The sequence below is a fragment of the Rhamphochromis longiceps genome, linkage group LG23 (genome assembly GCF_057381845.1).
Source record: "Rhamphochromis longiceps isolate RC_006_pf linkage group LG23, R_longiceps_female_GT1.1, whole genome shotgun sequence".
NCBI classification, from domain to species: Eukaryota; Metazoa; Chordata; class Actinopteri; order Cichliformes; family Cichlidae; genus Rhamphochromis; species Rhamphochromis longiceps.
The window spans coordinates 19,755,418-19,816,778 of NC_140578.1; the positions used below are offsets into that span (position 1 = coordinate 19,755,418).

The 61,361-nt window shown below is 41.7% G+C and overlaps 3 protein-coding genes and 1 long non-coding RNA gene across 7 annotated transcripts; all 4 read left to right on the forward strand.

Annotated features, from left to right (window-relative positions):
* The first annotated feature begins 2,539 nt into the window (after positions 1-2,539).
* On the forward strand, positions 2,540-21,615 carry LOC146641785 (uncharacterized). Its single transcript, XM_085399690.1, has 13 exons — positions 2,540-2,589; positions 4,681-4,764; positions 4,849-4,959; positions 5,060-5,173; positions 7,361-7,474; positions 9,058-9,136; positions 11,208-11,436; positions 14,704-16,465; positions 16,559-16,732; positions 17,768-17,941; positions 19,503-19,658; positions 19,984-20,030; positions 20,206-21,615. Exons 1-13 carry the CDS (start codon positions 2,540-2,542, stop codon positions 20,772-20,774), a joined length of 3,663 nt encoding a protein of 1,220 aa, XP_085255816.1. The 3' UTR covers positions 20,775-21,615.
* Positions 21,616-24,844: 3,229 nt separating this feature from the next.
* LOC146641786 (uncharacterized) lies at positions 24,845-34,458 on the forward strand. Of its 2 annotated transcripts, none has more exons than XR_014909797.1 (3): positions 24,845-24,878; positions 32,940-33,033; positions 34,312-34,458. It is a non-coding gene; the product is annotated as an uncharacterized LOC146641786 (long non-coding RNA). The 2 variants fall into 2 exon arrangements; XR_014909798.1 differs by lacking the exon at positions 24,845-24,878 and adding an exon at positions 29,880-29,986.
* Positions 34,459-34,505: 47 nt separating this feature from the next.
* LOC146641787 (uncharacterized) lies at positions 34,506-58,513 on the forward strand. The gene is made up of 13 exons (XM_085398201.1): positions 34,506-34,731; positions 34,862-36,485; positions 46,650-46,704; positions 49,100-50,103; positions 50,219-50,479; positions 52,911-53,330; positions 54,764-55,219; positions 56,371-56,814; positions 56,899-57,162; positions 57,279-57,533; positions 57,617-57,718; positions 57,840-57,923; positions 58,070-58,513. Exons 1-13 carry the CDS (start codon positions 34,710-34,712, stop codon positions 58,134-58,136), a joined length of 5,058 nt encoding a protein of 1,685 aa, XP_085254327.1. The 5' UTR covers positions 34,506-34,709; the 3' UTR covers positions 58,137-58,513.
* LOC146641788 (uncharacterized) lies at positions 46,121-49,221 on the forward strand. Of its 3 annotated transcripts, none has more exons than XM_085399738.1 (4): positions 46,121-46,740; positions 47,776-47,828; positions 47,940-48,009; positions 48,137-49,221. In XM_085399738.1, exons 3-4 carry the CDS (start codon positions 48,006-48,008, stop codon positions 48,775-48,777), a joined length of 645 nt encoding a protein of 214 aa, XP_085255864.1. In that variant the 5' UTR covers positions 46,121-46,740; positions 47,776-47,828; positions 47,940-48,005; the 3' UTR covers positions 48,778-49,221. The 3 variants fall into 3 exon arrangements, with proteins under 3 accessions (XP_085255864.1, XP_085255865.1, XP_085255863.1); XM_085399739.1 differs by having other exon boundaries at positions 46,121-46,573; XM_085399737.1 differs by having other exon boundaries at positions 46,121-47,828.
* Positions 58,514-61,361: the final 2,848 nt, after the last annotated feature.

Consider the following 61,361-nt stretch of genomic DNA (forward strand, 5'->3'; position numbering starts at 1 on the left):
TGATAGAAACCGCTTTACAAGTTTAATGGTTTGGCCTCAAGATACGATTTTAAAAGGTTCCCTTGTTAAAGCTACACTTCTATCAGCGCGCGTGCTTTCACAGATCTCTCCATCATACTTAACCAGTCCGCACGCTGGGCTCTGATAATCACATAAAATAAACACTCTACAAATCCGCTCTTACAAACAAACGAGCAACTTTGCAAACAAAAGCAAAGAATAAACCACAAACAAACACTTACCAAAGTATAAGTATCCACGTAAACATGACAAAAGCCAGTTTAACTAACCAGGAAATAAACAGAGGCTGGCCTGATACAGGAGATCGCCCCGCCCACCAGTCTACCTCAGCCGAACGACTGAAGTTCAAGTACAACCAAGTCCACTATAGCTATTAGCGTTTCATGTGGTTTGAACTACTTCAAACAGAGTTAGTTTAGTGCACTGGTTAAACTATAGTCGTTATTTTCTAAGTAATATTTTCAGCGCTTGTTAACCATCAGTGTGCCACACCTACTGTAGTTACTAATGGTGACCACTAGAGGACAGTCACCACCATGAAAACTTCACCTGAAGCGCAGAAGCTTAAACGGCCATCAGCAGATTATATACCAGAGGCTCCGGAGCCAAACCGACTTCATTCTGTGGATTCTCTGAATGATGAAAACTTCATGATATAATTGCAGATTTCTTCATATATGACCTGCATGGAGAAGCTGAAAAAATGTCTGATACTGATGTACAAACCTGAACAAGAGGCTGTTGGTACCTGAATCTCACCACCAGCTTCTGAAAATAAAATTAGGCTCAGAATCAAAGCTCCAGTAGTCAGCTCTGTCCTGACACACAGTCCTGTGATTTACTGTTTTAAAGGACACCTTATACCACATGTGTCAGTGGTTTGACACACCCAGAGTCTGTGGCTTCACATTGAGTCAGGCAGGAGTTAGTCTGTGATCTCAGGCCAGAACAAAAGGACACCAGATCGCACCTCTGCCACAGAGCACTCCTTTGAGGTGGAGGACTTCTTTCCTCAATCAGAGATCTGTTTTCAGCCTTGGAGCTCAAACAATGCAAGTGGAAGACAGGACAGGGCGGTCTCTGATGGTGCTTCAACAGTTGTCAGCAAATAAAACTGCACACAGTCAGGGATCTATGATCAATTGATCAACTGATATATTTATAAGGCCAGAGGTCAGAGGTCGAAGTTTAATTACAATTTATGGACCCATTTTTATAAAAAATAATGCACATTACGCTTCACAAATAAATATATCAGGAAATTCCAGTCATGTGTGTTTAATATGATGGCTTCAGGTATAACTGTTACTCTTCAAGTTGCCTGGGTGAAGGAGAGCTAACACTGCCCTCTTTGGGTAAAGTTCATGATCACAACTTTCATGCTTTAAATTTAGTTTCTGTGAACATGACATAACATAGAGATTAATAAAAGATTAAACACTACATTATTGGATTAATGCCACCTCTCAAATATGCTGACAAACTCTTAATTACAATAAGAAAAAAGTCTGTTGATTGACATCTGTGCTTGCGACCACCACAAGCACACCAGCACCTTAGATTTTTGCACACGTTTGGTCTTGTTCTCTCTATGTGAGTGTATCATAAGAGAAGTCCAAAAAAAGTTTTTAAACTCTTTAGCCATGTTAAAACCATCTAGAAAATGCTGGGCGGGTGTTGATTTAGCGGTACAAACATGTTCACATTAAAAACTTGTTACTGTTTGAACTTCCTGAAAAGAGAAGCAGTTGCCTTTTAGTGAATCTAATCTTTCTCAGAAACACATTCTGGATTTTTATAACTGAGATTAAAGACTGCGTTAGAGTCTGAATATAGAGTCTGTATTCTCTGTTCAGAATACAGACCAGATCTTAACAGCCTTCTGTTTGATGTTTTTCTGTCATTGAGTGATTTATACAAGTGTGGTATTCATTTATAGAAAGTACATATTTACTATAACACGTCACATTTGCTTTCAAGTTCAATATATTGATCTGAAAGTCAGAGTGATAATAATGCCATATAGAGCCGTTTAAAACTGTCTCTTGCCGCCAGTGTTCCTATGGACAACATATAGGAATATAAGGGATAATATATAAATGGGGATTCTAAATACCACATTACTTTGGACCTCTGACATTTTATTAACGGTGTAATGTCTGGTCAACCTTTGATAAATCTTTTGAAATTTCTTAAAGGGCATTTAAAAAGAACAAAGAAAACAAAATTGACATATACAAAATAAATTACAATACCCTTAAAAGCAAATACTGCCCAGAGAGACAGCTGCCTGGTGGAGGTTTGTGCTCTCGCACTGCTTCTTATTTTTCATAGATTAACCCTTTAACCCACTAACTTATGAAAAGTTATCTTTGTGTATTTGAATTTTTGGTCTGTGGATTTAAATTGAAGTTCCACCTTAAATAATAACGCACACGAAAACACATTGTATCTTTTATTGTCTGTGTCATGTGTTGGGCTGGGTGTTTACGCCCATCTTTTTTTTACTTTCACTTTCATGAACTGTGTGGCGCAGGTGATCGTCTCCTGTGGGAAGCTCCGTGAAAGGTAAGTGAAGCACTCTGTAATGTTTTCCTTGCTAACATCAGCTGTGTACAGGTTAGTTCCACCACAAACAGCACAAATTTGCCGCTCCGTTTAGTTGGAACTATGGAGCGGCTCCAGCTGGAACTGGGAAGCAGGGGCTGGGAAAGCTGGCCATTTAATGTTTGTGTACGTGCGTGACCAGCTCAGCAAAGATAAGCTGACGGTCAGCAGCTGATCTCTGAATCGTTGTTAGTGTGGATCCACTATTGATTACTGAAGGGCAGCTTTTTCTCCCGTGGAGCAAAAGTCATTGTTGTTGTTTTTTTTCCTGCTGTGGAGGAAAAGCTTTTTATATCATGGTTGCTAGGCAACCTGGGCAGCGCGACGGAGGCTAGACCGTCCGATTTCACAAGCCTCGCACTTCCGGCCTTAGCGATCTTTGAGTACGCCGCCCTTGTGGACCGTTAAGGCTGCTTACTTTAAGGCTGCAGACCCTGAATTGGGATACAGCCCATGACATGGATTCCTGCTTGTATGCTTGTACCATAATGTCAAGAATAGAGGAACTGCAAAATTCAAACGTACCATAATGCAAGAGGACAACGTAGTGGTGAACCTGGCACTTTAAATAGTGAAGCAATGCCATTTCAGACAAGAGAAAGAATGTCAATAAACCTTAAATCTCATGCCTGTGTTGCTGACAACATCATTTTTATTAGTTTATTGATTTAAAATGAAAAAGATTTGCATGTAATCATACCCAAAGCTTTGACTCTGTGTCTCTTTGTTAAAGAAAAGTGGACTGTGATATACCGAAGGGATCTGATCAACTCAAACAGCTGGAGGCAATAAACACAACTTCACCTCCTGTTTGTCCGAACCAGGATTAGGCTGCATTCACTGGTGCATATCACTAATAATCTCTAACAGATCCGTGTGCCTCCAGCAAATAATGTTAGGGTTTACATGCATTACTTGCATTTAAAAAAAACATAAAATTCAAACAAGAATATCAACCACATATATGCAATTTTATTAGGATAGCATGATGCTGTGCTGGTTCATGACATTGTCTCCCAATAAGAAGGTCCAGGGTTTGATCCTGCCAGACTTTCTGTGTGAAGTTTCATGTTCCTCCCACAGTCCAAAAACATGCATGTTAGGTTACTTGGTGACTCTAAGGTGCCTCTTAAACTATAGCTGCTGGGATAGGCTTTTGCCAGATCATAACACTTAATTGGATAAGCAGTAGAAAATAGATGTATGAACAATTTTCTAAACTAATTCTAGAATTCAAAACTTATCTTATCAAACTTCCTCCGTAAGGGAACTTTCTTCATGTTAAAAGTGAAGCCACCAAGTGCTGCTTATTTGATCATTGGGGCTCTCTGTCTAATGTTGTCAGCACCTTAACCTGACATTGAGATACTGATTTTGTGAGCTAGCTCTATAAAAATAGCTGCTGAGATGAAGCAGAAAAGAAGCAGCTGATATTTGGACAACAAACATGACGGAAAGGAGGATTTCTTTTGATGTGCACATGAATGATTTGTGTTTCATCTGCAGGTGAAGGTAGGAAGTGATGTAGATGTGACTTAAAAGACCCCAAAATTATACAGTGAAACACCAAACAATATGGTGATCCTCTATTAGCAAAGATGGAGATTATAAAGAAACACACACTGACAGGTCAGGCAAAGGTCTGCTAAACAAGCAGAACACCACCTTCTCTCTAGTTTATGAGTTATCTGCTTCAAGGTAAACTTTTATGAGTTACACCAGGGAGTCAAACCTCTCCAATTAGCCGCTTTCTTTGTCAGAGGAACAAGAGCATCAAGAGTCATATACAGTGAGGTTTTGACAATATTAACAAGATAATTGACGTCAATTAGTTGCTCTGCATTGTGTTTAGAGATGGCACTGAAGAAAATAATGGTGGAATTATTTCTTTAACATTAGTTACAGCATTTTTAGATAGACATCTGCAAAGAAAAACAATCCACAGTGCTGTGTTGTCCATTATTTTAGAATTAAGTGTAATTAACAAATAGTCAGACAAAGAGATTTTTCAGTAAATATTTCTAAATGTCCTCTTTCTACTCCGTATGTCAGGAATATGGAGGACAGAGAGGAGGGAGTCCCTCCCTCTAAAACCACTCTGTGTGGGAAACATGAGAGCCAGACCAAAGCTCAGAGGTGAGATGACCATCTCTAACTGTCCATGACTCTTCTCCACATCACAGCTCAGCACTAACATCACTGCTCCATCATTATTCACAGAAAAAAACACAGAATCAAACGCAAACCTGAAACTGGATCCAGCTGTGAGTCTGCCAAAAGTGAGATGTCAACAAATGACGATGTTAAAAGACAGTGCACCTCTGAATCTAAGTAAGCTTATATTACTTTTAGAACAGTTGTTATTAACGCAGGGATAATGTAGTTAAAGTGCTGCAAATATGTCTTCATTTTTTTTTTTTGTTGCTGTCAGGATCACTCAGAGTCCAGGATTTCCTGAACCTAAACCCAGCTGTGTGTCCTTGAAGAGCAACCAGTCAAAGGGCATTGGAGAAACCTTTAAAGCGGAACTTTCTGAGATAGAGAGGTATTCTGTACCTAAAGCTGTAACTGTGTTTGAAGCTCTTTTCCCCACTAAGTGTAAAGAATCGACATGATGGGAGCCATTTATGTAGGGAAGAGTATCTGTAGGACTCCGCTCTTCCAGCAGATAATCTCCATGTGTTGTAGACTTATTAAAACAATTCTTATATTTATAGTAAAAATGTGGAACTAGATAGAAAAATGTCTTTAATTCCTAAACAGTTAACACAATACTTTAGTTAAACCTTTTAGTTTAAAGCAGAAAGTCTGCATTTCAATCACATCTTTATTGTTAGATGTAAAATCTATTTTAAATGTGTATAGAAGCTACATTATGAAAAAATTGTCAATGTACAAAAGCTTACAGACCTAACTACAAGATGTCTACCATCTCAGCTTGGACACTTGACATCAAGTTGGCAGCAGCTATTAACTATCACTATAAACCATAACTTGGTTTGCAACATAACAATGACAAATGTAGAATACTGTGACCAACATGAAAATGTCTTATAATATCCTCCATCAACACAGCATGGTTGAATTATATAGGATTAAAGAACAACAACAAAGACAGCATGTCTCTAAATTAGGGCTGAACGATATATCGCATTTGCGATAATATCGCGACATGATTAAGTGCAATTTTCTAACCGCAAAGGCTGCGATTATACATGTCCAAATTCATGGGCTGCATCCTCCTGAGGCCGCATTTGTAGACCGATTACGTCACAGCGACGCGCCGAAGGCTGTCCAAATTCGTAGACTCCTCCGAATGTAGCCGACAAATGCGTCCTCCTTTTCCCCGAATTTGAAGGATGGGTCGGGTGTGTCCTTCGTGGCCTACCATATCCCAGAATTCATAGCGCGGCCCAGCCAAACTCCAGTTTCCAGCAATGGCGGCCGCTACTAAGTTTTAAAATTACTCATACTAATCTTTCTGGGTCACAAAATAAACTTTTAACATATTTTCAGGCGAGAAAGTAGTTGTGTAAACATCAAATATCTGCTCGGTTTATCAAGATATCCCATATTTGCAAAAGTGCTTCGACGTTTTCAGAGGCGTCTGCTACCCACCAGCTCGACAGCTAGCCGGGAGCTCGAGGGTTACTGATGCGGCCGAGAACGGCACAACTCCCGGCACATCATTTTCAGATCACCGCGGAGTTTCGCTGCTCGGGTTAAACGTAATATATAAGTCACTTAGACAACCTAAAAATGTTATTGTTGGGCTTTTTTCAGTGTTTTGTTTGTTCGTGAGTAAATCGGTTTGGCTGAGATTAAAGTTATTAGATTAGATAAAATAAAACTTTATTAATCCCCCGGGTGGGTTCCTCCTTGGTTTTCACACAGCTGACTAAACGTCAAACAGAAAACTTATTAAACAGAAGTATGAGACAGTCGAGAATTTACACCAGTGTCTGGTTATATTTTAGATAGCAAGAAGCAGACGGCCGAGTTTATTAAACTCCACCGAGACAGCGGTGACGCTAATCAGAACTAGACCGTCCAATTTCACGCCTTTAAACTTTAAAGGCGTGTTTGTGTGTGTGTTTATACAATTGCTATTATGTTTGCACTTTATGTGTAATGTTACTGACTGCAGAGATCAGTAAGATGTGTGTATTTTTTATTTATTAGTTTTATTTATTTAATATTATTTTTTAATTGAATGACTGTCTAGTAGTTCACAGATGTCGAAAAACTGAGTGTGGTAAAGCCACTGGTTTTTTTATGTATATTTCTGCAATCTGCACATTGTACTGACTTTCATTTTAATGTTTACACCAGGGTTCCTTGTCAGCACTTTATGCTCAGATGTTTGTAAGCTAAAAATAAACTATTGTGTGTGTTCAAATATACTGTTGTGATTGAAGAAGTTAAATAAAAATGTCAGTCATCAATTCATGCATCACCTCATGTCATCATAACAGAGGTCTGTCTTCCAGGAAAGAACAGTTTAAAATTAATGTAATATAGTATTGGCCATACTATATGATGTATTGCTTGTCCCTGTTTAATAATACAGAAGACAAAGACCTTAAAAAATAATCGCATATCGCATCGCAATCGCAATATTTGGGCAAAAAATCGCAATTAGATTATTTTCCATAATCGTTCAGCCCTACTCTAAATCCAAGTAGGTTGATATCAGTTACTTCTAAAGTTGTTCTATTTCTTTTTCTGTCAGGATCCCTCAGAGAAAAGACTTTCCTGAACCTGAACTCAGCTGCGTGTCCTTAAAAAGCAACCAGTCCAAGGGCATTGGAGAAACGTTTAAAGCACGGCCTTCTGCTGTAAAGAGGTGATCTGATTTGTTGCAACAGTGTCTGTTGTTTTCACCCTTGACAAACACAGCAGTCAGAGTTTAAAGAATAAATGCTGTAGGAGGTGTTTCTGAAGTAAAGTGGCTATAAGACTTCAATTGGTCCAGCAGTCGATGACTGGAAGATGCTAAAAAGCTTGGTGAGCATGACACCACATGAGAAGCAGGGAAGTTCATCTTTATAGAGGTTTATGGATGATTTTGGATTGTTGCATTGAAAAATGAAAGACAGTGTGGGGGAGGCAGTCCTGGATGTTGCTACATGATGTTACCAGCATTAATTTGATTTTTAAAACTGTACCTGTAAGTCAGGAGCTCATGTCAATCTGTCTATATCGAGAAATAACAGGTATTTTTATTTATTTTGGGTTTTTTTGCCAGTATGGATTGATCATTTTATAATAGATACACGGTGATTTAAACATAAAAATGAGATGCAACATGCCAGAAGCCAAGGGAGATGTTTTGTGTTGTTCCATTAAAAGTCTAGAAACAGCAACATATTGGAAATCATTTAAATCGTTTACATAAAAATAGCACACATACTGTTGCAATCCCAGCCTAACACTGGTATAGAGCACTCATATTTCCAGAAGTCCTTTTTATGTTCAGCATTCAAAGATGTATCTCAGCAAGAAATGCAGCCAACCTCCATTTTTCTTACTTCTAGTTATTCCTTATAGCCCAAAGTTCTTTCCCTTCACTCGTCTTTATATAGACCATATTAGCTTCAGTTTGATAAAATAGCTCTTTGCTGTAAAATTGTTTCCAATTCTTTGTTTGCTTCTGTACAAAAATCCATCCATTCAAATCATCCATTTTTCTGTGTTTGCTTCCTTTTCATTTTCAAAAGCTTCCCTTAAAATTAACTTCCCTCTCATAACAGTTTTAACTCTGCGTCACAAAATGGTGGAACTATTGTACTCTCTATGTTTTCTGCTATGAATCATTTGTTCTCCTTTTTAATTTCTCTGAATCTCTGATTGTTGAACATACCTACATTTCTTTTCCACAGAGTATTTACAGTCCTCCCATTTTGATAAAAATGAAGGCAAATTATACTGTGATCAGACAGGTTATTATCGCTTCTCACTTGTCTCTATCTTGCAGTCTTCCCATTTATGTCTGTTGTGTACTTAAACAGTCTACCATAAAGAAGACTGAGTGTAGAGATGAGTAACATGTATAACCCTTCTCTGAAGGATGGAGTTTTCTCCACATCACAGAGTGAATTTTATCTACAGGACTGTAACGTGTCATAAGAAAATGAAAAAGAAAGTTTTTCACATGACTATTTGCACTCCTGTGCAAATCAGTAGTTTATAGAAACATCTTTAGCAGCAATGAGTCAAAGTCAATCTCTTCTGTATGACTTTATCAGTTACTTACATCAGAGTGGATGAGTTATGGCCCAGTCTTCTTTAATGTTGCTTCACTTCTTTGAGGCTTGTTAGTGTTAGTTTCATGTATCTGAATTGAATCTCTGTTCAAATACAAACATCACTTTATAGACCTATGTGGACAGAAATAATCTGAACAATTTTTTTATGATTCCTCCACAGAGTGGACAAGGGGACCTCTGAGTCTCAAAGTGGTCAGTCTGTGCAGCAGCATCAAATGCATATGGACACCATATTTATGGTCTGTACATGTGAACCAACTACTTTTATATACAGTGGGGCAAAAAAGTATTTAGTCAGCCACCGATTGTGCAAGTTCCCCCACTTAAAATGATGACAGAGGTCAGTAATTTGCACCAGAGGTACACTTCAACTGTGAGAGACAGAATGTGAAAAAAAAATCCATGAATCCACATGGTAGGATTTGTAAAGAATTTATTCGTAAAATAGGGTGGAAAATAAGTATTTGGTCAATAACAAAAATACAACTTGTAACTTTGTAACATAACCTTTGTTGGCAATAACAGAGGTCAAACGTTTACTATAGGTCTTTACCAGGTTTGCACACACAGTAGCTGGTATTTTGGCCCATTCCTCCATGCAGATCTTCTCGAGAGCAGTGATGTTTTGGGGCTGTCGCCGAGCAACATGGACTTTCAACTCCCGCCACAGATTTTCTATGGGGTTGAGGTCTGGAGACTGGCTAGGCCACTCCAGGACTTTCAAATGCTTCTTACGGAGCCACTCCTTTGTTGCCCGGGCGGTGTGTTTTGGATCATTGTCATGTTGGAAGACCCAGCCTCGTTTCATCTTCAAAGTTCTCACTGATGGAAGGAGGTTTTGGCTCAAAATCTCACGATACATGGCCCCATTCATTCTGTCCTTAACACGGATCAGTCGTTCTGTCCCCTTGGCAGAAAAACAGCCCCATAGCATGATGTTTCCACCCCCATGCTTCACAGTAGGTATGGTGTTCTTGGGATGCAACTCAGTATTCTTCTTCCTCCAAACACGACGAGTTGAGTTTATACCAAAAAGTTCTACTTTGGTTTCATCTGACCACATGACATTCTCCCAATCCTCTGCTGTATCATCCATGTGCTCTCTGGCAAACTTCAGACGGGCCTGGACATGCACTGGCTTCAGCAGCGGAACACGTCTGGCACTGCGGGATTTGATTCCCTGCCGTTGTAGTGTGTTACTGATGGTGACCTTTGTTACTTTGGTCCCAGCTCTCTGCAGGTCATTCACCAGGTGCCCCCGTGTGGTTCTGGGATCTTTGCTCACCGTTCTCATGATCATTTTGACCCCACGGGATGAGATCTTGCGTGGAGCCCCAGATCGAGGGAGATTATCAGTGGTCTTGTATGTCTTCCATTTTCTGATGATTGCTCCCACAGTTGATTTTTTCACACCAAGCTGCTTGCCTATTGTAGATTCACTCTTCCCAGTCTGGTGCAGGTCTACAATACTTTTCCTGGTGTCCTTCGAAAGCTCTTTGGTCTTGGCCATGGCGGAGTTTGGAGTCTGACTGTTTGAGGCTGTGGACAGGTGTCTTTTATACAGATGATGAGTTCAAACAGGTGCCATTCATACAGGTAACGAGTGGGGGACAGAAAAGCTTCTTACAGAAGACGTTACAGGTCTGTGAGAGCCAGAGATTTTCCTTGTTTGAGGTGACCAAATACTTATTTTCCACCCTAATTTACGAATAAATTCTTTACAAATCCTACCATGTGGATTCATGGATTTTTTTTCACATTCTGTCTCTCACAGTTGAAGTGTACCTCTGGTGCAAATTACTGACCTCTGTCATCATTTTAAGTGGGGGAACTTGCACAATCGGTGGCTGACTAAATACTTTTTTGCCCCACTGTACATACCAAACAATACTGTGCCATTTTTATTTATAAAGCATGCATTTAACATGTCCCAGGCCATGGTATCTTTCCATTAGGGGTTTTGCAGAAATCATGTAAAATGCGCATGTAATAAAAAAATAAACCCACACACGCTATAATCCACATAAATGATTCGCCAATCTTTGCCAATCTGATCACCTGTCCAGTGCAATTCCTACGCTGGAATATACGTCATCACATTGTCAGCATGAACTATCACATAGAATAGACTAAAAAGGTATAAAACAACTACAATGGACCAAAGTGCTGTACAGATGAACAAACACACCCATTCTTCTCACTGTCATCTCCATGCTACAGTTTGTAAACTAGCAGATTGTCAGTCAGTTCCAACACAGACACTGCATTACTTCAGTTTGATTTGGTCATTCAAACAATATTCTATTCTAGGAGCTGGAGGGTAACGTCATCACTTTTGTGAAGAATGAGTTGAAGAAGATCCAGAAGGTTCTCAGTCCGGATTATTGCGAATGCTTGAAGAGGCAAAAGGAGGATGAGGAGGTGTTGGAAGGTAGGGATGAAGAGAAGAGGAGGAGCAGCAAAGAGGCTTTTCTGAAAATCATACTGGACTTCCTGAGGAAAATGGACCAGGAGGAGCTGGCTGACCGTCTGCAGAGTAGTAAGAGGATTTCTCGTAGAATTTAAACCACTGGTTAAATGGGACATTTACCAATATCTTCATTTTATTGAAGCAACCACACTGCGAGTGAACTATATATATATATATATATACAGTGGGGCAAAAAAGTATTTAGTCAGCCACCGATTTTGCAAGTTCCCCAACCTAAAATGATGACAGAGGTCAGTAATTTGCACCAGAGGTACACTTCAACTGTGAGAGACAGAATGTGAAAAAAAAAATCCATGAATCCACATGGTAGGATTTGTAAAGAATTTATTCGTAAATCAGGGTGAAAAATAAGTATTTGGTCAATAACAAAAATACAACTCAATACTTTGTAACATAACCTTTGTTGGCAATAACAGAGGTCAAACGTTTACTATAGGTCTTTACCAGGTTTGCACACACAGTAGCTGGTATTTTGGCCCATTCCTACATGCAGATCTTCTCGAGAGCAGTGATGTTTTGGGGCTGTCGCCGAGCAACACGGACTTTCAACTCCCGCCACAGATTTTCTATGGGGTTGAGGTCTGGAGACTGGCTAGGCCACTCCAGGACTTTCAAATGCTTCTTACGGAGCCACTCCTTTGTTTCCCGGGCGGTGTGTTTTGGATCATTGTCATGTTGGAAGACCCAGCCTCGTTTCATCTTCAAAGTTCTCACTGATGGAAGGAGGTTTTGGCTCAAAATCTCACGATACATGGCCCCATTCATTCTGTCCTTAACACGGATCAGTCGTCCTGTCCCCTTGGCAGAAAAACAGCCCCATAGCATGATGTTTCCACCCCCATGCTTCACAGTAGGTATGGTGTTCTTGGGATGCAACTCAGTATTCGTCTTCCTCCAAACACGACGAGTTGAGTTTATACCAAAAAGTTCTACTTTGGTTTCATCTGACCACATGACATTCTCCCAATCCTCTGCTGTATCATCCATGTGCTCTCTGGCAAACTTCAGACGGGCCTGGACATGCACTGGCTTCAGCAGCGGAACACGTCTGGCACTGCGGGATTTGATTCCCTGCCGTTGTAGTGTGTTACTGATGGTGACCTTTGTTACTTTGGTCCCAGCTCTCTGCAGGTCATTCACCAGGTGCCCCCGTGTGGTTCTGGGATCTTTGCTCACCGTTCTCATGATCATTTTGACCCCACGGGATGAGATCTTGCGTGGAGCCCCAGATCGAGGGAGATTATCAGTGGTCTTGTATGTCTTCCATTTTCTGATGATTGCGCCCACAGTTGATTTTTTCACACCAAGCTGCTTGCCTATTGTAGATTCACTCTTCCCTGTCTGGTGCAGGTCTACAATACTTTTCCTGGTGTCCTTCGAAAGCTCTTTGGTCTTGGCCATGGCGGAGTTTGGAGTCTGACTGTTTGAGGCTGTGGACAGGTGTCTTTTATACAGATGATGAGTTCAAACAGGTGCCATTCATACAGGTAACGAGTGGGGGACAGAAAAGCTTCTTACAGAAGACGTTACAGGTCTGTGAGAGCCAGAGATTTTCCTTGTTTGAGGTGACCAAATACTTATTTTCCACCCTGATTTACGAATAAATTCTTTACAAATCCTACCATGTGGATTCATGGATTTTTTTTTAACATTCTGTCTCTCACAGTTGAAGTGTACCTCTGGTGCAAATTACTGACCTCTGTCATCATTTTAGGTGGGGGAACTTGCACAATCGGTGGCTGACTAAATACTTTTTTGCCCCACTGTATATATACATATATATATATATATATATATATATATATATATATATATATATATATATATATATATATACACTCAACAAAAATATAAACGCAACACCTTTGTTACTGCTCCCATTCTCCATGGGATGGACGTAGAGACCTAAAATTCATTCCAGATACACAATATAACCATCCCTCCCAAACAGTGGTCACAAATCAGTCCAAATGTGTGGTAGTGGGCACATCTGCTATATTGAGATAATCCATCCCACCTCACAGGTGTGCCACATCAGGATGCTGATCTGACATCATGAATAGTGCACAGGTGTACCTCAGACTGCCCACAACAAAAGGCCACCCTGGAATGTGCAGTTTTGTCTCACAGCAAAATGCCACAGATGCCACAAGCAATGAGGGAGCGTGCAATTGGCATGCTGACAGCAGGAATGTCAACCAGATCTGTCGCCCGTGCATTGAATGTTCATTTCTCAACCATAAGCCGTCTCCACAGGCGTTTCAGAGAATATGGCAGCACATCCAACCGGCCTCACAACCGCAGACCTCGTGTAACCACACCAGCCCAGGACCTCCACATCCAGCAGGTTCACCTCCAAGATCGTCTGAGACCAGCCACCCAGACAGCTGCTGGAACGATTGGTTTGCACAACCAAACAATTTCTGCACAAACTGTCAGAAACCATCTCAGGGACGCTCAACTGCATGCCCGTCGTCCTCATCTGGGTCTTGACCTGACTCCAGCTCGTCGCCGTAACAGACTTGTGTGGGCAAATGCTCACATTCGATGGCGTCTGGCACGTTGGAGAGGTGTGCGCTTCACGGATGAATCATGGTTCACATTGTTCAGGGCAGATGGCAGCTGAGAATGTCCCAGTTCTTGCATGGCCAGCATACTCACCGGACATGTCACCCATTGAGCATGTTCGGGATGTGCTTGACCGGCGTATACGACAGCGTGTACCAGTTCCCACGAATATCCAACAACCTCGCACAGCCATTGAAGTGGAGTGGACCAACATTCCACAGGCCACAATTGACAATCTGATAGACTCCATGCGACGATGTGTTGCACTGCATGAGGCAAATGGTGGTCACACCAGATACTGACCGGTTCTGGGTCCCCAGACCCCCAATAGCGCAAAAAACTGCACATTCCAGGGTGGCCTTTTGTTGTGGGCAGTCTGAGGTACACCTGTGCACTACTCATGATGTCAGATCAGCATCCTGATGTGGCACACCTGTGAGGTGGGATGGATTATCTCAATATAGCAGATGTGCCCACTACCACACATTTGGACTGATTTGTGACCACTGTTTGGGAGGGATGGTTATATTGTGTATCTGGAATGAATTTTAGGTCTCTACGTCCATCCCATGGGGAATGGGAGCAGTAACAAAGGTGTTGCGTTTATATTTTTGTTGAGTGTACACATATATATATATATATATATATATATATATATATATATATATATATATATATATATATATATATATAATATTTTTATTAATGAATTTCTTTATTTCTTTCATTGGTTTTGTTTTCATTTAGGAACACATGGTGTTGTTTGCCACGTTCTTAAATCTACCCTGAAGAAGAAGTTCCAGTGTGTGTTTGAGGGGATCGCTAAAGCAGGAAACCCAACCCTTCTGAATCAGATCTACACAGAGCTCTACATCACGGAGGGAGGGACTGCAGAGGTCAATGATGAACATGAGATCAGACAGATTGAAACAACATCCAGGAAAGCAGACAGACCAGAAACAACAATCAGACAAGAAGACATCTTTAAAGCCTCACTTGGAAGAGATGAACCAATTAGAACAGTGCTGATAAAGGGAGTGGCTGGCATTGGGAAAACTGTCCTAACACAAAAGTTAATTCTGGACTGGGCTGAAGACAAAGCCAATGAGGACATTCAGTTTATATTTCCATTCAGTTTCAGAGAGCTGAATGTTCTGAAAAAGGAAAAGTTCAGCCTGGTGGAACTTGTTCATCACTTCTTTACTGAAACCAAAGAAGCAGGAATCTCCAGCTTTGAAGAGTTTAAAGTTTTGTTCATCTTTGATGGTCTGGATGAGTGTCGACTTCCTCTGGACTTCCGCAGAACTAAAGTCCTAACTGATCCTAGAAAGTCCACCTCAGTGGATGTGCTGTTAATAAACCTTATCAGGGGTAAACTACTTCCCTCTGCTCACCTCTGGATAACCACACGACCTGCAGCAGCCAGTCAGATCCCTCCTAAATATGTAGATATGGTGACAGAGGTCAGAGGTTTCACTAGATCACAGAAGGACGAGTACTTTAGGAAGAGATTCAGAGATGAGGAACAGGCCTGCAGGATCATCTCCCACATCAAGACATCACGGAGCCTCCACATCATGTGCCACATCCCAGTCTTCTGCTGGATCACTGCTACAGTTCTGGAGGATATGCTGAAAACCAGAGAGGAAGGGGAACTGCCTGAGACCCTGACTGAGATGTACATCCACTTTCTGGTGGTTCAGGCCAAAGTGAAGAAGGTCAAGTATGATGATGGAGTTGAGACAGATCCACACTGGAGTGTGGAAAATACAAAGATTATTGAGTCTCTGGGAAAACTGGCTTTTGAGCAGCTGCAGAAGGGAAACCTGATCTTCTATGAATCAGACCTGACAGAGTGTGGCATCGATATCACAGCAGCCTCAGTGTACTCAGGAGTGTTCACACAGATCTTTATAGAGGAGAGAGGACTGTACCAGGACAGGGTGTTCTGCTTTGTCCATCTTAGCATTCAAGAGTTTCTGGCTGCTCTTCATGTCCATCTGACTTTCATTAACTCTGGAGTCAATCTGCTAGAAGAACAACAAACAGGTACACACCTTTACCAGAGTGCTGTGGACAAGGCCTTACAAAGTCCAAATGGACACCTGGACTTGTTCCTTCGTTTCCTTCTTGGTCTGTCACTGGAGACCAATCAGAGTCTCCTACGAGGTCTGTTAAACCAAACAGGAAGTAGCTCACAGACCAATCAGGAAACCGTCCAGTACATCAAGAAGAAGATCAATGAGAATCTATCTGCAGAGAAAAACATCAACCTGCTCCATTGTCTGAATGAACTGAATGATCGTTCTCTAGTAAAAGAGATCCAACAGTACTTGAGATCAGGACGTCTCTTCACAGATAAACTGTCTCCTGCTCAGTGGTCAGCTCTGGTCTTCATCTTGCTGTCAGCAGAAGAAGATCTGGATGTGTTTGATCTGAAGAAGTACTGTGTTTCAGAAGAGGCTCTACTGAGACTGCTGCCAGTGGTCAAAGCCTCCAAGAAAGCTCTGTAAGTTATTGTCAAGTTAACATTATTTGAATACATTGCTCTGGTTCAGTGATGGGGGGGAAAAAACTTGCCTTCATCTTTATGTCTTTTCAGATTGAGTGAGTGTTTCCTTTCAGAAAGAAGCTGTGAAGCTCTGTCTACAGTTCTCAGCTCTCAGTCCTCTAGACTGAAACAGCTGGAACTAGGCAACAATGACCTACAACATTCAGGAGTACAGCTGTTATCAGTTGGATTGAAGAGTCAACACTGCACACTTGAAACTCTCAGGTCAGAGCAACTCACAGTTTGGTTTATATGTTTTTTAGATATTTGTCTAAAGTTTCCGATTCATAAATCTCTTTAAGTTACAACAAGTACAGATCAGTGACAAAGTAATTAAAGACAAGAAGCACAGGTATTTATGCAGCAGCAACTTATGTTGCTGACAACGAATAAAGGTCTCTTGTTTGATTTAACTGACTGGCTTCGGCTAACCTCCACACCACATGCCTGCTGGACCTGCTAGCCGCTACTTCCTTGCCAGACTGCTGTTACAGTGTGTACAATGATTGTGCAAAATAAACTGTCCTATATTTCTGAAGTTCAGGTAGAAACTGTACCTGAATCTATTGGTGTGGTTGTAGATGCTTATATACTTCATACCTGATGGCAGGACCATAAAGAGTGTATGGGTGGGGTGGCTGGAATCAGGGAGGATCCGGTGGACCTTCTTCTTACAACCCTATCTGAACAGGTCCTGGATGGCTGGCAGTTCAGACCCAGTGATATGATCTGATCTGATCACCTTTCATACTTTTCTTTTTTCATCTTTTCAATTTCATTTATATAGCGCCAAATCACAACAACGGTCGCCTCAAGGCGCTTTATATTGTACAGTAGATCGTACAATAATAGAGCCATAGAGCTTTGTGGTCCAGAGCCATTACAACTGCCATACCAAATCATGATAGAGCCAGACAGAATACTCTCGATGGTGCATCCATAAAAGTTGGGGAGTTTTCAAGGGTCCATGCCAAACCTCCTCAGCACACTTTTGCTGCTTTTGTGATCACATCCACGTGATGACCAGATCAGATCTTCAATGATGCTGATGCCCAGGAACCTGAAGCATCTGACACTCTCCCCTCAATGAAAATGGGTATGTGTCCTCCACCCTGCACTTTCCTGTAGTCCACAATGAGCTCCGAGGACTTGCATACATTGAGCAGCAGGTTGTTGTACAATACTATGATGTCAGGGCTCTCACCTCTGCTCTGTAAGCAGACTCGTCTCCATCAAAAATTTTGTACAATATCTTTTCAGGATGAACGGCTGTAACCTCTCAGAAAGAAGCTGTGAAAGTCTGTCCTCAGTTCTTAGCTTCCAGTTCTCCAGTGTGAGAGACCTGGATTTGAGTAACAACGACCTGCAGGATTCAGGAGTGACACTCCTGTCAGCTGGACTGCAGAGTCCACACTGCAAACTGGAAGCTCTAAGGTCAGGGTTCATCACACTGTTAAACTCATGAACTCAAAATTACATTGTTTTAATTGTTTGGATTTCATATTCACTTTACTCAACCATCGGTGTTTATGTGTTCTATGATGTGCTTGCAAAAGTGAACGGGTACCCTGAAGACCATATGCTGCAATTAGTATCCAGTACACAATAATACTATTTAGCTGTGCATGGGCATTGTTAGTGACACTTCAGAAACAGAAAATGTAGCTTAGACTTACTAATGAAAACCAGTCCTTATGAACATTTGAAAGGGTTTTAAATACAAATGATCACATATTTGAGATCTGTTAATCAGCAAGTAAGAATGTGAGTCAACATTTATTATAGGGCTAAATTCCATTTGCGTGTCTATCTGTTCAAGCTTTCCATTTGACTGGAAAAATAAATATTAAACATATCCTTCCATCACTTACTGAAAAGTTTGGTTCTAAACTGTCAGTATTGGGGAGTACCGGCGTTACGTATTTAAAATACAAAATATGAGTAACTGTATTCCATTACAGTTAACGTTTAAAAAGGTGGTATTCAGAATACAGTTACTGAAATAAATGGATTACATGGCGGTATTTTCCTGTTTCATATGTTAGGCTATGCCCTCTCTATTTCTGGTAATTCCATGCCGGTGGAAACGCAAACAAAACATGCATTAAGAGGCTCTAATGCCTGTGTCTCAATCTCGCAGTATGTCACCCATACTTGTGGCCCGCATAATGACGTGAAGAAATATTTTTAAAAATGATTACTCAAAAGATTATTTAATGTGAAGGCAATAGGCAGAGTGTTACAGGCATAGCCCTAAAGAATGTAGCCCTATGGGCAGTGCAGTCCATGCTGCAGGGAGAATGGACTGCCATACCGAGCCCAGTTGTAATTAAGCTATTAAGACTCGACTGTACACTGTGTTCGTGTTTTCCTCCGAAGCAATAAGTTCCGTTGGAGCAGCCTTTCAACGCCTCTGTCTGTCTCACTAGCAACGTTGACCCAGACAACAAAGTAAAGCTAGTTTTCAGCTACGAGCCCGACACGGAACCCGACGTATTAGCCAGAGGTCCCTTTACTACGGTTTGGAGCCGCGGACCTGTTTTATATACGTGCAGAATAGTTTTCCATATGAGATCACTGCAAAAAGTGCAGCCTTACCTGCAGCATGATAAAGCATGATAATATATTAAGTAATCCAAATTATTCAGAATACATTACTGTCATTGAGTAATGTAACGGAATACGTTACAAAATACATTTTGGGGCATGTATTCTGTAATCTGTATTGGAATATATTTTAAAAGTAACCTTCCCAACACTGTAAACTGAATATAGAGGTTGCATTAACTATATTCGTGTCTAAAACTCACGAAATCAGTGTTTTTCCAAGTATCAAAATTCTATTTCCACTGCCAAAATCTGAGGGAACCATACTGTCTCCTCTCTTGTTAATTTTTTTTTTAGTTATTTATGTTTGAGTCATTAATTAAAATGTGGACCAAGTCCCAGTTTTTATAAATTCTTCCCCACTTGTGGTGTTTTGTGTGTCTCACAGTCTGTCAGGCTGTCTGGTTACAGAGAAAGGCTGTGATTCCCTTACATCAGCTGTAACCGCCAACACTACTCATCTGAGAGTGCTGGACCTGAGCTACAATCATCCTGGAGAGACAGGAGTGAATCTCCTGAAGCAGCTGACTCTGGAGACTCTCAGGTATGGAGTGACTGGCTGCAGCCATGTACAATGTTGATAGAGGAAAAAGGAGTGGAAATTTTTTCTTTGTCCTTCACTAAGTGCTGGTAGTTTTTTCTCCTTTTCTTTAAGCCAGAATATGAACTTTATATGAACAATCACACATATAGGACCAGTTTTACATGCAGGGGATTTCTCAGAAGAACACCTGGGACATTAATTCTGTGCCTAACTTACTGTTTCATGATTTCCCATTAGTAAATTATTTAACACACACAACATATTGGTTTACATATTATTTATGCTGAAAGAGACTGTGCTGGTCTGACCCCCCTCCTTCTCTCAGGGTGGAGCCTGCTGGAGTCCAATGGTTGAGACCAGGTCTGAGGAAGTGTAAGTGTGTTTTTAATGTGATTCATGAAAATAAAGCAGCACACATTCAACCATCTTCAAACTGTCACATCACTCATTCACATCTCTGATGTCAGGACTCACCATCAAAGTGTCAATCAATGAACAGATGATGGATCAATAACTGCAGCTGGATTGTGTTTGTTCTCTCCATTAGATTCCTGTCAACTCACAATCGACACAAACACAGTACACACAAACCTCAAACTGTCTGACAACAACAGGACGGTGACACATGTGGAAGAGGTTCAGTCATATCCTGATCATCCAGACAGATTTGATGACCGTCCTCAGCTGCTGTGCAGAGATGGTCTGACTGGTCGCTGCTACTGGGAGGTCGAGTGGAGAGGCAGGGTTGACATTTCAGTGAGTTACGGAGGAATCAGAAGGAAAGGAGACAATATTAGTTGTTTGTTTGGTGGAAATGATCAGTCCTGGAGTCTGAGCTGCTCTGAAAATCGTTATTTTGTCTGGCACAATAACCAAAAGACATGTTTTTCTTCATCCTCCTCCTCTGTCTCTAACAGAGTAGGAGTGTATGTGGACTGTCCTGCTGGCACTCTGTCCTTCTACAGAGTCTCCTCTGACACTCTGATCCACCTCCACACCTTCAACACCACATTCACTGAACCTCTTTATGCTGGGTTTGCGTTCAGGCCTGTTTCTTCATTGTGTTTGTGTAAATCTGTAGAATCAGAGATTTTCCAGGCAAACAGAAACTGTTGAACAGATAATGCAGTCTGTACGTGTCTGTCACTTTCCTTGTAAACTTTGTCTCCTTAGTCCTTTAACGATGAAAGCTACAATTATTCCAGCATCCACATGTTGTTTTTCTGTCCTCCTCCTCCACTCACAGCTTTATAGTGAAGTATGCTGTGTTTCTCTAAACTTAACTCACCTGAGATGCTTTAGTTTGCTGTTCGCAGTTAGTTTGCTGTACATGAGACACACTGTGATATCAGGGAGGAATCACTGAGCTACACAAACCCAGAAGATGAATTTACAAACTCTTCAGAGACATTCACACATCATTTTTCAGTGAACAAAAGTGTAGAGACCAGCCGGGGTTTATCCAGATTTTATTCATAATTAATGACTTAAATGAACTTGCGTTGTTGCATCAGTTTCTGTTTTATTATATCAGTGATATGGATGATCAACCGTGCTGATTTTATTAAATGCATGTTAATATTAATGTCCCGTGACCTTCAAGCAACTGCTATAACTACTGTAGTTTTCTTATTTGTTATGCTTAATTTGTCCACTGGGTCAGTCTGTAGAGAGTAGTGTCTCTCCTCAGTGTAAAACATTATCGCAGACCTTATAACAATGTTTCGTTCTTCAAAGAGACCCAAAACTGCACTTCTGCCACTGAAAACACTAGCATGAACATTCACCCTTCCCTTAGCTGTTAATCAGAGGTTGGTTATAAGGAACAGCTGTCATCTACTCTTGAGCTCTGGCAACTTGCACTCATTCCTGTTCAAGGTGGCAAAGATTACAGGTTGTTGTTAAGTATTGCAGACTGGATTCATTTCTCCTGGCAACTGCTTAATCTGTATAACCATTAAAGGGTGGCCTAAACACTACTGCTGTCTTGTTGTAGCTTTGCTGTCATTTACTACTGGCATTGGCTGGTTCCTTGTTTTATGCTGTTTTAGCGTTAATTGTTTGTTATATTTTAATCATGCTTTTAAAGGAGTTGCATTTTAGGGTGTTTGAATTCGTTCTTGTTTCTTTTATATCTCGTTTACTGAGTTGTTTTGTGTTTTATATGTCACAATATATAGTTGTTGTTTTTTGTTCTGTTTTTATTTTTTGATTTAGCTTTAGTGGAGGCATGGCTGCTTGTTGTGGAGGCTAGGGATATGTGGTGGAATTCCCTCTGATGCATGTGAGCAGTAGCAGTTTTTGATACGGGCGACACGGGCGGTTGCCCGGGGCGGCATTGTGGTGGGGGGCGGCATCACGGGCATCGGCAAAAAAAAAAAAATTGCTCGTACTCATGCTGCCCCGACATCATGCCAGCACATATTGGGAATGGTACAGGCACCGATCGGTTTTCTATCACCCATTTGCTGGGAGTAAGGGCGCCCTTCGTTTGCGAGGTGTGCACAGGGAGGAGAGGGCAGGGCGGCGGGGGATTCACTGGTGGCTGGAGCAGCATCTAATAACCAACTCGCAAAATAAAACAAAACAACAAACACGAAAACACCAGACATTATGATACAGACATAATCTGCACCGATGTTTTATAGAAATTCTATACGCGAAAAGTGAGCACGAGAGCCCTCGGTGCGCCTATTGCTGCTGAAGTCAAAGTAAACTTTATTGTCATCTCCGCTACACACAGTACAGAATATAGAGAGACGAGAGGACGAGGCTCCAGTTACAGCAGTGCAAGTAAACAAACAATAAATATAAGAATAAGAAGAGTAAGAAAACAAATATACACTTTAGGACTTGGGGCAAAGGGATCAATAACAATTTAAAATTTATAATTTACTGTTTGATGATTTAAAGTCTCACACACAACCCGTGGAAAGGGGTTCATAATGTTGTAAATCCAAGCCCATTATGTATTCATGATTTGAATCCTGGGTTGTGTGAAATCCCAGAAATACACCTTAGACAAAGTGAATCTGTGAACTAAGGTGTAGGTCTATTAGGTTATGTTGTGGCGATCCTCGAGTTGGGGGATTTGTGTTCATACTGGAGTGCAAAATGAAAACCAATGTAAGATGGACAAGAAAAGTTCAAAGCCATCAGGTGCTCAGTTTAGAAAAAATAGAAAAGAAGAGGAAGAGAAACGAGCAAAAGATACAGGTAAGCAGATGTGTCATTGGATAATGACAGGTCATGTATCGTGAAATTATCAGAGTCAGAATACTTTATTAATCCCTAAGGAAATAATGTGGATTACAGTTGCTCCAAGAAGAAATGGTAAATTGTTGCTTTGTCCTGTTCTCATTGTATGACGAATTATGATGGCTGTTTGGTAGCCGTTTGCATACAATGCATACTCTCCCTAAATTCATGTGTGTGTGTTTCTCTGGTGAATTTCGACAACAGTTTTATGTTAATGTACAATCCTTAATATGTTTTATGGGGGGGGGCGCCAGAGGGAGTGTTCGCCCAGGGCGCCAAACAGGCTAGGACCGCCACTGCATGTGAGTGTACACACCGGGAAATGGGTATAACGCACCATTTAAATTGCAGTGACAGTGGCAGTGAGGATTGCAGACCCATACTCCGGAACAGTAGGAGGCGGTAATGCTCCTTTACGTTGGTTGCCAACCGCCGTTAAACACGAAGAAGAAGAAGAAGTGAGGATTGCAGAGAGACTACACGGGTGAGTAATTGGTGGCACCTTTGGGCACTCCTTCCTTTAGGTTGCCTCCCGAAGTGGTTAGTCTCCACCATTTTGTTAAATTATTTTACTGAGTTCCATTTTAACTAGGGTGGCAGTGAATCTTGTCCTTTTAATTAATGTTTGTTGATAAAGTATTTTAATTAACTGTTTTGTATTGTCAGTCCTTCTACCTAAAAAGTGTGGGTGTCAACTTTACTGGTTTTCCTCCTTCGTGCTGCCACATAAGGAAGAAGCTTCAGCATATTTAAGTAAATCTATCCTGTATCCCCAACTGCTCAGTGTATGTTTGTCTTAAACCCCTCTTAGAAACTCTGGCACTACCTGCATTTCAGTATTCTGCAAACCTCAGGTTTGTATCTTGCAATAAATGTTTGTATGTTCTGGATCTCTTTGTGGTTTGTCTGTGTCATTTTTCTTTTGTGAACAAAACAACATCTTATCTGCTCTCCAAGCAGAAGTTTCCTTAGGTATTTTGGTAAATGGCCTGCATTTGTATAGCACTTTTCTAGTCCTTAAAGGCCCCAAAGCGCTTTACACTACAGTCAGTCATTCACCCATTCACACACTGGTGATAGCAAACTACATTGTAGCCACAGCTGCCCTGGGGTGCACTGACAGAGGCGAGGCTGTCGGACACAGGCGCCACCGGGCCCTCTGACCACCACCAGTAGGCAAACATGGGGTTAGTATCTTGCCCAAGGATATTTGGCATGCAGCCAGGAGGCAGCCTGGGATCGAACCACCGACCTTCTGATTAGTGGCTGACCTGCTCTGCCACCTGAGCTACAGCCACCCCGCAGGTCTTTCATGTAAAACAGCTGTTTGTACTTGTTAACTTTCCTGCAGTCCTTCCTCATTCTGTCCTAAATCTATTGATCTTTCTTTGCTTGGACTAGTGTCCAGTTTGTTGTGATTATTATGGAGGAAAAGGTCAGATCAACATGGGGGGGAAAAAATCAGTGCAGTTATTGAGGAAATGTCCATAAGTGGGAAATTTAAAAGAAATTACAGTTTCAGATTATTATTATTATTATTATTATTTATTTATTTATTTATTTTACTGAGTTTGCTTTCAAAGTGAACCTTGATATTTTGTTGGTAGGCTACTTGTTTTCCATCTGCTCGATGTTTGTATTGGTGAAACCTCACAGTGAAAAGTAAAGCTTTTGACTACATTCTTCACATTTGGGTCCTTGTGTATATCATGGTATTTATTGTTGTTAGTGTATTTATAGAATGCTTTTTAATTTTATTGAAATCATTTAATATGTTCCCTTTCTCAATAAAAACATTTTTCCAACGTCCACAGAAGTGGTTTGTTTCATCTTTCTGCTACTACAATGGCGCCATCGTGTGGACACTAGCAGCAGCTACAAAAAGAGCTGAGGCGAAACTACAGGAAGTGTTTATTTTAAATGAAAGTGTCTTCAGCTGTGAGGCTCTGTGTTGCTGCTCAGGTATGTTATGACTTGTTTTAAAGATGTTTTGAGCTCAGACTCCCGCCGTTACATCGAGTCTGTGTTTCATAACTGAACATCGTCCTAAACTATAAACTTCGTATATGTTTAGGACATGTGACTTTAATGTTACACGGTAATCATTTGCATACACTTTTTCGCGCCGACATAGAAACCATGAACTGATCTGTAAACGTTTAAAGAGAGACACAAGTGTTCCGACTGTAACTTATGTGATTTATGGTTTTTGTTTTTTTTTTGGTTTTTTTTTTTGTGTTTTTGAATATATAGGTCATGTTGCCGCCCTTTATCCTAGCGATGCGTCAGCCATATTAGACTACTCAAGGGAAAGATTACACAGGTCTGCAACCGAAAAACTGCATAGGACTTTCTGACTGTTTCTTATAGATTTTTACTCACTGAAACCAGGAAGAATATTTTAAAAATTCCATCTCGTTCTTGCAAAACTCATGTTTTAGTGTAATTAAGCGTACAGTTTCCTTTTTAAAACTGAAACCTGTTATCCTATACTTGAGTAAAAAAAAAACCCCAAACAAAACATATCCAATAATGACTTAATGATTTATTGTGTCCATAGCGAAAGGTAAGGAGTCTAAGAAAAAAAATGCATAGTTAATTGTAACCAAATATTGATTTTCTTTAATCGCTTTTGTGCTTTTTTTTTTTTTTTTTTTTAATGTCAACTCCGCTTGTTTTGCAAAAAACTGTAGGTGATGGAGGGAAATGGAGATCATTTTTGGATTCAGCACCCTAAAAATACATCAAACTTACCAAAAATATCCCATGCAGCAAAAATGTATTTATTTATTTTTTGCAGACCTGTGTTATTGTAAAATTACAGTAGACACTGTACCTCACCGAGAAGTTTATAATGATACTACTACTACTATTAATAATAATAATAATAATAATAATAATAATAATAATAATCAATTAATACAGTCATAAAAAACAGGTGGAAAACCTTTAAATACAAACCAAAAGATACAAAACCATGTTTGTTATCACACATCTGTGAATATTGTGAGCAGTCAAACCCTTATTAAAATATCCTGCCCTAATTTAAACATTTCTTTCATTAAATAAAAATAAAACATTCATTTCTATCACAACTACAAACACATCAATAGCAGTGTATAAGCTTTGTAGTACAATATTCACTTGTGTATTTTTAAAATGCTTAAATTATGTTATCTGTTTTAACCACTCTACACACAAGCTTAAAGGATACTGCTTTCAAAAAAGTGTTCAATCAAATGGTCAATCTCCATTAGAACTTAAGTCCAGTAGACAATAATGTTTTACAACCAGCACTTGCCCGCACTTAACCATAAACAAACATCAATAGTCTTCCATACTCAGACCAATAAACCAGTGTTTCCCAACCACTGTGCCGCTGCACATAGGTGTGCCGTGAGAGATCGTTAGGTGTGCCATGGGAAATTATTTCATTTCAATTAAATAAAAAATGTAATTTAATAATTACTTTGCCCAAACAGACACAGTTACTTCAACAGGCTTTGACATCACCAAGCATGTTACACTAGTCCCTCCGTTTCGGGAGGCTGAGGTTGATTCTTATTTCAGCGCTTTTGAGCGTATAGCAGCCACATTGAATTGGCCTAAGGAGTTTTGGGCGCTGCTACTCCGGTGTAAGTTAATCGGCAAGGCTCCAGAAGTATGTACTAGCCTTTCCATTAACGACAGCCTCCAATATGATATTGTGAAAAAATCCATTCTGCACACGTATGAACTAGTCCCTGAGGCTTACCGTCAGAAATTTTGTAAAAGTGAAAAGACCGCTGATCAAATTTTTGTGGAATTTGCCCGTGAGAAACGTCACTTCTTTGAACGCTGGATGCAAGCAAGCAAAGTGAAGGATATTGAGGGATTAAAGGAAGTGCTTCTTGGAGAATAATTTAAAAAGCGTCTCCCTGATCAGTTAGTTGTTTATTTAAATGAACAGAAGGTGACGTCCCTGGCGAAAGCAGCAGTTTTAGCGGACGAATTTCCCCTCACACATAAAACCATTTTCCCAGCTGGGGTAGCACGAGAAGTGAGGGGAAGGCTGGAAAAGAGAATAAAATCTCCTAAACAGGCCCGAAAGGCGAGACAGGAGGAAACTGAAGGCGGGAATGTTTTTATTGCCATGAGTCTGGTCACCTGATTGCCCGTTGTCCTGCGCTGTGGAAGAAAGAGCAGCGCAGAGGGTCTAAGGGACCCGTGGGGCTCATTAAAGTAGTTTCCCCACCTATATGTCCTGATCGAACACAGGGGTGTAACCCAGAGATGGAGGTAGAGTCACGTTTTAAAACATTCCTTTCCCAAGGCTTCGTTTCGGTGACAGGAGAAGAGAAGGACAGGGTTCCTATCACTATTCTCCGAGACACCGGGGCACATCAGTCTTTTATGTTAGATGATGTGTTGCCACTGTTGGATAAAACCGCCTACCACACAGATGTGTGGTGTGGGGAATTGAAATGAGTGTTCTTTGTGCACCACTCCACCGGGTATGTCGCCGTAAGACAACAGTTGCCGTTTAAAGGTGTGTCGTTTATTTTGGGCAATGATTAGGCCGGAGGGAAAGTTTTTCCACCGCCTGAAGTGATGGATACCCCTGTTGCTACCACCTCAGATGTTATTGATCTGAAAGCGACAGTGTTTCCCGTTTGCACTGTTACGCGGGCGCACACATTTGCTGATGTCGTTAGTATCGCAGATACGTTTGTGGCTATGGAGCAAAAGCCTTTTGTAGGGGAGAAAGACCGTATGAAACAGAAACGCAGTTTGATAAATCTAATGCCGGAATTGGGCGGAGATGTGAATAAAGAAGCTTTGGTAAGCGCTCAGAAAAATGACAAGTCTTTGAGTTCCTGTTTTGCAGCCGCTGTCACTGCTGGGGAAAGCATCCTTCCTCATTTTTTCCTGCAGGATGGCGTGTTAATGAGGCGGCGGTCCTCAGATCAGCATGAAACATTGAGTGTTACACAGGTGGTGGTACCATCCCAGCATCGTGATCAGGTGCTAAGCTTAGCACATGACGCCGGCATGGCTGGGCATCTCGGAATAAATAAAACTTATTACCGAGTGCTGCACAACTTCTTTTGGCCTGATTTAACATGTAGCTGATTACTGTTGGTCTTGTGCCACCTGCAAGTTGGTGGGCAAACCCAATAAGCCCATTCTGCCTGTGCCATTATCTCCTATTCCAGTAATGGGTGAACCTTTTGAAAAAGTAATACTAGACTGTGTGGGACCGTTGCCGAAAACAAAAGCCGGTCATCAGTATATTCTCACTGTAATGTGCTCAGCAACGAGATTTCTGGAGGCCATTCCGTTCCGTACGGTGAAAGCCAAAGCAGTAATTAAGGCTTTGATCAAATTATTTCTATGTTTGGGTTGCCGAAAATCATTCAAACAGACCAAGGCACCAACTTTATGTCTAAAGTCTTTGCACAGGTTGTTAAAGAACTACATGCCAAGCATGTTACATCTATCCCATATCACCCCGAGAGTCAAGGTGCTTTGGAAAGGTTCCACCAAACTCTCAAAGTTATGTTACATAAGTAAGAGTCTGTTTAGAGTCTGGTAAAGAGTGGGATGGGGGTTGCCCCTATTGTTGTTTGCCATTAGAGAGGCTAAACAGCAGTCCCGCTGTTTTCGGACATGTGGTCCGAGGCCCTCTCCGACTTCTGAGGGAAAAGTGGCGGAGACCCCGGACGAGCAGTGTAGTGTTCTTAACTACGTGAGTCAGCTTCAAGATAGACATCGGCTAGCGTGGCAAATAGCCGGGGAAAACCTGAAGCAAGTGCAAACTAAAATGAAATCTCGATTTGACAAAAAATCTGTGGATAGAAGTTTTCAACCAGGGGCCAAAGTGTTCATGTCATTGCCTGTGGTGGTGTCCAGTTTACTAACGCAGTTTGCTGGTCCTTACAGTGTTGAACGTAAACTCGACAATAACAACTATGTGATTCGCACTCTAGCTCGGCGGCGAAAAACCAGAGTTTGTAATGTGAATATATTGAAACTGTTCTATCCACTTGAACAAAATACAACAGCGCCTCCGGTGTGCGCTGTTGCCATCCTCCCCGCTTACAAACTGTCGGATAATGGATTATCTGGGAGCGATGACGCAAAGGGAAATAATGCAGAGAGAAGTCAATTCTCTCCGAGAGCACGGCTTAGCCGTTCCAAGTGCTAGCGCATGGAGCTCTCCATGTGTGTTAGTGCCAAAGTCTGACAATACTCCTCGATTCTGTACGGATTATCGAAAGGTAAATGCGGCCACTAAAGCCGACTCTTTCCCATTACCTTGGATGGATGACTGTGTTGATCAGGTTGGATCCGCTACTTATGTGACCAAATTTGATTGATGAAAGGGAGACTGGCAGGTTCTTTTAACTGCTAGAGCGTCTGAGATCTCAACATTCATTACCCTGATCACTTCCTTCAGTATACAGTGATGCCCTTCGGCTTGCGTAATGTGCCAGATTTCAGCACCTGATGCCTAAGGTTTTGGTCGGGGTACCTAACTCTGATGCCTACTTAGATGATGTGGTCATATATTCTGCTTCCTGGAGTGCTCATCTCCAAACCCTCTTAACTGTTTTTAAATGTTTTGAGGAAACATTGCTCACCGTAAATATGACCAAATGTGAGTTTGAAAAGCAACCATCACCTACCTTGGAAAGCAGGTGGGTCAAGGGCGAGTGTGCCCCGTGACCGCGAAGGTAGAGGGTATTATTTTGTTTCCGATTCCACAAACAAGGAGGGCGTTACGCCGCTTCTTAGGAATGTGTGGCCACTACCGAGGTTTCTGTAAAAATTTTACCTCCGTAGTCGCTCCCCTGACTGACCTGGTCAGCCCGACCAAACCCTTCATATGGACTACGGCGTGCCAAACTGCTTTTAAGTCGGTGAAGACTTTATTGTGCAGTGCCCCAGTTTTAGCAGCACCTAACTTTGTATCTCCTTTTAAGTTGGAGGTTGACGCCAGCGCAACTGCAGCGGGGGCAGTCTTGCTGCAGGCAGATCAACACAGAGTGGACCGTCCGATCTGCTCTATCTTATCCCAGGAAGGCAAGGTAACAAAATCATCTAAAGAAAACTCCATCCTCAAACATTCATCCTTCACTTCCCCTCCACACGCATGAAAGATAGGCTGACAACAAACTACAGACCACAAAACCAGCCAAAAAACAAGACAAAACGGATGAGCCCCCAAATCATGTTACGATCTGGCTCGGAATGACCGTAACGAGAGCGGGGTGTCCCGTGACTTCCCATGCCCAAACAGACACAGCTGCATCATCGGGCTTTTAACAATAATTTATTTACGGCAATGGCACTCAGTACAACGATAGTGGGAGTGTATGATTTCAGGCCAACACAACAAACAAAACCCAACCTAAACTTCGGTTCCCCTTTGACCTCTTCAAGAAAACAACAAAAGAAATGACACAGTCTGACCTCCCTGGTCTAACAACACAGGAGAAAATAAAGCTTCCCAAAATAATTGGCAGCTCACCCTACTTGCTCCACACTTCACACACATTCCCGAATTTAACTAATTAGCTATGGCTGCGGCTGCTCCGTCTGGACCTGAGGGAAGTGCACGGGAAGTTTTCCACACCCCACACACCGCGGCTCTTCTGTCGTCCTTTTATTGATTACATCCACAACGGGAGCCAGTTACATCAAGCCGTTCCTTCCGTCCACCAGTCACAGCCGAGCCCCCATACATTCATTCAGAAACAAACAAACAACACACGCACATAACACTGCAAATAATAAAATTGTTGTTGGGCATCTGTGCTTTCAATGCAGTGACTGGTAGAGTAATTACTCTTTCATGCCAGCGGGTGGCAGTGAGTAGCACAATATGACCTTGTTAAGTTAAGACAATAGAAATAGTGATGCGTGTGGTACGTGGCAGTTGCAAGACGTACAACAAAGATGGATAAATATTTGAAAAAAAAATCCTGCAAACTCCGAACTGGGCCCTGGACAAAATTTGTAACTCAGAAGAGCCTAGTATGAGTGGTAGTCACAAGAAAGCTAAATCGGTGAGCTTGAAGCAATACAGCAAAAGTTATCTTTCGTTTCGATTTACTTTCACTGGAGATCTGACTGCACCGACTCCGTTATGTTTGGTGTGTGAGGAAAAGCTCTCAAACAGTGTAATGGTCCCATGCAAGCTTTAACGTTATCTCCACACAAAACATTCCCCACTTCAAAAGAAGAACACAGACTATTTTGTTCGCCTGTGTGAAGACACTGAGAAATGGCTAACTTTAATGAGAAAAAAACACAAAGGTGTCTGAAAGAGCTCTCAAAGCTAGCTACTTAGTAGCTGAACTTATAGCCAAATCCAAAAAACGACACACAGTAGCAGAGACTTTAATCCTACCTACCTGCAAAGCAATTGTGAGTGAGATGCTTGACCCTGATGCAGTTAAAGAAATAGCCAGAGTCCCGCTCTCAGATAACACAATTGCCAGACGTATCGATGACATGTCTGCAGACATTGAAAGTTTGGTTTTGGAGAAGTTTGCGGTGCAACTTGTTGAGTCTACGGACATAAGTGGACATTTCCAACTCTTGGCCAATGTGTGTTTTGTGGATGGAGACTCTATCAGAGAAGACTTTCTATTTTGCAAGGTACTACCAGAAAAAACAACAGGAGAGGAAAGTTTTTGGGTTACACCTGAATATCTTGAACAAGGAGGAATTAAGTGGAAAAACTGAGTGTCTGCATTGATGGAGCAGCAACTGTGGTTGGGTGCACCAAAGGTTTCGTTAGCAGAGTGAAAGCGGTACACCCAGATGTTATTGTTACGTACTGTTTTCTGCAGCATGAGGCGCTCGTTACCAAGACTTTACCAGCAGACCTAGCTCCTGTGTTGGATGATGTTGTGTGCATGGTAAACTTCGTCAAGACAAGACCCCTGAAAAGCCGCATATTTGCATCTCTATGCCAAGAGACACTCTGAATTCAATCATCCCTAATTCTGCAGACAATCCTATCTCTCAACATGTGTTGCCACAGTTACAATCTTGTGCCAGGTGACGCAGCTCCGCTACATATTCTATGACAGTTTCATATGGCTTGCGGAAGCGATCGTCGAATTTATACCTTTGCACAGTTTCACTGGGCTCTGGATCAAAGGGATTTTTCTTCAGAAGTACCAGCTCTTGGAAGGTTTTGTCTTTCAGCTTGGCCAGGCTGAGAAGATTTCACATCAAGCTGTAGGTCGCTGCTCCGACGACACTTATTAATATAGCTCTTTGCTTTTCTGCTTGATCCAGTTAGCTGTGAAAAACTGCTTGAGTATTTCCATATGCTCATCCCAAGTCTGATTCTTTGGATCGAACGCTACTACCATGCCAATTATAGCCATTTTCCGCTTCAAATTACTGCCTTCTATTTTCAGTGGAAAACTCTTGCATTCATTGAAAGCTAGCGAAATCTGTAGCTGACTCCCATCACTTTGTTCTTTTTTTGTGTGTGTGTCCGATTGCCCACTTCCTTCCCCCTAAATGTCCTCATCGCCAAAATAATGTTGCATCTTCAAAAAACAAAAATGGAATCACTGAACCACACACGGGGAGTATAGCTGCTTCTCGTTTACTAAAGCCTTGTAGTCACTTGTTTCAGGCACAACTGTTTACATGTACCTAACTTACAGAACTCTCATCTTCTCGATGGTGGCTCAAGAGTTGGGAGTTCGCCTTGTAATCGGAAGGTTGCTGGTTCGAGCCCCGGCTTGGACAGTCTCGGTCGTTGTGTCCTTGGGCAAGACACTTCACCCGTTGCCTACTGGTGGTGGTCAGAGGGCCCGGTGGCGCCAGTGTCCGGCAGCCTCGCCTCTGTCAGTGCGCCCCAGGGTGGCTGTGGCTACAATGTAGCTTGCTATCACCAGTGTGTGTGTGAATGGGTGGATGACTGTGTAAAGCGCTTTGGGGTCCTTAGGGACTAGTAAAGCGCTATACAAATACAGGCCATTTACCATTTACCATTTCTCCATTACCTTTCAGGTCCAGTCCAAAAAGGCTAGGCAGCGCCTGTACCATCTTTGACAACTGAGGAAGTTCGGGGTCTCTCCAGTGATCCACAGGATTTTCTATGCAGGTACTGTGGAGAGCATCCTCACACAGACGATCACATCCTGGTATGTGAATAGCTGTGTTAAGGACCAAAAAGTTCTTCAGAGAGTGATCAATGCGGCAATGCTCTCCCATCCCTACAAGACATTTACACCAGGAGATGTTGGTCCAGAGCAGTTCAGATATTAAAGGACCCATCCCATCCCAGCAACAAACTGTTCCAACTTCTGCAATCAGGCAGAAGATTCCGTCTGCACCATCCGAGCAAAAACGGGGAGGCTCAAGAGGAGCTTCTACCCTCAGGCCATCCAAGTCCTAAACCAGAACTTAATGTATATAATTCACTACTTACTGTATATAATGTCCTCTTTATGCATAGTTGAAGAGCATTTCAGGAAACATTTCATTTCACTGCGTGTTGTACTCGTATAACTATGCATGTGACAAATAAAGAATCTTGAATCTTTTAAGAAACCAGATATTCTTAACTGGCTGATTGTAAAATGGAGTTAATATAAATTCAGCTTAAAGCATAAAAGGTTTAAAAAACAGAGTTGCGATTTATATGGTTCATAAAAAAAAAATATGTATGGCATAGATTTGGAGTAAGTTTCCAACATCAGTGTAGATCTTGCTGAAGAATGGCTGAGCTGTTAACAGTCCAGAACAAATAAATGAGTGAATTAATAAATAATCGTTTAAAGAGAACACTACGCAAGTCACTAAGACTCGCAGTGTGCTGAGTAAGTAGTGAGGATGTAAAATGGGAAAATGCATAGCACTTTAAAAACCAGAGTTGCAAGTTTATTTGCAAAAAAAAAAAAACATGCAATGAACAAAGAATATAAAATCAATAGACACAGGGGAAAAAAGTCAAAGCCTGAGGATAAATTATAAATACACTTGACACATCAATTTAAAACAAAGCCGAGCAGTGCTAGGATCAAAAGCAACATCAAAAATAAAACTGTGGCTCAATAATTAAGCATCAAATACTCAAAATACATCAAACTGTGGAAAAGAAAATTCTACAGTCGTTCTTAATTAATAATTTAAAATTAAGCAGGTGTGTGTGTGTGTGTGTGTGTGTGTGTTTGTTTTAAATGCAGTTTTAGTCCCCCCCCCCCCCCCTTAAACCAGCTTGTTTGACACAGGATGTGATCAGTGGGACGTCAATCTAAGATAAATTAGTGTTGGGTGGAGATCAAGTCTATTTCTTTTGGCATGCTTTATATTTAATAGTCTGAATCTTTGAAGTGAAATATATTTTGTTTAAATTCATATTTATTTATTTTTTCAACAGAAGTTACTGAAATCCAGGAAATAAAGGAAACATAGCTTGTACATCTCAGTCAGCAGTGGAGTTTGTCAGGAGGGCCAGACTCAACCTGGTGAGAACATTAAAGAGGCTCACTGCTGTGATTGTGGAGAATCTGTACCAGAGAGGAGTTTTCTCAGAGGAAGAAGTCAGTAAAATAAGGACAGATGGTGGCGACTTTGACAAAAGGAGAAGAACTGTGGACTCTGTCATCAAAAAGGGGGAAGCAGCTTGCTATGAGTTTCTCAGGATTATTGACATAATAAAGAGATCCACAGAAAGCTCAGTCTGTTCTGGAAAATACAGAGACAGACTCTTCTTTGAAAGACGAATTTGACCTGAACTACTGGATCAGCTGCTTTTCCTTCAAGGAGGACACCAACATGGATGTAACGTATTTACAAGGTATTTTTAAACAAACTGAAGTCTGTGGCATGTTTTAATGTGATCACACTCATTTAAAATGCAGTGTTGTTCAGTGACACATGAGTTAAATCACTAAATTACTTTTTAATTAATTTCTCCTTTCTTTCAGGGCCCAGCCCGTGCCACAGATACCAGCAAAAGCTGAAATCAGAAACTCAAAAGATTTCAGAAAGATCATGGATCCAAAGTAAAGCAGTCCTGTTCAACAAGGAGACATCTTTGTCGTACACTTCACTTGTGTTAGACACACAAGGACAGGCTTCACCATCCAAAATAAAAAAGTCAAAGATCAAAAAAAGCAGGAAGGTTCGCACTAAAAAACTAAAGGCCTACATACCTGAGGACAAACAGGAAACTTCCCCCAGTGAACTGCTGAAAACGTATGAAAGAAAAATCCTTTTGGTAGGAAAACCTGGAACTGGGAAAACGGCTGTGGTCCATCAGATGTTGAAACTATGGTCAGAGAAAGACAACAAGGATCTAGATTACATGTTCTACTTTGATATGAGAGAAACACCCAACATCACAGAGGTCCATAAACTGGAGGATCTTCTCTTCAGTGTGTTCAATGAACCAGATGAAGGCAAAGACAAAGTCTTAGAGGACATAAAGAATAATGCTGACAATGTTACTATCATTTTTGATGGCGTTACAGATATCCCCTCTACTTCTGTGGTGTTTAAGCTCATACAGAAGACTCTTCTACCTGAAGCAAAGATCATCATCACCTGCAGACCAGAGGTGGAGTCAGCAGACTTCCTGTTAGGTTGGGACTGTCTCAGAGTGGAAGTGAAAGGCTTCAGTGAGCAGGGCATCAGAGAATACTTATCCAAGTATCTGAGTGAGGAACACTTCAACAAAGTTTTGTGTAACTTGGAATTATTCTCTCTGTGCCACGTCCCCATGTACGCTCTGATGGTGGTTGCCTGCTTTAGTTTTGAGGGCTCAGAGTTCTCTCCACATCCCTGCACAGTTACAGAAATATACCTCAATATCCTCCATTTCTGCATTCAGAGAAATGTTGGCAAGACATCTGAAAATGAAAGCACTAAATGGGATGCAGTACTGTCTTTATCTGAGGCTGCTTTTTGTGCAACAGAAGGAAAAAATGTGAACCTGAAATCACTGCCCAAATTAGAAAGCTGTGCTTATTTAGCTTTTTTGAGCAGGAGTGTATCTCAAGTCAGCTCAACTGCAAAGAAACCCTTGTGTGCCTTTCTCCACTACACTGTTCAAGAGTTTTTTGCAGCACTGTGGGTCTTGAAGGATCCAGAACGGACCAGAAGTGTTGTCCAACAGTGTCTGACTGACAACATCAAACACATGAAACACTTAGTCCCCTTTTTGTGTGGACTGTTAAATGATAAAAACACTGATTTGCTAGAAAGTCTGATTCCTTCTCAGCAGCTCAGAGAAACATCTGGCTGGTTCTTCAAACACTTGGTGACCACCTTTGTAGATTGTAGTGACACTGAGGACTGTGAAATAGACTTGCTGTTCTTATGTCAGTGTCTCTATGAGTCTCAGTCTGCTGAAGCCTGTGTTTATCTTCTGGATAAACTGGACTACTGTCTTGATCTGAGTGGGGAGACTCTCGATCCTCAGCAATGCCATGCTGTGTCCTATATAATCACCCAGAGTAAGGAGAGGAAAATACAGCTGAAGCTGCAAAACACAAAAGTATCAAAACAAGGAGTGAGACCATTACTAGGATGTCTGAGCAAACTCCAAAGGTAAGTGAGAGCATGTAATTTACATGTTTGCTCACATCTTGCAAACTACACTTACTCTCCATTTAAAAGATACATGTCTGAGCCTTTCCCTTTTGTCTTGATAAATTCACACATTCAAGATTTTTTGTAACTACAGCTTTCTCACTCGTAGCAATCATCATGGTGCTACCACCATGCTTCACTGATGCACTGTCCATGAGAGATGTCCAAGCGCCATTGTCCATAAATGAGGGGAATGGTGTGTATGATTGCGGAAATCAGTGTATTTGGAAAATGGGGACAGAGCGTCGTCTTTGATAGCTTCCTACCCAACCAGTGGAAGCTTCAATTGCAGAATGAGTCCTGCTCCTAGCCGTTCATTGGCTCGCCATCCTTTTTCATACCCCAAAAAAGGTTCACCTGGCTTGCATTAAATAAACAAGGCCAATAAGAAATCACAAGAATAATACAAAAATGTCAGCCAATTAAGCTAAATACATAGAATAGAATAGAATTCAACTTTATTGTCATTGCACATGCACAGGTACAGGGCAACGAAATGCAGTTTGCATCCATCCAGAAGTGCTTAGTGATATAGATATATTACAATATATATAAGCAATAATATAGATATGTAAGTATATTACAGAAATGGGTCTATTATGTTATAATGTACACGGTATGAAGTATGTTGTGAATATTCTATAACTATAAGTATGTACAGGCTGTAGTGAGTACAAGCTATGTACAGGATATGGACAGGATATAAATATGAAAAACTATACAGAATATGAAATAAATAACTTTACAGGAATCTGAGATATACAGCTATACAGAAATGGGAACTATGCAAGTTGTAAACAGTTGTAGGGTTAAAAATTATCGTATGTACAGAATGATTGTTTACACAGGGCTATACAGTAGTGCAGTTAAGGTAAGTGAGGGTGTGGATAATTTCTACAGAGGCTATATAAAGTGCTAGTGGTTGTGAGTGGTGGTTCACTCCATGTTATTATTGTGTGTTTGAGGGTACAGTTGTCCATTGTGTGTGTGTGTGTGTATGTTCAGTCCATGAGTTAACGTGGGTCAGATGTCAGGAGGCAGAGTTCAGGAGTCTGACAGCTGTGGGGAAGAAGCTGTTCCGGTACCTGGTGGTCTTAGTCCGGAGGCTCCTGTAGCGCCTCCCAGAGGGCAGGAGGGTGAAGAGTCCATGTGATGGGTGACTGGGGTCTCTGATGATTTTCCCAGCCCTTTTCAGACACCGCTTCCTGTAGATGTCTTTTATGGCAGGAAGTGGTGCTCCGGCGATGCGCTGGGCAGTTTTCACGACCCTCTGCAACGCCTTCCGGTCCGAGGCAGAGCAGTTCCCGTACCAGACTGTTATACAGTTGGTCAGGATGCTCTCGATGGTGCAACGATAGAAGTTCACCAGGATGTCTGAGGACAGGTGGTTCTTCCTCAGAGTCCTCAAGAAGAAGAGGCGCTGGTGAGCCTTCTTGACCAGCTTGGAGCAGTTGGTCGTCCAGGTGAGATCCTCGGAGATGTGGACTCCCAGGAACTTGAAGCTGCTCACACGCTCCACAGCCGTCCCCTTAATGTGGATGGGTGGATGTGGGTCAGCATTCCTCCTGTAGTCCACGATGAGCTCCTTGGTCTTCTCGGTGTTAAGCAGCAGGTTGTTTCTGTCGCACCACTCAGCCAGACAATCCACCTCCTCCCTGTAGGCGGCCTCATCATTGTCACTGATGAGGCCAATCACCGTGGTGTCATCTGCAAACTTAATGATGGTGTTGGAACCATCAGCAGGTCTGCAGTCGTGGGTGAAGAGGGAGTAGAGGAAAGGGCTCATCACACAGCCTTGTGGTACACCGGTGTTCATTGTGATGGTAGATGAGCAGCGGTCATCCAGCCGGACATGTTGGGGGCGGTTGGTCAGGAAGTCCAGTAACCATTTGCAGATGAGGGAACTGATGCCCAGGTCTGTCAGTTTCCTGATGAGTTGTGAGGGGTGGATTGTATTGAATGCTGAACTGAAGTCTATAAACAGCATTCTGGCGTAGGTGTTGTTGTTGTCCAGGTGTGAGAGGACAGAGTGCAGTGCGATGGAGACTGCATCCTCTGTGCTCCTGTTCTGGCGGTATGCGAATTGGTGGGGGTCCAGGGTGGGGGGGAGACAGGATTTGAAGTGTGCTAGGACCAGCTGCTCTAAGCACTTAGTGATGATGGGGGTGAGTGCTACTGGGCGGTAGTCATTGAGGCAAGATGGGTTGGAGTTTTTGGGTATCGGGACGATGGAGGTGGATTTGAAGCAGGCCGGTACCACAGCGTGGGCCAAGGAGAGGTTGAATATGTCTGTCAGCACTCCTGCAAGCTCCTCAGAACACGCTCTGAGAACACGCCCGGGGATGCCATCGGGACCTGCAGCCTTGTGGACATTGATCCTGCTCAGCACCGCTCCTACATCGGTGGGGGAGAGAGTCAGAGGTTGGTGGTCTGGCGTCACGTCTGCTTTGGTTGTGGTTGTGGGGTTCCCTCGCTCAAAACGAGCATAAAAGTTGTTGAGCTCGTTGAGGAAGGAGACATCAGAGGATGCGGGGGAGGGTTTGGTGGTCCTGTAGTCTGTAATGGTCTGGAGTCCTTGCCACATGCGTCGGGGGTTGGAGTTGGAGAAGTGTTCTTCTACCTTCTTTTTGTAATGGTGTTTGGCTTTTTTGATGCCCTTCTTTAGATTAGCCCTGGCTGTACTGTAGGCGTGTGCATCTCCTGACCTAAAGGCGGTGTTGCGGGCCTTCAGGAGGAGACGAACATCCCGGTTCATCCAAGGCTTCTGGTTGGGGTACATGGTGATCCGTTTCTGGGTGGTGACACTGTCTGTGGTTTCGGAGATGTAATCCAGTACAGATGAGGCGTACTGGTCCAGGTCTGTGTGGGTGAACATATTCCAGTCTGTGTTTTTAAATCTGTCCTGGAGCACTGCATCTGTCCCCTCTGGCCACACTTTAATTGTCCTCACAGCAGGTTTCACACGTTGGATGAGTGGTGAATACCTAGGTGTAAGGAACAGGGAGAGATGGTCCGATTGTCCAATGTGGGGGAGGGGTGTGGCTTTGTAGGCTCCAGCCAGGTTGGAATACACATGGTCTAAAGTCCTGTCTCCTCTGGTGTGGCAGGAGACATGTTGGTGGAATCTGGGGAGGACTGTCTTTAAGTTGGTGTGGTTGAAGTCGCCAGTAACAATAAAAGCAGCCTCGGGGTGTTTATTCTGGTGTTTGTTAATGGCTGCAGAAAGTTCTTTCATGGCCAACCTAGCATTAGCGTCGGGGGGTATATACACGGCAGTGAGTATGATCGAAGTGAATTCTCTGGGGAGATAATAAGGTCTGCATTTGACCATTAAAAACTCCGCATTAGGTGAGCAGTGACTCTCAGTAGTAGTGGAGTTCATGCACCAAGCATTGTTAATATAAATGCACAAACCTCCACCTCTGGTCTTGCCGGAGTCATCTGCTAGCCTGTCGGCTCGGTGTGTGTGGCGTCCTGCTAACTCGATAGCATTGTCCGGGCAGCTGTTGTTCAACCATGTTTCGGTGAAAAACATGACATTTGAGTCCATAATCCGTCTGTTGTTAGTGATGGAGAGCCGTATCTCATCCATTTTGTTTGCCAGAGAACGGACATTGGCGAGGAAAATACTGGGTAAAGGCAGCCGGTGTGGTGTTAGCTTTAGCTTAGCCCGTAGCCCTCCGCGCCTACCTCGCCTTTGTTTACGATCTCGGCGCCGTCTGCGTGCACTTCCGCCCGGCCGGGTAGAGTGGGCAGCCTCCGGTGTTCTGGAGATCTCTGGGATGAGTCGGAGATCGGCGATAAAACTGTTGGAGTTATGAGTCCAGATGTCCAGAAGCTCTTGTCTGCTGTAGGTCAGGAACGCACAGCAATTCTGGACGAATAATCCGGTTAAAAGTAGATAAAAAACCGCTAAATAGCAGATTCTGGAGAGACACTGAGCCTCGCGTTGTTCACGCGCCGCCATCAAGTTATTCTTGTTCCTGTGTACACAATTTATAAATAAATAAATAAATAAATAAACAAACAATATATTTAACCAATAAGGACTTAACTGAAACATTTCAACTGCTATATACATACTATGTAGCGTCACAACATTTTTTTATTCAACAAATATTGGTCAAATCAAAATCAAATTGTTTGGACCGGCAGCAGCCAATTAGCGTCAGCTGGTAGCTAATATTAAGATTTGAGCATGCCTCAAATCATCTGTAGTTTGGTCTGTGCACACACATCTGGACAGCGGCTCGGTTTTTGTAGTTTTGCCTCTTTCGGTTTTAATTCAGCCAATTAATATGTTCTATATTAAAGTGTAGTCTTTTAGCTTGAATTCCGGGGGAAATGTTGTTCTAATTATTCAGGATTTGTAGCCATTTTTATGCATAGTGCCCCATTTTCAGAGGCTCAAAAGTCACTGGACAAAATGATTGAGAGCTGATGTGTTTTCAGTTTTTCATTATTTCCTGAACAGTGTATAAAGGCAGTTTTTAATACCAGATTCCTCCCTTGAGATGCGTACATGCTCTCTTGGGTGAGATCAGGTGACTGACTTGCTCATTGAAGAATGTATCTCATTTCTTTGCCTTGAAAAAGTCTTGGGTTACATAGAGGTATGCTTTGAGACATTATCTATTTGCACTGTGGAGCACTGTACGACCAGTTTTGCAGCATTTGTCTGAAACTGAGCAGAGAGTATACCCCTGTACACTTCAAAATTATTCCTGTTTCTATCAACAGTCACATCATCAATAAATATTAGTGACCTGGTTCTACTGGCAGCCATACATGCCTATGCCATAACATAGCCTCCAGCATTCTTGGCAGATGATATGATATACTTCAGATCATGATCTATTTCTCTCCTTTATCATTTTCAGTTTAATCTTGGCTTCTGAAGCCATAGTTATAAGTATGGCTTATTCACATTCTCATTAAATTGCTTTTCAGTCAATTGTTCAAATAATTTTGAGCCTTTTAAAACAGGGAACTATGCATAAAAATGGCCATGTGTTGTGTGACTGTTCACTTTAATGACAGCTAAAGAAGAATTTCAGGAAGTAGTCAGATCCCATCACTTTCTGCTTACTTTTTAGTTTTTGCATTTTGATGATGCCACTGTGACCACCATCATTTGTCAACATGTTTCTTATTTAATACAAGTTTTTTTTAATTACTATTTATTAAATTATTTTATCTGGCAATATAAAGAAAGCATGATGTCTCCCGTGTACAACTAATGCATCAGGCATTACATATATCTTGTTCCATGGATTTAGCTCAGGAGGTAGCGCATGCATCTACTAATTATTATTAGTAGATGCATGCGTAGAGGCATTATTATTTTGGGGGCAAGCTACTAACCCCAAGTTGCTCTCTGAAGCATCTATTGCAGTTTGAATATGTGTGAATGTTAGATAGAAAGCACTTAAGCATAGAAACAAAAGTGATTGTCTGAACAATTTATTGAGGCATGTTGTATAAAGTGTTTTGAGTACTAGACTTGTAGTCAAGACCGCCTAAACCGCAGGACCAAGACAATACCAAGACCAGAGGATATCGAAACCAAGACAAGACCAAGACAGACTGAGTCAAGAGTGACACATCAGTGTCCAATGTAGTGGTTTATGTGCAAGTGTACCATCAACACTGACACAAATACAAGAAAACAGTCTTTGAATAGCTGTCCACTGTGTGACCACTATGCATGAAAGGGTTAAACAAATACAATTTTACACAGTCTTATAGTACAGCCCCATTTCCACAAAACTTTGGACGCTGTGGAAAATAAAAACAGTATGTAATCATTTACAAATCTGCTAAATCCATATTTTATTCGCAACAGAATGTCACATGTTTCTACTGAGATATTTTACTATGTCATGAAAAATATGAACCTAATACAACCAAATGAAGCTCAGCTGTAAAGTTGGAGCAGCACAAAGTGTGTTTGGTATTGTCACAGGAATTTGCATGTGTTCGGTTGATGGTGTTAGATTATAGAAATATCTGTGAATAAATAACATTAAAATGACACTGAAGTGATTTTCACACTCTTTTATTAAGCTATGTGAGAATGCCAGAGCTGAACACACTGAGTAACCTTTAATGTTTAGGTGTGTGCAATTGAAAGTTTCAGATCTCTAATGTGCAGCTGCCATGTCAGAAATAAACAGCAGTATTGACATCGCACTGAGCAACAATATAGTGTTAAGCTGAGCTGATAGATTTCTTGTCCTGCTTTTATTCATATGTGAGGATTCTCTCGCTCTCCTTCTCACTCTTGCCTGCTCTCTCTCTGTCTCTCTATCTGTAGACGTGTGTCTTCCTCCAGTCTCAGCCTATCTGCACCTGAGAGATTTGGTCATCAGCCAGTTTCCATTTAAGCCGGAGGAAGACATTTATTCAATGCTGGATTGTTGACTAAGCTAGTTAGTAAAGTTAGTTTGCCAACATATGATCAGTTCTGCTTGTGTCTGTGCAGGAATCCCAGGCTGAGTAAATGTTCTCACTGAGTTGTGGACTTGTTTCTGGTGTTTCTTCTGACCAGGCCCGTGGCGAGGATTCGAGCCTTCAGGACATCCAGCTGTCTCAGAACCCAGTCGCAAAGATTGTTGCTTTTCTGTGTGATCATGTGTCACTGTAAATAAACACACTGTACTGAAGATTTAAGATTCTGCTTTTTGAGTCCTTCACTAACCATGACAAAAAATCATCTGGATTTAACAGAGGAATGAACGAAAGAACTTAGTGAAGTCATTCACATGGATCTCACCTGTCTGTCCAGCAGCTCACATGTATTTCATGTAACTTTATTCTGTTTCTATATCCCTCCCAATAAAACAAACAACCTCTTCATTAGTTAATCCCTCTCCTGTCACAGTCCTATTTGTTTAAACACTGTGCACACTTCTCTGTAATTTGAAACGATACCACATAACAAAAGTTAGAGGTCAAAGTTCCGTCACTGCTAATGCATTTTATTTACCTCTATGGATCCTCCTTATACTCTCAGGGGCTGCCCCACCTTCAGTGATCCGCTAATCACCTTCTCACTATTTCTTCCCCCTGTTCCCTGCAGTCCAAATTATGGACAAACGTGGTTTAGTTTGTAAAAGTTTCTATGACTCGAGTTCACACAGATGTGATTATCCTCTTATTCAGCAAAACATCCTCTGTTGAAATAGTCTGACTCCACTTGAGAACAGTAAATGTATCACTTTCTGTTGTAACCCACAACCTGAACGGTGATGAAAGACTCATGTTTCACTGTTTTACTAAAGTAAAACGTCCAGTTGGTTGGATTGTAAAGATTGTAAAGAGTAGGGATGGGTATCGTTTAGGTTTTATCCGATACCGGTGCCAAACCGGTACTTTTGAAACGGTGCCGGTGCTTAAACGGTGCTCAAACCGGTGCTTAAAGAATGGAGAACACAAAATTGGTCCAAAAACCTCACATGTTCAGCTGTTTTTTCTAAAAAGATAACAATGTTAGCCTTTTCTGCAGCTATGGGGCATATATGGTATCACTCTTGGCTGGAAGCCGTGCTTAAACAATGGAAAAAACACAAACTTTATCCAAAAACCTCTCATGTTTAGCTGTTTTCCACTTTTTCTTTGGTCATTTTAGCCTTTTTGACCAGGGTGAAGGGAGTATCTGCCATCAAACAAGAAGACAGCCGCATGTAACTATGATGATGTTGCTAGTTCACCTTACATGCATTAATGTAATAACGTGGTTAGCGTACGCAACGTAAATTACACACGAACAACATTAAGCTACTCACGCAGAGAAGAACGGCTGCTGCTGCCATCATCATCCTCATCATTTCTGCTACACTGGCAGGGCTAGGGGCCAGGACTCTCCTCTTCGGGTTTTTGGTGGATGTTGCAAACTCCGGGTCCGATAACAGGCACCACACCCGCAGTAGATGTGCACGGTGTGAGGTCTCGCAGCACGCTATCAAATACGGCGCATTTTTCGGCTTTTAAAAAAAACGCTATTCGTCGCCAGGTGTTTCATCGGATTTGAGGTGTTACCTCCTTTGACAGTATCACAGTATCAGCTTAAAGCACTTGTTGCAGGCTGCTGAGTTTGCATCTTTTGCTGTGAAGTACAGCCAGACTTTTGACCGCTTCGCCATGGGCATTTTTTATCTGTAGCTCTGCTCTAAAAGAACGTACGTACCTGGACCCGCCTACTATCCTCGGAAACGTAAAATGATTGGCTAGAATCTAAAGTGTATCACAGCTCAGGAAAAAAAGCACCGAAATGTGCGGTGCTTTTCAGTCTGGTTACTACCGTTTATGTCAGAACCGGTGCCATGATACCGGTACCCATCCCTAGTAAAGAGTCAACTGGATCCGCTCACGTTGACCTGTGAGCACGGGCAGTTGCCCGGGGTGGCATCGTGGTGGGGGGTGGCATTAAAGGCATCGGCAAAAAAATTGCTTTCTATCGCCCATTTGCTGGGAGTAAGGGCGCCCTCCGTCTGCAAGGTGCGCCTGCTGCTTGCAGCACAGGGAGGAGAGGGCGGGGCGGCGGGGGATTCTCTGGCTGGCTGGAGCAGCATCTAATAACCAACTCGCAAAATAAAACAAAATAAAAACAAAACAACAAACATGAAAACACCAGACATTATGATACAGACTTATAATTTGCACCGATGTTTTTTCAAAATTCTATACTAGAAAAGTGAGCGCGAGAGCCCTCGGTGCGCCGCTTGCTGCTGAAGTCAAAGTAAACTTTATTGTCATCTCCGCTATATAAGTACAGTATATAGAGAGACGAGACGACGAGGCTCCAGTTACAGCAGTGTAAGTAAACAAACAATAAATATAAGAAGAGTAAGAAAATAAATATACATTTTAGGAACAGGGGTAAAGGGATCAATAACAATTTAAAATTTATAATTTACAGTTTGATGATTTAAAGTCTCACACACAACCTGTCGAAAGGGGAGGGGCGACTGCTTCCAAATAGAGCACATTTCATTCATAATGTTGTAAATCCAAGCCCATTGTATTCATGATTTTAATCCCGGGTTGTGCGAAATCCCAGAAATACACCTTAGACAAAGTGAATATGTGAACTAAGGTGTAGGTCTATTAGGTTATGTTGTGGCGATCCTCGAGTTGGGGGATTTGTCTTCATACTGGAGTGCAAAATGAAAACCAATGGAAAATGGACAAGAAAAGTTCAAAACCATCAGGTGCTCAGTTTAGAAAAAAATAGAAAAGAAGAGGAGGAGAAACGAGCAAAAGATACAGGTAAGCAGATGTGTCATTGGATAATGGTGAGTCATCCTGAAACAATCAGAATACTTTATTAACCCCTAAGGAAATTATGTGGGTTACAGTTGCTCCAAAAAGAAATGGTAAAAATAGTAACAGTAACAGACTAAACTTCAAACTATACATTATGTTACAGATTTTAATATCAATTAGTTCCGACAACAGTTTTATGTTAATGTACAATCCTTAATATGTTTTATGTGTGTGTGTGTGGGGGGGGGGGTTCGCCCAGCGCCAAACAGGCTAGGACCGCCACTGCCGGTGAGCGCTCCCGAAGCGGGGAAAGGGGTCACGTGACCGTTCCTCCGCACTAAATGACAGCTGCACATCAGAATCTGAAACTTTAAACTGCATGTATTTAAACATGAGAGATTACTGTCCCACAGTGTGATAAAGAATCTCTTTAGCATGTGAAAGTGAAATTAATTTGATTGATTGAAGAACTATTCCTGCAGCTAAAAGACTTTACAGAGTTTTACAGCGTCCTGATTATTAAACAGCGACTTTTACATCATTTCTTAACCAGACGGGTTGGAAAAGTGGCGATTTATGACCTAGTTTGCCTGCAGCGGTGGCATCTGGTAAATCCTATAAGTACTTCCTACTTCCTGATCAAGAAAAGTGAAAGGAAAACGTCCAGCCGGCGTTTTTTTTTTTTTGTTTGTTTTTTTGTTCTTTTTTACTATCCTATGGATTAACACAGAGAGAAACGATCCCAAAAGAAGCGGACACAATGAACTAGTACCATACAGGTAAGATTCAGGTAAGAGGCGGACTGGTTTTAAGCTGTAGAAACTTTACTTTTCGACTGTTTCTGTGATCCACGAGGAAGGACAGCACACTAGGCCGCTTTGGTTCGCATCAAACCCGCCGTCTGTGGAAGGTACAGTGGATATCTGAAGGAAGGGACGTTTTTACAGTTAGTATTGAGTTTAGTCCATTTTATGTCTCTGAGTGTATTTGTATTCTTGCGTTTATGTTCTCTTATCTATTAGGTTCCCTTTGCGCTCGTGTGTGTGTGTGTATGGTAGTGGTGGTGGTGGTGGGGGTTGGGGGGGTCTAGTACTATGTCCTTGTGTTTCGTCTCTCTTTATTGTCGTGTACATCCATGTGTGTTTCGACACTCACATAGGTTGTCTGGCGAACTCGATCGGCTCAAGCTGTTTGTGTTATAAAAGAGGTGAAGGCGGCTTTTCTCTCTCTTTTGAAGACCAAAAGAAAGAAAAAGGGAAGAAAATGACTTTTATGTAACTCACGCATTCCTAAACAACTGTCCTAATATACATAAAAATGTAAAAGTGTTGTTTTCAACTTGGTGGTGTGTTGTAGTTAATAGCACATGAAGCAAATGTCCTGCAGGACAGAAAAGTTAGACTTTTGTTATCGTTCGGCTCGGATCGCTTCTTGTCTCCATTCTGATAGTTCGAAAGTTACTCATCACTTATGAGCCGCTGATCCCGGAAGTTGGAATATCTTTGTACCTTTATCATGCTCTGTGCATATTGCTCCTTTAATCCAAACTTGACTTCTTATTTTCGGCATCTTTTGCAGAGAGAACTTAAAGATTTTACAGGCAGTTTGAGTTGTTTTAAACAGAAGAAGTAGGCTGCCTATTGTTTAGTTTTTCTTGTGATAACTGTTTGTGTGTGTGTGACTAAATTTACATGTTCACAGCCTTTTTTCTTTCTTTTTAGCTCTTTAAATTCGGATTAAACTGCAGTAGAGCAGAGGCACATTGATAATAAACAAATGAGACAAGTTTGACCCATAATGAGGTTTTAATTACTGATAAGCTTAACCCAGAACGTGATTTTAATTGCAGAGATTTATGGTTAATGTAGATGTGTACTGAGTTTTTTTGTCTGGCATTTTTATCTTCATTGGAATAACTGGGTTATTTAGACCATGTCACCCGCTACAATGCTTTAATGGGAAATTTACTCCCCTGTCACAGAAAATGAAGCTGCTCACACTCAGCATGATGTGATGTGGTGGAGAGAGGAACAGGTGAGATTCCGTGTGAGGATTAAAGCCACTGTAATAATAGACAATAACAGTCTTTGAGCTCACAGTAACACCACAGTCTTACAGTTTTTGATTTTTGTTTCTTGTGATCAGGAAAATAACAGCACAAAGATGCTGAACAGCTGATGGAGTTTCTCATCAGTGGAGACTTTGAGGCTGATGTGTAAGTGTGTCTCTGATACTCTGAAGTCTACAGGTATCTGATAACTGATGTTTCTCTTCAATGCTCTATTACATATGTTTATTAACGAAATATAAATGTAGTTTATTCTGCCCTTTAAATCTTTTAGCTGAACAAACACTGAACAACCACAGCCACAACAACCTGGTGCTGAATGCCCAGAAGACAGTGGAGATTATTGTGGACTTCAGGAAGCACACAGCCCCACTCCCCCCCATCATCCTGACTGACACCCCCATCACCTCTGTGGACTCATTCTGCTTCCTGGGTACCACTATCACCCAGGACCTGAAGTGGGAGCCCACCATCACCTCCGTCATCAAGAAAGCCCAGCAGAGGATGTACTTCCTGAGGCAGCTGAAGAAATTCAACCTGCCAACACGGACGATGATGCAGTTCTACACTGCAATCATCAAGTCCATCCTCACCTCCTCCATCACCGTGTGGTACGCTGGAGCCACTATCAGGGACAAACAGAGACTGCAGCGTGTTGTGCGCTCTGCTGAGAAGGTGATTGGCTGCAGACTCCCATCTTTGCAGGACCTGTACACCTCCAGGACATTGCGGCGTGCAGCTCGGATCTCAGCTGACCCTTCTCACCCTGGACACAGTCTGTTTGACCTGCTCCCCTCAGGCAGGAGGCTCCGGTCCATTCGCACCAGAACCTCTCGCCATAAGAACAGTTTCTTCCCCTCTGCTGTTGGACACATGAACAATAACCATATGACTGTACCCGCCACTAACACATGACCCTACGCTGTGTCACTGCATCATTCCATGTTTGGCACTGATCACCACCTGCACTCATGTATATATCTTTCCACGTAGCACTTTTAATTCTTATCCCTACTTTTATTTTTTTCCATGTCTATTTAAGTGCTATTTATGACACTATGTTTGCACTGAAGCACCGCAGCAATTTCCTAATGTTGTAAACCTGCTCAACATTTGGCAATAAAACACTTTCTGATTCTGATTCTGATTCTGAACACTTTCCTTTAAAAACTCTGCTGTGAACCTAACAGTATGTACAAATAAAGGAAACACTCAGGACACGTTAAGATTCTAAAAGGATGAAGACTTCCTTTCTGGGGACTTTGACAGAGTGGAGGTGAAAGGTTTTAGTGAGCAGACTATAAAAACATACTTATCTGCAACACTCGGTGAAGATCAGGAGAAAGTTTTGAGTAACTTGGAGTTGGTAACTCTTTGTCATGTCCCCATGTATGCACTGATGATAGCTGCTTGCTTTAACTCAGAAGACTCTCCACAGCCATGTACAATAACTGAGATCTACATCAATATTATTCGATTCTGCCTTCAGATAAACAGCAAAACAAAGAACAAAGATCTAAATTCGTTCATCAGCACCAAGACAGAAGAAATTCTGTCTCTGGCTGAAGCTGCTTTTCTTGCAACTCAACAAAAATCTGTGAACCTGACAGACCTGACCTGTGAAGACAGCTGTGTCCTGTCCTTCCTGAAACCACTTCTCATCAAGGTGGCCCCGACAGAAACGATAACCACATATGCATTCCTCCATTACACAGTGCAGGAGTTTTTTGCAGCACTGTGGCTCCTGAAGAATCCTGATAAAGTCAGAGATGTTTTTCAGCAGTGCCTCACAGAGGAGAAGAAACACATGAAACATCTGATCCCCTTCGTGTGTCGACTGTTGAATGAGAAGAGCCCAAGTTTGATGAAGCATCTGATTCCAGATCAGGACCTGAAGAATACATCTAACTGGTTCTTCAAGGAGCTGATAAACACATTTCTTCCTCATCTGTGTGAGCAAGAAGAGGCTGATACTGAGGACAGTGGGCTCCATGTCCACATACTGTTCTTATGTCAGTGCTTGTATGAGTCCCAGAGTCCTGAAGCGTGCATCTACCTTCTAGACAAACTAAAATACCGCCTTGACCTCAGTGGAGACAGTCTGGATCCTTACCCTTGCTGTGCTGTGGCCTTTGTGGTCACTCAGTCAAAGGAACGGAAAATAAGGCTGAACCTCGAGGATGTTGTGATATCAGAACAAGGAATGAGACAGCTGTTTGAATGCTTTAAAAATGTTCAGTGGTAAGAATGAACATGCGCTTTTAGGCTTATATTACTGCTTAGGTTACATCCTTTAATGAGACGCATATTCTTGGTTAGTTTTACTCTGAGGTAATGATCTCTTTTTCAATTGTAGGTCTGGCCCTCTGCCTCGACAGCTTTGGGAGATTTTTCTTATCAATGAAGAGCAGATGAACTTTGTAAGCTTACTCAGCCTAGATGGAAACCTTCACCTTCTAGTTGATGGTGAAAAGAAGCTTTTTGAAAGAGCTGTGGAAGTCATGCAGAGGATGCATACAAAGGTTAATGTGTGCCTCCACTGGGACAATGAAACTCCTGCCTGTCACAGTCAGTGTGAGTCTCTGTTAAAGGCTTTGCCGTTCATCAGCTCACTCAGGTATGTAGCTTTTGCTTTCAAATAATTATGACTGTTAAAATGGAAAAAATAGGTTTTGACTTGACTTTAATACTTGTTACCGAACTAAATAATTTATATCAATATCTAATGTACTGACAATGTAACTTCTATTTTTTTTATTACTGTTTTACTTCTTTAAAAAATAATGGTGTAACTCTAAAGCCCAGGAGGTAATAATGATGGGAGTCTACTGCCCACTGAATTGCCAGGCAGTCCTTTTCCATGGTGCTGTCCCTGGCCTCCCGCTCTCAAAGTTTCCAGCTGATGTACTTGATGGGGTGGTTGACTCTTCTTACTTCCCGGGTTAAAACACTCCCAAGCCCTCTGTTCAAGGTGCTGGTCTGCAGAATAAAAAGAAGGGAGAAGTTAGGTGTGTGGAGCAGGGGTTTCCCACAGAAAGCTTCTTTCACCCACACAAATGCCGCCCGGCACTGCTTCCTCCACTGGACCAGATCCGAGGCACCCTTTCGGGTGAGATCGGTCAAGGTGTTGGTCAGCTTCGCAAAGCCGGGCACAAACCGATGGTAGTAATTGGCCAGTCCCAAGAACTGCCTCACCTGCGTTTTTGTCTTGGGATGCGGGCAATTGCTGTTGTTTTATCCATCTGAGGATGCACCTGCCCAACTCCCACGTGGTACCCCAAATACTGTACCTCCCTCCGTCCAACAGTGCACTTCTTCTGGTTCCCCATGAGCCCCGCCTGCCCCTGGGACTCCAGCACCATGGCCACCCGCTGCACGTGCTCTGCCCAGTTGTTGCTATGGATGATGACATCATCCATGTAAGCGGCAGCATATGCAGCTTTTAAACACAGTACCCGGTCCATAAGGTGCTGGAAAGTGGTCAGGGCTTCAAATAAGCAGAATGGAAGTGTGATTAATGGGTGCAAACTGTAAAGAGTGGATAAGGCCGTTTTTTTGTTCCCTTAGACTCTGCAGATAAGGTAATGTGCAAGTAGCCCTTGGTTAAATCCAGTTAAGTAAAAAAGCGAAAAAAGCTCATCGATCTGGGGCATGGGACAAGCATCAATCTCTGACACCTGATTCACCTTGAAATAGTCCACACAGAACTGTATAGACCTACCTTTCTTCTGTTGATGCCATCTTTAGCATTTCTGTCAATTCCTTTTGAACAGTCTGTCTTTTGTGCTCAGATAACCTGTAGGACTGTGAATGCACCGTCACGCCAAGCTGCATTTCAAAGTGATGCTCCATGAGATTCATATGGCCAGGCAGAGGAGAGACATCCACAAACCGCTGTTTTTGAAATGGGTGTTAACCGCTGCTCTCTGGGCCTGTGTGAGATGGTTATCATAATGGTGGAATTTGGCACCTCCAGCCCCAATTCATCTCTTTCCTTAACCAGGCTCACAAGAGCAGCGGTTTCAGCCCCTATCTATGCTTTAAGGAGATTGAGGTGATAGATCTGTGTGGTTCCGCCCCTGTCTGACCATGCCACCTTGTAGTCCACGTCCCACACTTGCCATGTGACCACGAAGGGCCCTTGCCACTTGGCAAGTAGCTTTGAGCTATAAGACGGGAGCAATACAGCACTTTATCTCCCAGTAGAAATTGCCTGGGTCTGTTGTACAGGTGCTGGTGTTGTTCCTTGGCCTGAACTAAATCCTCCCGTGATAACCTATCCAACGCTTGAAGCTTTGCTCTCAGGTCCAGGACGTATTGAATCTCATTTTTAGCAGGGCTTGGACCCCCCAGTTTTCTTTAATAAGGTTGAGCGCCAACCACAGTTTCCTGCCGAACAATAACTGAAAGGGAGAAAATCCCAGCACCGCTTCAGGACTGACCATCGTGAATACACCGACCATCGTTTCTTATCACTTGGTCGAAGGCTGAGCGTAGGTTGTCATCTCGAGACTGTTCCAATAGAAAAATCTTCCGTGGAGCACGCTGCCGTATGCTCCTCCCTGGAGCCGGTGTTGGATGACCCCACATCACCGCTCAGCATATTTACTAACTATGCTATGCGTCCTCTTATGTCCGGATGTAATAGCATTTTAATACCTGAAACTACCATAATCTAACAAGAATGTTTGAATGACAGATTAGGGTTTAAAGCAGGGGTGGGCAACTCCAGGGTCAACAATTACAACCATAAACACACAAAAAAAAAACCTTAGGGGTGGCTATTTTCCGCTGTTTATTTTCAATACCATGTTTTAATAGGTGACTAATTTTAACTTTTAACTTTAACATTTGTATTTATATGTAACACAGTATCATAGCTGTCTCAGAATTGGGTTTGTACAAGCATGGGCATTCTACATTTATAAGTTTTTTCCCCTTTTGTATTCCAGCATGACACTAACCCTGTGTCTACTCCCTGCTATACATTGGGTGCTTAAAGTTTGATCAAATCAAGTTTAACAGAAATCTGAAATTTTGTTTTTCAGCTTCAGAGGTCCAGTTTCATGGAGGCAGGAGAAATACCATGGGACACTGGAGAGGGAGCAGAAGAGGCTATTCATGGATTTATGCCTGAAAGCAGCACTTCAATATAAAGAAAAAAACAAACATATACTGAAGAGGCTCCTCCTATTGTTTCCAGTTAAAACGGACATAGACAACATCTTTCTTGATTTGTTTGAACATGTGAAAGAGTTTTCAAGTGACTTTAAAATGGCTTTGAAGCCATTTTTCCTGTCAGCTCCTGCAGTCTGGTCCATAAACCTCTCAGAGAGAAAGACCTCCATCCTCCTGGAAGTGCTGAAACTCCAACCAGAGAAGAAACAAGTGGAGCTGACAGGCTGCTCACATGAAGAGAGTGAAGTGAGGAGTTTCCTGCAGTGTCTGCCTTATATCTCACAGCTCAGGTAAATAAAATGTACTTTACATGATTAAATCTACATAAAATGAAGTGCTCCCTGAAACAACACTGGAAATATTTTACGTTCTATCAATAATAACTTAGTTGTAACTTGTACCTTGTATGCATTTGTAATTGTTATCAGTTTTATTTTTATTAGTTTTGATCTATGTAGGCTACTAAAGGATAGGGTAGGGGAAGTTAAAGTAAAAGGAAAAATGGGCCACAAGCTAGAGTCATAGGAGGACTAAGGTGCAGAAGAATGACTGGAGTCACAGGTAAAACTGTTTTGACTTGTATTAAACATCAATTTCATAAACAGGAATGACAATATGAAAATAGAATACAATAATAGCAATAACAGTAATACCCCAGAATCATATCTGAGCTCACATATGTCTGTCATGCCGGCTTAATAGTCAGTGTTTAGTTAAGTGAAATCCAGAAGGTCAGATGTCTGTGATTGGTGCGATTTCGTCCGACCGCACTGTTGCAATTGTTCTTGAGGGAAGAGCAACCTGGAATGGCTATGGTTCTTTCAAAGGGAGAAGCTCACCGTCTCCCTTGGCAAGGAAGAAATCCAGGTCTCACGATCTCACAAAAAACCAAGCCTGTAAACAACAGCGCTATCACTGATTAAAATCACATTCCATAGTTATGTATATGGCCATATGTAAATAATGCAAGTGCTTTAACCAGAACAAGCACAAACCATTAATTCTAGTTTCTAACAATATTCTTTACAGTGCTGCTTAATCATGGAATGTAATTTATTGAATCACAATCAGCTTATTGGTTCATAAAAGGTTCACAATTTTTATCAGATATCATGAATAAACCATAAACTATGGTAGATTATTTTCATACAGTATTGCACCTTCAGATGAATTGCAGGACTATTGCTTTGCATGGTTAACCAATGAAGCAATCAATCCACATTGATCCTTCATTTCACACAAATGTTGTAAATTCACTAAAGATCAGGGTTCAATGTTTTCTTCTTCTTACTGACTTGTTGTTAACACTCACTTGAGTTTTAGTCCCGTGAACATTCAAATGAAAGAGCTGAGCTGTTTTTGAAGCTTTACTGTCTGACTTACTAAATCAATCAGTTTCCACTTTGAAACATGTGACAGTCTTCTGTCTGTGTGACAATAATGAAATGATGTTTAATAAGAATCAAACAGTAACAATAACACAGCCATGTTAAAGAATAAGAACATGTCACATCAACTTTAAGATAAAACAGGATCAAGCATCTGTTGCTCTAAAGTCAGACAGCAAATAAAATGACAGTCACAGTTCAGTACACAGTGATTTCACACACAGGATTAATGTTTGTGTTGTGAGTCAGTAAGATGGAGTCCATCAGTAGTGTGTGGTTGTTTTTATGCAGCTCACATCTAATCATCACTAAATGTTTCCTTCTTATTGTTCCAGTGTTGATGAGGAGACATTAGATGAAGACACAACGAGGTTCTTTGGGAATCTGTTCTGTGCAGCAGCAGAGAGAGAACAGCAGACAGGAGAGAAGATATTGGAGCTGTTATCATCAGTGTGCAAACATGGAACATTCCCTTTCATTGATGATGATGATGATGATGATGATGATGATGATGATGATGACGCATATCAGTGTGACTTCCTGTTGGATCTGTACTCCCATGTGAAGGACTATGAGACTAAAACAGGCTTGAGTGTCCTTCCATCATTACAGTCAGTTTTTTCAGCTCCTGCAGTCTGGTCCATAAACCTCTCAGAGAGAAAGACCTCCATCCTCCTGGAAGTGCTGAAACTGCAACCAGAGAAGAAACAAGTGGAGCTGACAGGCTGCTCACATGAAGAGAGTGAAGTGAGGAGTTTCCTGCAGTGTCTGCCTTATATCTCACAGCTCAGGTAAATGAAATTTTCTTCACATGAGTCAAATATCTGTAAGAAAAGATGTGCTGTAAAAGAAGTGATGGAAATATTTGAAGCTCCATAAATTGTAAAGTGGTGATTTTGTCTTGTGCTGTTTGTTTGTCATCAGCATCATATTTGTGACTTTATCTACATGGATCATATTGTAAATGTATTCAGACTCTGTCATATTTCAGAGGGAAACGTGCTCAGTACACTACTGTGTTTCACTGACCTGTTCAGCTGTTTGTTGCTGTGAAGTTTCATATTTTCTATAAATCTCAGATGAAACAGGATCTAAAGTAAAGAAGTTTCTCATCAGAAAGGTTGAATTTGATTTAGATTTGATAGGTGAAGAAATGAATTGATTTCATGTTAAATTCAATAAGCTGATGTAAGTTGTGTGAATGAAGGTGAGCATGTGACTGAGCTCATGCAGCAGAGAGGAGAGTGTTGGAGTGCACACATGTTTGATGGAAACTTGCATGTTTGACCTGCAGCAGAATCATGAAATGATGTGAAGAAGAAGAAGAACGTAGCTCAGTGCTGACAAGTCAGTCCTGTTTAAAGCTGCTCTTAAAACAACGACAACGTGAGATCAAATGTTTAAAGTCAAAGTTCAAGCTGTTTGTGGCTTTTTGAAAATGAGAGCAGCTTCAAAATCAAAGCAGCTGTGAACCATCTCTATGCTGCAGTGATACAGCCATAAACATCCTTTACACCTGAATCCATCATCGCCATGGAAACAACATGAAAGCAAACTCAATGAGTCCTTCAGTGAGTAACTCAGTAAATGAATGAGTTACATGAAGCTGCACTTTATCTCCTGACTTTGTTGAACTTTACTGAGCATGATGATGATGATGATGGTAGCAGCTCTATAGTGAGCAGCAGATGAAGATTTCAGACAGCAGAGAGTCTTCATCACTTTGTGTGTCCACCTGCAGATGTAGCAGATGTGTTAGAGCAGGATGAGTGTTTGTGTTGTAAGAGTGTAAAACAGTGTTCAGCTGCTCTGATGGAAGATGTGTTTAACATGGAGCTTCATTATGTACAGGAAGGAAAGATGGAGTCCATCAGTAGTGTGTGGTTGTTTTTATGCAGCTCACATCAAATCATCACTAAATGTTTCCTTCTTATTGTTCCAGTGTTGATGAGGAGACATTAGATGAAGACACAATGAGGTTCTTTGGGAATCTGTTCTGTGCAGCAGCAGAGAGAGAACAGCAGACAGGAGAGAAGATACTGGAGCTGTTATCATCAGTGTGCACATATCAAACATTCCCCTATGGGAACATAAACTTGAGTGATTATGGAAAGAAGTGTCAAAGTGACTTCCTGCTGGATCTCTATTCCAAATTGAAGGACTATGAGACTAAAACAGGCTTGAGTGTCCTTCCATCATTACAGTCAGTTTTCCAGTCAGCTCCTGCAGTCTGGTCCATAAACCTCTCAGAGAGAAAGACCTCCATCCTCCTGGAAGTGCTGAAACTCCAACCAGAGAAGAAACAAGTGAAGCTGACAGGCTGCTCGTATGAAGAGAGTGAAGTGAGGAGTTTCCTGCAGTGTCTGCCTTATATCTCACAGCTCAGGTAAATAAGACAGATTTTAATTAATATTTTCATTTGCAGAATATTTTCAGCATGTTCTTTGGTTTCATCTTCACTGTGTTTCAGCTGTGATCCAGACTTCTTCCAGAGTGTGTGTACATCCATGTCTGTAAGATCCAGAGAGGAGGCCCAGCAGCTGGAGTCTCTGCTGCAGCTCCTGGGGTTCCAGCTGCTGTTAACAGGAGAGTTACACAGGAAAAGCTGCTGGTCTGTGGGGAGAGTTCTCAGACTGTGTGGCTCTAAAGTGGATCTCATCCTCACACCCAGCAAGATGTCTGCCAGAGGAGCTGCTCTCTTCTTTAGACACACAACACAACTACACAGTCTGAGGCAGGAAGTGAAATCATGACTCTCTTGTTCTTCTAACACCATTTATCTGCTGTCCACTTTGAATCTTTGGTTCTTGGTGTTCATCATTTCTGCTCTTTTGTCTCTTTGATCTTCAGGCTTTCCATAGACATGGTCTTGCTCCTGTTTCAGTGGGTAAGAAGAGGCAGAGTGGTCTGTCCACTGGCTGTGGAAGAGCTTTCTCTTGTGCCTAAGAAAGCCCGACCATCACAGAGAGTATTGTTGAGGGCTGTCAGTAGTTTGGCTTCCCTGCTGAGACACTGGACAGTCGGACGGTTAGACCTGACTGAGAGCTGCATCCCTGCTCAGGGTCTGATTACACTGCTGCTCCATGATGGTCCTCTAACAGTCAAGTAAATGTCTTCCTGAACATCACAGGCCAAATAAAATGTAGAGTTTTACTTTAAAGCTTGTTTTATATTTATGATCTCTGCAGACTGAGTGAAGAGAGCTTCCAGCAGCTTCTGTGTCTCCTCCATGAAATCCAGGACAAGGACTTGACACACAGCAGCCGGGACACACACACTACACTACTGGAGTGAGTGTCACACACTGATCCTTCTCTGGGAGGCACCAATAACCATCAGCCTGTTCACACACACTACAATAATATGATGTGCAGTGATCACTTAGAGCCTCTTGTTGTGTTTGTGTTACAGTCTGAGTCACAATCAGATCACTGATGCTTCGACTGATGTGTTACTGCAGCTGCTCTCCATCAACCCCTCCATCGACTGTGTGCGGTGAGCCAACATGAATCAGTCCCCATCAGTGAAGGAGTTTCTCCTCAGACTCTCAGAGGAATCATTCACAGTCTGAGCTCACATGGATTCATGTTGTTCTGAGTGAATGAGTGACGTCTGCTCTCTCTGCTTTGGTCTCTTTCTAGACTCTACAGCAACAACATCGTGCACAGAGCAGCCTTCAAGGAACACAAGCAGTTTGAGATCTGGTGAAGAACTCATCACCATCATCATATCATCATCATCATTGTCATCATCAGGGAGCTGTGGTTTTATGGTCTCATAATTGTTTCTTGCTAATCTGTAATGTACAACAGCAATAATGGTTCAGTAAGCTTTAATAGCTACTTTAGAATGTTTTATTTTGCTTTATTGTATTTCTTTATTATGTCATTATTAAAAATAGTATTTGTATAGAGACGAGCACACCTCAGACTGTTTCTGAAAGTTCTGCAGATTTTTGTTTTATGGAGCTCTGATTGAAGCTATGCAACAGTCATCCTAATGTTTACACATCAGATTGTTTTATCGTGATTAAATTATTTTCGCATAGTGAAAAAATAAAGTGAGGCTGTAATTGTTACATTAAAGTTGTGAGTCAACTTTGTTTATTTTTGTTACTTTTGCAAAAACTGTACTGATGTTGGACTTTATGTGTCAGTCAAAACATAAAGATGTCATAATGATTTTCACAGTAGTCAAGCAATAACATTACAGTCAGGTGGCATGACAACAAAGATACCAGTGAGTGTCATTTCTTTATTTTAAATGAACTAATGCAAGAAATAAAGGTGTGGTGTAAAACACGGTGCATATTTAGATTTTATGAAATACATGTGAAAATCAAATCAGTTTACAAATATCACTTTTAATCATGTAAATGTACAAAATGTGATTTTGACTGAAAACAGTCTGTCTTTAAAAATAGTGCACTAAAATTTCACACAACTCTTACATTTTTTGATATGGGAATTATAATTATATAACAACACTGAGAATGGTTTTATCATCATATACATATTAAGAGAGAGTATGTCATCACACAGCACTGAGCAGGTTAAATGAGATTAATATTGTTTAGCACTCAGGATGCAGAGTGGGTTGTCTGTTAACATTATGATTTGAGCGTGCCTCAAATCATAATCTGTAGTTCAGTCTATGCGCACACATCTGGACAGCAACACAGTTTTTGTAGTTTTGTCTCAAAGGATTTTAATTCAGCCGATTAATATGAAATTGAAGTGTCGTCTTTTAGCTTGAATTCTAGGGTTTTAACAGAAATGTTGTGCTAACTATTCAGGATTTAGAGCCATTTTTTATACATAGTGCCCCATTTTCAGAGGCTCAAAGTCACCGGACACGTATAAAGGCTGTTTTAATTCCTCCCTTGAGATGCTTACGTGCTCTCTTGGATGAGATGTTGGGTTAGATGTTGTGAAATTGTTTTCCTTAACCATGGAAATAATTTTGTCATCATGCACTTTTCCTGTCTTCTGTGATCTTTCAGGCCTTTTTGCTGGCATTGCTTCTTTTTAAGAATGAACCAGACTGTTGATTTGGCCTCTTCTGAAGTTTTTGCTTTCTCTCTAAACAGGCTTTTAGAGTTAACTATAGCTAATAGCTGAATATGGCTTATTCACATTCACATGAAATTGCTTTTCGGTCAGTGGTTCAAATAATTTTGAGCCTTTTGAAATATGGACTGTGCATAAAAATGCAATTTGTACAGTGTGTTTGGTTTCTGTGTGAGCTGTGGGCTCAACTAATGCATCACACATTGTATATTACTTGTTCCATGGATCTAGGATGTAGCGCAGGCATCTACTAATCTTAAAGTTGGTGACTGCTCCAGTCTGGATGCCAATTATTCTTGGGCAAGCTACTAACACCAAGTCACTCTCTGATGCATCTATTGGAGTTTTGCATGTGTGTGAGTGTTAGATAGAAAGCACTTAAGCATAGAAAAAAAACTGCTTGTATAACAGTGGTTAATGAGGCATGTTGTATTAAACACTCTGATGCCCCATGAGATTAGAAAAGTGCTACATCAGTCTATTTACCCACTGTTAGACATCAGTCCCATGAGAGTTTCTGTTAGTGTTGACAAAATGTCTTCCTTTTCATTTCCTTAGTGACTATCTGTCACGGACCCGGTTCCGGGGACTCGGGGTTCGTGAACAGTGTGGACCTTTATTGTTATTAGTGTATTGGATGTATGTTTGCTGCACTGTGTTCTTGTGTTCCATGCTGGTGTGTGTGTATGTGTGTGAGGCTGGAGGATGAAGGACAGCCACCTGCAGGCCTGATGGGTGTGGCCCTGCCAGCTGCTGGTCACGCCTAGCTTACCACACACCTGCTTCTGATCAGGATCGTCGGGGGAGCTACTTAACAGAGCGATGGAGCTTCCTCCGGCGCAGGATCGTTGAGTTAGACTCCATGTCAGTGTTTGTAGTGCTGGTCAGTGTATGCCTGCTGGAGTTGGTGCCATAACGGCTGTGTCTGTGTTTTTTCCTCAGGAGAGTGGAACACAGGACTGCAAGACACACGGGGTGTGTGAAGGCACAGGGGCAGAGAGCACGGGATACCAGCACTTGGGAGAAGACACGTCACGGGAGTCGAGGGAGCACTTTTGGAGATTCAATGTGTGGTGTACATTTACCTCACTGTAAATAAACCCACTGTTCATTTCATTAAGTCCAGCGTTTGGGTCCTTTCTCCAACATCCCCCACGGTCTGCCCCCCAGACCGTGACACTATCATCAAATTATTTCAAATCATGTTTGATTCTACCAAATTAAACAAATATATCTATAATAATTTTACAGTTTTATAGTACAACCCCATTTCCACGAAACTTTTGACGCTGTGGAAAATATAATAAAAATAGAATGCAATCATCTGCAAATCTGCTAAACCCATATTTTATTCACAACAGAACGTCACATGTTTCTACGGACATATTTTACTATATCATGAAAAACATGAACCTAGTACAACCAAATGAAGCTCAGCTGTAAAGTTGGAGCAGTACAAAGTGTGTTTGTCACAGGAATTTGCCTGTATTTGGTTGATGATGTTAGATTATAGAAATATCTGTGAATAAATAACATTAAATTCACTTTGAAGTGATTTTCACACTGCTTTATTAAGCTATGGGAGAATACCAGAGATAAACACACTGTAACCTTTAATGTTTAGGTGTGTGCAATATTTCAGATCTGTAATGTGCAGCTGCCATGTCAGAAATAAACATCAGTATTGACATTGCACTGAGCAACAATATAGTGTTAAACTGAGCTGATAGATTTCTTGTCCTGCTTTTTTATATGTGATGATCAAATCACAATTGTATTTGCAGCACAAGTGTTAAATCTTACTATTTATTTATATGTTCTTTATACTACTGTGTTTGCAGTAGGAAGTGCTCAATCAGTTAAT

Bases quoted from the DNA above. Each gene is read 5' to 3' on its own strand.
- LOC146641785 (XM_085399690.1), top strand. From the start codon at position 2,540: ATGAACTGTGTGGCGCAGGTGATCGTCTCCTGTGGGAAGCTCCGTGAA. The intron at 4,960-5,059 runs GTAAGCTTATAT...TGTTGCTGTCAG, and splicing joins CAGTGCACCTCTGAATCTAA to GATCACTCAGAGTCCAGGAT. The intron at 7,475-9,057 runs GTGATCTGATTT...ATTCCTCCACAG, and splicing joins CGGCCTTCTGCTGTAAAGAG to AGTGGACAAGGGGACCTCTG.
- LOC146641787 (XM_085398201.1), top strand. From the start codon at position 34,710: ATGGATGTAACGTATTTACAAG. The intron at 57,534-57,616 runs GTAAATGTCTTC...TGATCTCTGCAG, and splicing joins GATGGTCCTCTAACAGTCAA to ACTGAGTGAAGAGAGCTTCC. The intron at 57,924-58,069 runs GTGAGCCAACAT...GTCTCTTTCTAG, and splicing joins CCCTCCATCGACTGTGTGCG to ACTCTACAGCAACAACATCG.